The 69,741-nt window shown below is 41.7% G+C and overlaps 5 protein-coding genes across 10 annotated transcripts in view; 3 read left to right on the forward strand and 2 right to left on the reverse strand.

Moving 5' to 3' along the window:
* The first annotated feature begins 993 nt into the window (after positions 1–993).
* Positions 994–11,974, forward strand: LOC120492312 (membrane-spanning 4-domains subfamily A member 4D). Of its 2 annotated transcripts, XM_089117374.1 has the most exons (7): positions 1,008–1,253; positions 1,618–1,727; positions 4,681–4,794; positions 5,527–5,583; positions 6,162–6,320; positions 7,843–7,956; positions 10,094–11,974. In XM_089117374.1, exons 2-7 carry the CDS (start codon positions 1,620–1,622, stop codon positions 10,130–10,132), a joined length of 591 nt encoding a protein of 196 aa, XP_088973500.1. In that variant the 5' UTR covers positions 1,008–1,253; positions 1,618–1,619; the 3' UTR covers positions 10,133–11,974. The 2 variants fall into 2 exon arrangements, with proteins under 2 accessions (XP_039546473.2, XP_088973500.1); XM_039690539.2 differs by lacking the exon at positions 7,843–7,956 and having other exon boundaries at positions 994–1,253.
* A 1,989-nt stretch (positions 11,975–13,963) lies between these two features.
* ddx21 (DExD-box helicase 21) lies at positions 13,964–35,688 on the forward strand. Of its 2 annotated transcripts, none has more exons than XM_089117375.1 (16): positions 13,964–14,121; positions 15,042–15,173; positions 16,911–17,069; positions 17,163–17,235; positions 17,748–17,926; positions 19,020–19,137; positions 19,681–19,866; positions 24,574–24,719; positions 25,524–25,673; positions 25,764–25,925; positions 27,195–27,314; positions 28,235–28,308; positions 28,735–28,894; positions 32,063–32,197; positions 32,517–32,561; positions 34,673–35,688. In XM_089117375.1, the coding sequence occupies exons 1-16, from the start codon at positions 14,017–14,019 to the stop codon at positions 34,928–34,930; spliced, it is 2,202 nt and encodes a 733-aa protein (XP_088973501.1). In that variant the 5' UTR covers positions 13,964–14,016; the 3' UTR covers positions 34,931–35,688. The 2 variants fall into 2 exon arrangements, with proteins under 2 accessions (XP_088973501.1, XP_039546476.2); XM_039690542.2 differs by having other exon boundaries at positions 16,914–17,069; positions 34,673–35,272.
* A 1,616-nt stretch (positions 35,689–37,304) lies between these two features.
* irf1a (interferon regulatory factor 1a) lies at positions 37,305–41,951 on the reverse strand. Of its 4 annotated transcripts, none has more exons than XM_039690373.2 (8): positions 41,740–41,951; positions 41,482–41,644; positions 40,589–40,688; positions 39,411–39,590; positions 38,548–38,631; positions 38,227–38,471; positions 37,642–37,735; positions 37,305–37,549 (listed from the first exon to the last, which is right to left on the reverse strand). In XM_039690373.2, exons 2-8 carry the CDS (start codon positions 41,566–41,568, stop codon positions 37,470–37,472), a joined length of 870 nt encoding a protein of 289 aa, XP_039546307.1. In that variant the 5' UTR covers positions 41,569–41,644; positions 41,740–41,951; the 3' UTR covers positions 37,305–37,469. The 4 variants fall into 4 exon arrangements, with proteins under 4 accessions (XP_039546307.1, XP_039546306.1, XP_039546308.1 ...); XM_039690372.2 differs by having other exon boundaries at positions 41,482–41,657; XM_039690374.2 differs by lacking the exon at positions 41,740–41,951 and having other exon boundaries at positions 38,227–38,279; positions 38,358–38,471; positions 41,482–41,715.
* An 8,673-nt stretch (positions 41,952–50,624) lies between these two features.
* Positions 50,625–65,173, forward strand: chs1 (chitin synthase 1). The gene is made up of 19 exons (XM_039690360.2): positions 50,625–50,766; positions 53,685–53,820; positions 54,687–54,872; positions 55,627–56,732; positions 56,828–56,926; positions 57,086–57,262; positions 57,382–57,529; positions 57,620–57,685; positions 57,978–58,212; positions 59,177–59,377; positions 59,657–59,941; positions 60,513–60,692; positions 60,831–61,371; positions 61,460–61,602; positions 61,699–62,054; positions 63,361–63,471; positions 63,558–63,775; positions 63,868–63,934; positions 64,855–65,173. The coding sequence occupies exons 1-19, from the start codon at positions 50,720–50,722 to the stop codon at positions 64,927–64,929; spliced, it is 4,377 nt and encodes a 1,458-aa protein (XP_039546294.2). The 5' UTR covers positions 50,625–50,719; the 3' UTR covers positions 64,930–65,173.
* Positions 65,174–67,167: 1,994 nt separating this feature from the next.
* mpc1 (mitochondrial pyruvate carrier 1) overlaps positions 67,168–69,741 on the reverse strand; it is a 3,568-nt gene continuing 994 nt past the window's right edge. The window contains exons 2-4 of the mRNA XM_089117376.1: positions 68,920–69,016; positions 67,365–67,497; positions 67,168–67,266 (exon numbers count right to left, since the gene is read on the reverse strand). Coding sequence (XP_088973502.1) covers positions 67,242–67,266; positions 67,365–67,497; positions 68,920–69,016 — 255 coding nt within the window. The 3' untranslated portion in view covers positions 67,168–67,241. The remainder of the gene's footprint in view (positions 67,267–67,364; positions 67,498–68,919; positions 69,017–69,741) is intronic.

Below are 69,741 nucleotides of genomic sequence, written 5' to 3' on the forward strand. Positions count from 1 at the left end.
CACGACCAAGGCGATAATATACGAGACCTTTAGGACAAAACCCAAACCAGGAAACACACAACCACATATCACAAATAACTCAAATAATGCAAGACAAGGAACAGAAAACTTTCATTGGGAAAACTGGAAAGAATTCAGATTTCTCTTTCTCTGTTCACTCACGTCACGTGACGACAACAACTAGATTTCACAAAACAGATCCCAAGCGTTCCTCTCTTTAAATATGTTTAATATTAATTTAAGTAAAATATTAATTCATTAAGAGACTGAGGTAAATAACATGTCTTGTATTATGTGTTAAAAATAAGTTCACCCAAAAATGAAAATTTCATTATTTATTTATCATCATGTCAGTGCAAACCTGTGTGAATTTCTTTCTTCTATATAATATAAATGGAGATATAATATAATCTGTTGTTGTTGTTTTTTTCTCTCCATACATTAGAAGTCAACATGACCCAAAATGGTTTGTTTACGACCTTCTTTAAAATATCAACTTTTGTGTTTCACAGAGGTCCGTCATACAGGTTTGGAACGACATGACGGAGAGTAAATGATTTAATAGCAGTAAACTTTACAGTGGATTTTCCTTCAGCAGTATCACTTTGAATTTATTTTACTCATAGATATTTTATTGATTTAATATTGTAAGAGATCTTTATTCCAGTAAAAATATTGGGGAATGTATAAAGTTTAAATACACACACACACACACACACACATATATATATATATATATATATATATATATATATATATATATATATATATATATAGTTTCTACATGTTTGGATGACGAAAAAAACTGTTTAAAGTAGGCTACGTAAAAAGCTGAATTTATCTGCATGTAAAGTGGAGGCCACAGCTGGGCGAGAGTAGCGTATGACATCTGGACCTGGTTAGCTGGTCATAGGAAGCAGCTGTTATCTTTTGGGAGCTGGTTTCGACACCACATTCCCTTCTTTCTCACACTTCACAATCTCTCCTTCTCTGTCCTCATGCTTCTTCTTTCCCAAACCCCTATAGTTTTATGTGCAGTTGAGGAATGTGTTACAGCACTGACGCGTGTTCTTCTCAACTCTTCATGAAGCTGCCCATTGTTTCTGTTTTCTGAGCACAGATCTGACCTCTTTTCCCAAACATCCTGTCGTGACGCCCCTCCTTCCCTCCCTCTGTTTTCTTCTCTTGTTCCTTTTCTGCTCTTGCACAACTTCCTTGTTTTCATCTTGGTGGTTCACTACAGACACATGCAGGTAACTGACTAGCTCTCTCCTTCACTGTTTCATTAGTTGCTTGTTTTTGATACTCACCGCATGCTCATGAACTTTGCAGTTTACTGAGATGTATTTCTTTGTGAAGGAATGTCAAATATAGGAGACTTGATACAAATTGACTGGAAGACAGAAAATGAAAATGCTTTAAAGGGATAGTTCACTTTGAAATTAATTTTTGATGTTTTAGCTTACCTCAAGGGCATCCGATATAGCGTGTCTTTGTTTCCACAGTATTTTCAGTTTTGATATTTTTAGGTCAAACCGTTCTTGTCTGTCAGTCATATAATGCAGGTCTATGGTCACCACCCCAAAAAGTAAAGCTGTGATTGTAACTGTGCTGCAGGTATGGTGGAGGGTCCAGCAACCACAGGAGCATCGGAGCCGATCAGTGTGGTGACGGGCGGCAGTAAACCTGTGCACCGCTTCCTCAAAGGACAACCCATGTGTATCGGAGTGAGACACACAACACCATCCTTTCAGATGAAGAAAACTATTCAAGCACAGACCAATCAGGACTCATCCAAATAAATAAACCTAATTCAAAGGGGAATCAATATTATTTTTCAAACCCCACTGACAAATTTGTTTGCTAGTTTTAATCAAATACTCACAACATTTCACGGTGTCACTTTATTTTGATACACATTCTGTTGACTAAAGTAAAGTCGCAACTACTTGCCTACTAGTTCTCATTAGAGTGTTAGTAGAGTATTAGTAGACTGGTAGGGTTAATAGTAGTAGAATAAGTTGAAATGTAGTTGCAAAGTTACTTAGTAGAATATCTGTTGCATGGGGAGCGTCACAATAAAAAGTTTCCTTTCGTCCTGGGAACTCCGACGTGTTGTCTGGGAAGTTCCCTGATGAATTGGGATGACTCTAGGGAGCCAACTGCCCTCAAGAGAATTAAAAACGTTTGGCATGACGTTAGACATTGGCATGCAAGATTTGCATTCCGCGAGCCGCCTACCTGCATGGGTATAAAGGCGGAAGTAAACATTGCATGACGCTTTTCACTTCGGAGTCTCACAGAGTGTTCTGCTGAACCACTGCTGTTTGGAGAAGAAAGACGAGTCTTGGGAGAAAGAAGATCCTCTCGGTGTTGCTGGTGTGACGGCGCTTCAGCGGCCATCGTGACTGAGTGGAGCATGCGGGTTGCAGTTTCGCCGTGATCTGTCGCGGTGATCCCTCGGCGTGTGAGAGCACTTTTTTTCTTTCTTTCTAAAAGAGCTTTGCGGGTGTGTTCACGTCCTTTTCAGGATGTCGTCTCACCCGTGCGTGTCTGGATATGGTCGGCTTCTCCCTCAGGAAGATGGCCACAAATACTGTGGATGAGTCATGTTCTCATTGCGGTCAAGAATGAGAGCCCTGAAACATTTGGGAGTGCCTTCAGATAATACTGAGTTCGTCTGCTGGTTCAGTTTAGCAGGCGACTACTTCAGTGATTCCTGTTGGTGAGTGGATGAGGATTACCATGAAAAATGTTCCAATTGGTGAAAGATCCTATCGGGCTTCTCTACTAGCTTGTTCCCATTGGCGCTTCCGGTGGAGCGGTCGGAGCCCCTTCGGGCGGTTCCGGTTGTCTCCTTCGGGGTGCCGCCTGAGGATCAGATGTCGATCGCGGCATCGGAGGGAGAGCGGTCATCATCTGGTGATTACTCGCCGGGACTACTGCCTTCAGGTGTGATGCCTCCGGCTGAGCCGGACCCTGAGATGGCTGCTATGCTTGAATGGGCGGCCGTGAATGTCGGGCTTGTGTGGAACCCTCCACTGGGTCCCGAAACTTTGCGGCTGCATGATTGGTGTCTTGAGGCCGGCCGTTGCCTCAGGGCCTACTCCAGTACTTTTCTTCCCGGAAGTGCATGAGGAGCTGAGGAAGTCTTGGCTGGCCCCTCTGGCAGCCAGTCATAGGCAACCTCGCTCCTCCTTTCTCACCACCCTTGATGGCAGAGTGGCGCACGTTACGAGGGAATCCCTCCAGTGGAGCGGTCAGCCGGTTGGGGCTTCAGGTCAACTGGGACAAGAGCAAACTCCGCCCCGTGCAGAGGATATCTTATCTCGATATGGAGTTGGACTCAGTTGCACAGATGGCGCGCGTCATGGAGGAACGCATTCAGTCAGTGCTCACCTGCCTCAGGTCCTTTCTAGGCAGGACAGCGGTTCCACTGAAACAATTTCAGAGGCTCCTGGGGCATATGGTGGCCACAGCCGTAGTAACGCCGCTCGGCCTGTTACATATGAGACCACTTCAGCAGTGGCTTCACGATCGAGTCCCGAGGTGGGCGTGGCAGAGTGGCACGTTCCAGGTCAAAATCACCCCGCACTGTCGCCAAAAATTCTCCCCATGGTCGGATCCTGCGTATATCTTCAGGCCAGAGTGTCCCTAGTCCAGGTTTCCTGGCATGCTGTGGTTTTCACAGATGCCACGCCATGGGGTGGGGGGCCATGTACAAAGGGCATTGCAGTCTCGGCCCCAGCTGCATTGGCACATCAACTGCCTAGAGTTGCAAGCAGTACACTTAGCCTTGTATTGCCTCAAGGGGCTTCTCAAACACAAGCACGTACTGGTCCGTATGGACAGCGGTGATCGATGCGTGCATCAACCGACAAGGTGGTCTACGTTCCCGTCGCATACATTTCTTAGCCTTGCTCAAGGGGCTTCTCAAGCACAAGCACCCATAATGCCACGAGCAGTTCAGCCGTGTCTTCCCCTTGACAGACTCGTTCTGTTGTCCCTGTTGAGTATGCTCTCACTTTCCTTGGATTGGGACTACGTCAGGGACTGCCATATGTTTCACTATCCCTTTGGGCTAGTACATATGTGTATTACAGGCCTTCATCAGACAGCTGGCTTCCACAGCGGTCCCTTACCTTTTTCACGGGTCTGAAAGTCGATTAAAACTCTCATGAGAGTTAGTTTACATATAGTTGCAAAGTTACTCATAATCAACCGAATATACAAAAGGAACCATCAAAATAAAGTGTTACCAATTTCACTAATTCACACTTTTGTTTTAATGTAAGGACATAGTAGTTAAAGACAGCTAATATAAAGTGTGACCAAACATGTGAATTGAACTCACAGAGATTTTATAATAGTTGCAGGATGTGTGAGTCTTCACAATGGAAACCTTGTGAAATATTGGCACTTATTTGAAAAGAATCTTTGACAATATATCTCTATGTAAAATGAATATTAACAGCTGTTTGATTGCATTTTACAAATGTGCAAAAGTAACAAACATTACTACAATATTTATGAAACGCAAAAAACATGTTATAGCAAAAATGGAATAAGTGACCTTGTGCCAGTCCCCCATCACTGATGAAAATGAGCAATATTACTGAGCAGCGATCTTCTGGGAGATGTTTCACATGTGATTGTCCTTTCCCACATGTCCGGTGTAAGACTGTGCTGGTGATGATGGCCGTATGCATGATCATGTTTGGATTCGCCATGAATGTGCAGTCAGATGCGATGACCTCCGCAGACATGTACATCCCCTTCTGGCTCGCCATCCTGGTATGTGCTCTTGTGACTATATGAGCGTGTTGTTGTTCTTTCATTACTTCTAAGAAAACTTCAAAGGCCACAACCAACTACAAGTAATGAACTACACCTCTACAAAACTAGCCTTATGTTTAAAAACAAAATCATTGCATTGAATCCCCATTTGAAAATCACTGATTTTTCCACTGATTTTTTTGAGATTATTCCACTCATAAAAGTCTAAAATGTTCTAATCGTAATATTACTTTTACAACTGTCCAAATGCAAATCTGCTACATCAGCTACAACTTGTATTGAACCACTTTTTATTTAAATTTGTCCTTTAAATTTAGTTGGCAAGTATCATGCCCTTTTCATTCATTTTAGTTCATTTTACAATTTAACTGAAATGGTATATCATGTCAGTTTAGTAAAAATACCACTTCACTCACAACAATTTGCAAAATGCAAAAAAGTTTCAGTCATTTAACAAACGTTAACCAATTAAAAAAAAAAGAGTAAACATTAATGCAAATGCATATGCATCATACATCTAAACAATTGATCAAATTCAAATGCAAAATCCTGAAAAAACAGTGCGAATATAAACGTGTTATCTACATTTTATATGTTACTGCTGTGCTTTATTCATGCTTTATGCACTTCAAGTAATTAATTCACTTTAAAAGATAAACTGTGTGAATAGATGTGTATTATCATGAGTATGGTAAAAGTTGAACACTAAATGTCTTACCTTTTTTGCAGTTCTTTATCTGTGGCGTTTTGTATATACTGTGTGAACATAACCCCTCCAAAAAGATTGTAAGTATCTGTATGTTTCACTGTTTTTACTCATCATTAATTTTGAGAATGCATGTGTCTAAACTACACAATTTTCTCTATTTAAAGTGTAATATTAAAGGAGTAGTTCGCCTCAAAATTAAAATTTCCTAATAATTTACTCACCCCAATGCCATCCAAGATGTCTTTCTTTCCTCAGTGAAAGAAAATACGTTTTTTAGGAAACCTTTCTGGATTTTTCTTTGAATAATGAACTTCAATGGATATATATATATATATATTAATATATATATATATATACTGTATATATATATGTGTGTGTTTTTTAAATGACCTGAGCTGATCTTCCTCAGCTCCGATCGTGCACAGCCTGTTGAAGGACTTCATAGACCTTTGAAACTGCATTGATTTGGACTTCAAAACGTTGATGTCCATTGAAGTTCATGATTAAAAAAAAAATCCAGAAATGTTTTCCTCAAACATTTATTAGAAAAATTATTAGAAAATTTTCATTTTGAGGTAAACTAATCCTTTAATATTTTGAAACGTGTTTGATATTTTGTTTTCGCACTGATGTTTTCTGAACTGACTGCTCCCAGATCACAGCCAGCCTTGCTTTGAGCATCATCTCCACCCTTGGAGTGTTCTTCGGTTGTGTGGGGTTCGTCAGAGCCATCGTTGGGATCCATGACACATTTTGGAGCCATTTTGCTGAAAATCAAACAGTGGAGGAGAGACAACATATGGAACAACATTATGTGAGGGGTTTTATTGATTTAATTTTATTGATTTAATACTACCCGGTCATTAATGAATAACTATAGAGGATCAAATGAGTAACACCATATTAACATTCTAGTAACGACAATTAACTAACAAGAAACTCTGAATTGGTAAGTAATAGCGCTCAGTTAAAAAAACTACTATTTTTTATACCTCCCAGAGGATTACTAATAAGTACTATTTACAGGTTCATAATTAATGAGAGTAAGAACAATGTACAATTAGTTCTAAAGTAAAGATCATGGTAACCTAAGAGCAATTAGTCACGTATTACCAAATTCTTCGGAAGGAAGGAAATTAAGAAGGAATTACTAATTATTTGCAACACTATTCTAAAGTGAAGATCATGGTAACCTACTGGTAAAGATTCAGATTAGGTTATAGGATCGGCATATGTCTGAGGACACCCCAGCAGCCATATCACCCTGTAGTCCAAGACTGGTCACCCACTGAAGCTAAGCAGGGCTGAGCCTGGTTAGTACCTGGATGGGAGACCTCCTGAGAAAACCAGGTTGCTGCTGAAAGAGGTGTTAGTGAGGCCAGCAGGGGGCGCTCACCCTGTGGTCTGTGTGGGTCCTAATGCCCCAGTGTAGTGACGGAGACACTATACTGTCAAAGAACACCGTCCTTCGGAAGAGGCGTTAAACCGAGGTCCTGACTCTCTGTGGTCATTAAAAATCCCAGGATGTCTTTGTAAAAGATTAGGGGTGTGACCCCGGCATCCTGGCCAAATTTGCCCCTTGGCCTCTGTCCTCCATGGCCTCCTAATCATCTCCATATACTGACTGGCTTCATCACTCTGTCTCCTCTCCACCAATAAGCTGGAGTGTGGTGGGCGTTCTTGCACAATATGGCTGCCGTCGCATCATCCAGGTGGAGCTGCACATTGGTGGTGGTTGAGGAGATTCCCCTTTCCTCTGTGCTTTGAGTACTCAGAAATGCTCTATATAAATGTAACGAATTTTAATTAATTTAACCCCACCCCCCACTTCACCCCGAGCTGAGTGGAACTGGCTGTGAGCGGAGGTTTGCTGTCTCTCTTTCTCTGCTCTGATATCCTGAAAGAATTTTTCCAGAGTTGAGCTGTATTCTACTTTAGACTCTTGCATAGGGGATGTTAGGGTCTAAAGTAGGATCCCCTGTGGATGGGTTGCTTGGTAGGTGTCCACTTAAGGTTGATGCTGGGTAAACAGAATTATAGATTCCCACTGCTATGTTTACCTCCCTCCTTAAGTACTGTTGGGTCTTGACGTAGGGATATATTCTCCCCTTTGGATGGGTGCTTTATAGGCGTCTATAGCATGACCCGTGTTCAAGAACCTGCCAAGCAGAGGTAGACTACCTGAGGGGTAATCCTCCATCCTTGTTGTCTATTGCAGACTATTCTTCTATCGCATTTCTGTGAGAACTTCTTTTTTGAAACCTTTATTTTTAAGAGTTAAATGAATGCGCATGTGCAAATTACTAAATGAACTGAAACTCTTTTCTTTTTCACAGATGGCCGTCGAAAAAGTAGAGCAAGTGTTTTTCTGCCACAGCTTGATAGGAGGGGGTCTGCTTATAACCATGACATTCTTCGCTCGGGCTGCACTCCGATCCAGCAGAACTCAGGTCCTCTTACTCAAACAGCCTTCCTTCTGTCTAACACCAACACTCTTACAAGAAATGTTTAGAGGGTTCTGTCAGGCACTTCATATATATATGAATGTCTCTGAGTTCCTGGAGCTCTTTGATGGGGTAAGCTGGGCTGATGAAGAACTGTCCAAAGAACTGTCTTTTGGTGTGGGTTGGACGATCATCTTTACCAGCAAGCTCCAGCAACAGTGATCCCAGGTACGCTCGCCCGGTACCTAGATCATGTGCTGTGGTTGAGTGGTCCAGCCTGCACCATAGGTGAGGCTGATGATGACATTGCCACTCAACCACCAACACCAGTTATCTTCTTCGCCACGCTTCCTGTCCTCGTCCAGAGTCATGAAAATAATTACTTAATTGACTTTGACACCAAGCCTGACCTGCCCGTCATGTCTACCGAGCCGGAACCTTGCATGGCCTAGCCTGAGAATCTTCATGTCATGCCTGACAAGCCTGCACATCACATCAGCCCTGCCGAGTCAGAGACAGGTTCACGTCATGCCCGCTGAGCCAGAGACATGTTCACGACATGCCCACCAAGCCAGAGACAAATTCACATCATGCCCGCCGAGCCTGAGATTCACGTCGATCTTGCCAAGCTTGAATCTTCTGTCCCAAAGTCTGACTCCAAATTTCCACCTGGCATCCCTCTCCCACCTCCTTCCGTCTGCCACCTCTCTACTCTTCCTTCTGTGAGGTGGAGTCGCTGTGGGTCTGCCAGCCTGCAGCTCCAGCCTGGTCGGTGGATCCCCAGTCTCCATCTCCAACCTCTGCAACCAGGACTCTACTTTGGCCCTTCTTCCCATCTGCTCCACCTTGGCTCTTACCTCCCTCAGCTCCACCGTGGCCCTTCAGTTCCCTAGTTCCACCAGGCTCCCTCGTCCCCCCGGATCCACTTTGGTCATTCGGTGACCTTCTCTCAATTCAGGACTTCTCTCCTCTGGCTACGCCTCATCCCTTCATCCCCCTGGCTCTGTTGGACTCCTCACTCCCTTCATTTCCCCTTTGGTCCTAACTCCCTGTCTTCACCGTGCCCTTCTATGTCCCCGGACCTGCGACGTTGCCATGTCCCGCCAGACCCTAGGCTTGTCGGCTCTCTGGCTCCATCCTGGTCTCCTCTCCCACCTAATCCTAACCCTAGCCCCCGTCAGTCGGCGCCCTGGAGTCATCAGCCCTGCCTCCTCCATGGCTCCTCCCTCCATCATCTCTGCCTTGGCTGCCTGAACCGTCTGCTCCGTCCCCATCAGTCGCCTCCCCTGGACTCATCAGCTCCACCTCCTCCATGGCTCCTCCATCCGTTGTCTCCACCTTGGCCGCCTGCACCGCCTGTTCCGCCCCTTGTCCTTCCTGCCTTCTGTCTGCCTTCACCTGCTCTTCGTCCTCCTCCTGAACCCCCTCCATCCGCAGATAGTCTTCTGTCACCTACTGGGAGGGGGGAGTAATGTCACACTTGTGTTCCATTTAGTTTTCATTAGACTTGTCTGCCTGTCCTCATGTCACATATCATCATCATTATTGGTTCATTGGTCTTGCCTGTCACCTCGTTGGTCTTGTCAGCTTTGTCTCGTTTCCCTGATCTGTTTCCCCATGTATTTAAGGCCAGTGTTTTGCCTTGTTCATGGTCCACTCTATTTTGTATCGTGTGTGTGTGTGTGTGTGTTATACCTTCTGCCTGTCATCCCTGTACCTGTGTGAGTGATATTGGTAAATGTTTATATTGGAGCTTTTTCCCTGTTCGCCTTTCTTCTACCTACACCACACCGAGACAGTTTGTTATTATATAAAATCTTATTGTAAAATGTTACCTTAAATGAATTTAGTTAATTTACAAAGACTGCATTAAGAGGTGAACTATAGAGTGTAAATCAACAATAATTTCCTTTACATTAATGCAATGTGTACTTTATTATACACAACTCTGGAATATTCGAATCACAGTATTCATTAAACAATATTTCAGCTGGGATACCTTTGTTTCTTACATTGTTGTGCTTGTGTTCTGTTTCTACAAGTAAACTTTATTTATTCTGCCATAGTGACAGGCTGGCTGTACGTTTTCTTGAAACTATTCATAATTTCATAATGTTTATTGATCATCTCCTGGTCTCTGCAGGCTGTTGTTGTGATGAGGAACCTGCCGTCAGCGGAGTGACCCTACCCTAACCCAGCCGTCAGCGGAGTGACCCTAACCCAGCCATCAGTGGAGTGACCCTAACCCTTCCGTTGGCGGAGTGACCCTAATCCTGCCCCCAACGGAGTGACCCTAACCCTGCCCCCAGAGGAGTGACCCTAACCCTGCCACCAGAGGAGTGACTCTAACCTTGCCATCAGCGTAGTGACCCTAACCCTTCCGTCAGCGGAGTGACCCTAAGCCTTCCGTCAGCGGAGTGACCCTAACCCTTCCGTCAGCGGAGTGACCCTAACCCTTCTGTCAATGGAGTGACCCTAACCCTTCCATCAGCGGAGTGACCCTAACCCTTCCATCAGCGGAGTGACCCTAACCCTTCTGTCAGCGGAGTGACCCTAACCCTTCCATCAGCGGAGTGACCCTAACCCTTCTGTCAGCGGAGTGACCCTAACCCTTCCGTCAGCGGAGTGACCCTAAGCCTTCCGTCAGCGGAGTGACCCTAACCCAGCCATCAGCGGAGTGACCCTAACCCTTCTGTCAATGGAGTGACCCTAACGCTTCCATCAGCGGAGTGACCCTAACCCTTCTGTCAGCGGAGTGACCCTAACCCTTCCGTCAGCGGAGTGACCCTAAGCCTTCCGTCAGCGGAGTGACCCTAACTAAGCCACCAGTGGAGTGACCCTAACCCTTCTGTCAATGGAGTGACCCTAACCCTTCCATCAGCGGAGTGACCCTAACCCTTCTGTCAGCGGAGTGACCCTAACCCTTCCGTCAACGGAGTGACCCTAAGCCTTCCGTCAGCGGAGTGACCCTAACCCTGCTGTCAGCGGAGTGACCCTAATCCTGCCGTCAGCGGAGCAAACCCAGATCTTCTGAACATTCACCAAATGTACGCCAAGGAGGAGCCAGGATACTTCACTGATAATCAACTGTGATCTTTGAAATTACTAGAGTATGAGCATTAGAATGTAGTATCTCTTTTTAGTGTTACTAATACCAGTGTTTTGTACTGAGACCTACAATATAAAACAGCCATAAGTGTTCTTGTTTTCCAGTACTAATTTCTAAACATTCTTAAATCAAAATACATTTATTCAAGAAACAAAATGTTTTCCCTTTGAATTAAATTCAGTTTCTGAACACATTGTCAGATAGTTGGTCTTGTTTTAAGCTTAAACTCAAATTTGATACATTTTTCATAAAACAAGACTTAATATCTGAAGTCATTTTGCTTATCTTGATATAAAATAATATACATTTATTTTTTGCAGTGTAAAAAAAGCAAAGCACTTTGCTATTTTTCAATTCACATTAACTGAAAAACACATTGAATCTTGGCTATTTACTGTGAAGACATTTATCACTCGCTGAACTCTTTTCACTTATTATGCAGCTTAGGGCAACTAATCATATACAGAATCATCTACATCTTTATATTGGCAGATATAAATGACTCAAATCATTTACATTTCCTAAACGTCTGACACACATTGCAAATACATATTCCAAATGAAAACACCAATCTTATACAGTGATTATGTATATTTAAATGTAACATTAGTCTCTGTGATCTGATCACAAGTGCTAAATACAGATAATTATGTTTGTCTATATTAGTCCATATTAATTAAATGTAAGTATATCGCTTTTCACAATACATTTAGTTTCAAAGCAGCTTTACAGAAAATGCTTGTTTCAGTGTTACAATCAGGAAGAGTTCTGATATCAGTCACAGATGAGTGTGTGATATAGCAGTGATACACAGATATTATATAATACATGTTATGTTTGTTAATGTCATGTATTCAGTTAAACAGACACAGCAAATACGTTGCAATAAATTTTTTTTACTTGTAATGATTACAACAAGAGGCTGTTTTCTTGTTTGTGAAACGTCCATATATGAATCTGATATTCATTATATTCCGGTCCTGCTTTCCCTTAAACATCTCAAACTCAACATCATCATCATATATATCACTGGTGATCGCTTCACAGCACTATATTCTGTCCCAGTGTTAGACTTTAGTACGCTTGCTTTTATAACTACTCCTTGTACACATGTATTTTTAAGGTGATTTTTATTGTCCCGTTTGTCATTTTGTATTCATTTTGTGTACTTGATTATATAGGCATGGCAATATATTCTCAACATCTGGATGTAGAGACACAAACCCTAAAATATTACAATGTGGAAAAAGTCGTTCCCACTAAGGCGGTTTCCCCAACAATGATCCTAGATGTAGGAAAGACTATAAAGCCCGCCAGAAATCAAGATGTACGTTTTTTTAGCTTTTAGTATGAATACGTCAGCCTTAAGGCTATGAATAAGCTTCCAAAACAATGACAAAATTTGCATTAATGAAATAAGCATTTAAAAGTTACAGTCTCACTTCTGTTAAAATGGATCAGGGATTTTATGACATCACACCTTCTAATCACATCTTCTGTCCAATCACAGACTCTCTAGAATCTGAAGCTCCACCTCCTTGTTTACTCACCCTGGTGGTGTTCTAATGCCGTACGCCCTTCTCTCTTTTTCACCCGAAGAATTTGCCACCCTAAACCGTATAATGGCAGTGAATAGCTACTGGCGTCAAGCTTTAAAAAAGATTCAAAAGTATCACAGAACGATCCAATGCGATTACATGTGATGCGATGCATATGTTCCACATGTTCTGGGGTTTATGATTGGTTTGCTGAAAAAAAAAAAAAAAAAATTTAGGGCATGTCCACACTAATATGTTTTCGTTTGAAAGCATTTATTTTTCTCTCCGTTTTAGACTTCCGTCAACACTGAGACGTCGTTTTAAGTCAACCAAAACGTATCTTTTGGAAAACTCTCTCCAAAGCGGTAAACACTACAATCAGATTCACCAATCGGAATGAATTCAGTTAGATTGAAACAAAAGCTGTGCATGTACACAATGCATGGCGACTGCAAAAAGCAAAAGCTGAATCCCGGACATCGACGGCCGGACATGTCCGGAAAAGAGGATGGATACTCAGCTTTCTCCACAGAACAAGAGCCTGCTAGCTTAGCTTCCAAACAAAAAGATGGCTGACACTATGTATAATCCCAATCCTCCATAATGCATCCGTCAGTGTATTTAGTACCTTCGTCCTTATTTTCAAAATGTTTGATCTGTGATCAAAAAAATCTGTGATTGGTCTGTTAGCACATTAGGCCCAACCCCCAATGTGCTGCTTTGAAAGGGTGGGAACTAGTGCTTGTAGTCTTTACAGAAATCCCCCCTCATACACTTCCTCCTACAATGGCGTAAAATTACGTGTTTTTTTTTTTTTGTCACTTTTTTCATTTGACGTTTTGCGTCATTGTGGAAGGAAGTGAAAAATGTAAATAGCAGATTTCTCTCGTCTCAGGGGAAAATGAGAGAGTGTTGCACGACCATTCAATAGTATGACTGGGTTTCTAACAATGGAAAGCTAAATGGAAATAGGTGGAGTGTCCCTTTAAAAAATTCATTTCAAATGCAACGTTTGAGTTTTGACGCGTGCGGCGTTCCGTACAGCGTGGCACGGTTGGGTTAAAGCCCCGCATTAAAGCTCTAGACAAGAAAAAAAACACAAAGCATGACCTGCAGAGGGCGGGGTCTGCCACTAAGCCTGCTTCTGATAGGTCAAATACAACGCGGAAGTGTCTTCTGATTGGTCATCACCTTTTTTCTGACGATCACTTCAATCATTTGCGGTTTTAATTTTAATAATTTTCATCAGCAGCTATTCTATTTTACGTCCATAAACTCCTTTACTATGTTCATCTCATTACTAGTCATCAAAATGCTGTTCCCTGTAAACCCAGCTCCGCCTACGCGAGTTCGTATGTCGATGCGCGCGTCGCTTCCGGTTCCTTCTCTTCCGCGCGTGTGATCCGAGACCGGTCGCACATGTCCATCTGCGCCTCAATCCCAGAGATGCCGTCGCAGACCCTGCCCGAAGCCGAGCCCTGCACACAGATGGAGGATGTGGAGAACGGCCTGCTGCTGCTCAAGGTTAGCAACACACGGTTAATCATCTGTCGAATACACACGGGTACTCGAGCGCTTTCACGGAGAGACTCGCGCGGAGGCTGATGACGCAAGCAAACGCGCGTTCACATCACACCATCCCCACACTGACAAACTCTCGATAGATCATATCAGTGCTGTTACTGTTACTGCAGTGTTAAAGTGTGTTATTCCGAACCCAGACAGTGTACATGTGGGCTCACGTGTGTTAAAATACTGTGATGTGCGTCAGTGATGATCACGTGTGTGTGAGAGCTTCGTGAACATGAACACGTGTGTGTTGTTTTGCTAGTGAGCCGACATGCTAACGACACATCTGACGATACAATAATGCATTAATAATTCCACGTGAATGGAGAGGTTTAATCCAAGTCTTAATTTAGGCTTTTATGCGCATATAAACATTGATCAGTGAATGTACATGAGAAGCACATCAAACACAGTACAGTGAGGATCACACCTGAGAGCCAATGAGCTTCGGTCCCGCACATCACGTGACGCGCTCAGAATTTCACTCTCAATAGAAACTTCAATATGTAAAATGTTTTTCTGAAAGCAAGCATAAATAATGTATTTTAAATATGTACAGCAAATATTTTCTCACTAATAAAGTTAAGGAAGTGTCTTTCAAAATAATAAACACATTTTACCCTGTTAAATATTTTATGATTAAACATAATTAATATTGACTCAAGATTCTCATTTAACCAAGTTCACACAGAAACTGTGTATTCTTTATTTTGATCACGATTCTATACTGAGTAACTATGGACAAATATTGACACATTTATTAAAGATGATATATCCATAACTTAATATATTATATTTCATAAAGACTCGTGGACGCATTTGTGCGAGAGGAACTTCAGATGCGATGCTTATTACTTTCTTCTATTTTTCTCCAGAAAAAGAAAAAGAAGATGAAAGAGGTGTGTGTGGCAGAAGAGTGTGACCCACCGGCTCCTAAAAAGAGGAAGTCTGAGAAGCGTGTCGCGGAGACTCCAGACGAGAACGGGAACACGGACACACACATCAAGGTAGCGTTGCCTTTTTCCAGATTCGGACTTTAGCGCAGTTTTTTTTTTTTACTTTCTCGTAATTGTGACTTCCTCGCAATTCAAATTTTTTTTCTCTCAATTTTGAACTTTTATTGCAATCTGACTTTTTTCTTGTGACATTTTTCTTGCAATTATTACTTAAGGCCATTGCACACCGAGTCCGAAATTCGCATCCGAAATTTTCGCACGTTAAAAAAAAAATTCGACCTCACGTTATGTCAGTCACGCTTGCACACCGCCTCCGAAACTTTCGTCCGTCATAAAATTAATCGGATCGGGTTCGATTTTCTGCGTTTTTCGCATCCAGAGCCAGCATTTTGAGAGGTCTTTAGACACTTCAGGGCCGGGGGAGCTCGTCCTCAAATCATTGCACATATGCGCCGTGCTTTCAGTTTCGGTTTTCAATTCGATCAAGTGTTTATGTTCTCTTCTCTATATTGGATTATTAAATTAATAAACCTCCCCTTTCAATCAGATTGAAATTTAGGATCGAATAAGGTGTGATTGATTGCAGCCTATTTGATAACTAATGTATTATTTGGGCACAATATACACAATAACTAGCTGTTCTGTCTGCCCAGCGCTTCCAACGGGCCGCGCGCGGGTGTGTGTTTGTCCGTGTGTGTGTCCATACCTGGTCCATTTCAGACAAACTGCCAGTCTCCGTTCAGAATCGATTGGTTCACGGAAATTGGTGGTCTTGTTTTTAATATGTGGCTCCAGAATCGCTAGCAAAGCATCGAACTGTCCCACTGACATTCTGAGGTAAATTTTGAATCGCTCAGGATAAATTCGCAACTTCTTGATAAGGAACTCTCCTTCCTCTCGGCGCAATTTCAGGATTGGATGGACGTAATATTTTCTCTTTCTTCCCTTTTCAATAAGAGAGAGGGCAAAAATCATCCTCACTGCTTGACGAATCCATTTGGTATTTTTGCGTTTTTTCCCGCAAAGGTTTAAGAAATACGCAACGGACTCGGTGTGCAAGGTTTCTATGCGTGACGAATTTTTAAGCTGACGAACACGAAAATACGCATACGAATATTTCGTACTCAGTGTGCAATGGCCTTTATTCTCGTAATTGTGTCCTTCTTGCAGTTTCACAATTCTGACTTTTTCTTGTAATTCTTTTTTTTTTTTTGTAATTGTGACTTTTCCTCACAATTCAATTTTTTTTCTTGCAAATTTGAAATGTTCTATTAATTATGACTTTTTGTTACAATTGCAATTATGACTTATTTTTCGTAATTGTGACTTCCTCACAATTCATATTTTTCTCTCTTAATTTTGAGGTTTTATTGCGATTACGACTTTTTTCTCGCAATTATGACTTATTCTCGTAATTTTGACTTCTTGCAGTTTCTCAGTTCTGACTTTTTCTCGTAATTCTGTCTCACAATTGTGACTTTCTCGCAATTCAAATTTTTTTCTCGCAATTTTGAGATTTTCTCGTAATTATGACTTTTCCTCGCAATTATGGCGTATTCTCGTAATTGTGACCTCGCAGTTTCTCAATTCTGACTTATTTCATGCAACTTTGACTTCTTGCAGTTGTTTATTCACAATTCTGGCCTTTTTTCTAAGAATTCTGTCTTTTTCTCGTTATTTGACCTCGCAATTCTGAATTCTTTCATGTTTTGTTGAGAGTGGCTATGGCCTTATTTACTAGTTTATTCTGTGATAAATATTCCTGGTGTGTGTCCTTTACCTGTACAGAAGAAGAAGAAGAAGAAGAAGAAGGTGAAAGCAGAGGCAGAGAACGGCAGCGCGGATCTGACGGAGAGCGCGACACACACACACCTGACGGAGACCGCAGCAGATCCAGCACACACACACACACCGTCCATCGAGGACTCGGACAGCGACCGCGACACGGTGCGTTCACAGCTACTCTGCTGCTCTCAGTGTGTGTGTGTGTGTGTGTGTGTGTGTGTGTGTTCGCTGACGTGTGTGTGCTTGTTTCCACAGGAAACCCCAGAGCAGAAAGAAGGAGCTTTCTCCAACTTCAGGATCTCTCCCAACACCATCAAACTGCTGCAGGGTAATGCTAATCACACACACACACGCTAATCACGCAAACGCTAATCACACACACACACACACACACACATGTGCTAATCACGCACGCACTGATGTGCTGCAGCAACACCCACTGTTATCATGGTATTGTGGCAGAAATCTGGCAGATTCATATTGAACGTTAGTTATTATATTAGAGGGAGGCATTCCTGTGGTGTCGCCATCATGGAGGGTCAAGGGTTAATTATTACAGAATATTTATTCCCCCTATAATAATGAGGATGTGTCCACAGATGTTTCTGCGAAAGGAAATGTTCCCTTGCATCTCTAGAGACACATGTAATATTATTAGCATTAATGGTGATATTATTGTTATTATGATTAATGCTGAATGATGATGATATAATTATTATTATTAATGCTGAATTAATGATATTATGATTATTATGATTAATGCTGAATGATGATATTATTATGATATATCATATATCATCGCGCTCATGCTAAAGTGGTGATTTATATTGTGTGTTTCAGCGCGTGGCGTCTCGTACCTGTTTGACATCCAGGTGAAGACCTTTAACTCGGTGTATGATGGGAAGGATCTGATTGGCCAGGCCAGGACCGGCACCGGCAAGACCTTCTCGTTCGCGGTTCCTCTGGTGGAGAAGCTGCAGTCCGATATGGAGGACCGGCGGAGGGGCCGCGCGCCCAAGGTACCGCTCGCAGCACTGCATTATGGGTCACACACACTGTGCCGTCGTCTCCTGGAGAGGTGTGGTTTAGGGGTGCGCATCTCAGCCTGATCACACACACACACTGTGCTGTTATACCACTATACCTGCAGAACTACAAGATTCCTTAAATCGTCCTTCATTTTTCTGTCATATACACAAACCCATCTATGAACTAAACCTGCTGATCATGATGCAGGACCTGAGATGATCACATGACCACTTTCACTCATTTACTATTCATTAGTCACATAGAAATAGTGCAGATTCACAGATTTCTTAGTATCATCAAAAGACAAACTTGTGGATTTATTGACGTGATTAGATTTGTTTTCGTTACGTTAGCTTGGTCATGTGGGAAACCCGGTGAGTTACGGCTGAGTCTGTTTCTGCTGCTCACGCTCATCTGTGGTCACAGCACACCTCTGATGGACAAAATAAAACATTTCACTCAAAAAGTGCCCAGAATGCACAGAATATGCATGTCTGATGTGTTTAACAGGAGCTGTCAGACTCTTTATAGAAAATATGTATTGAAAATTGACCAATTTAAACTTGTTTTTTTGTTTAAAATCAGTTTCGGCAGGTCAAACTCAATGAAGATCTGAAATCGGAATCGGTGCATCTCAGTTAAATATGGTCGCATACGGACCTCACGTGGTGCATCCTGGGAGTTTCACATGTTGTTTCCACTTATCTCCCTGTCTATTAAAAAAATGTAGATGTTTGTTCGGTATAGATGCTTGTTTGCGCCTCAGAGTAAAACATTGAGACTTTATATCTCCCAAATGCGTGTTATGAAGTCAGAACTGCTTGATTTAAACATTCTGAGAAAAACTGGAGTTTATTTCTCTCGACTGTGAGCTTATCTCTCATAATTTTTACTTTAAAACTCGAAATTGTGAGGAAGTTGCAATTATCTTTGTTATTTTGTCCTTTGTGGTGTAAACAAGCTTCCGTATTTTGGTTCGGTTTGTTCTTCTGTGAGACGATTGCTCGTGTGTTTAAGCCAAAGCCTTTGGGTCAGAAGCTGTGTGTCTTGAGGAGAGTTGACCCGATGACTGTGTTCTGGCAGGTTCTGGTTCTGGCTCCAACTCGAGAGCTCGCCATTCAAGTGTCCAAAGACTTCAAGGACGTCACCAGGAAACTGTCGGTCACGTGTTTCTACGGAGGAAGCTCCTACAACCCGCAAGGTGGGCGTTTAATCGTCGTGATGTTGTTCAGGGCTGCGCGATATTGAAGTAAAGTGCGCTAACTCATGAAGTGATGTGATATGATAATGATGAAAGTGTGTAAAATAGACTTAAAATATATTCAAACTGATATAACCTACAGATGTGTTTCACATTCTTTTTCTGCCGAGTGTTTTACTGGCGCATGAGTGTTGCAACATCAGTGTAAACCTCGACTTCAGGGGTTAGCTGATCCTACATTAGGATTATTAAACAGGAACTGAATAATCAAATATAAATATAAAACACTGCTTAGTTTTCACTGTATGAAATAAAAACTGATTCTTATTAAAGAGTTATTCAGCCAAGAACAGAGTGATTTCTCTGTGGTTCCTGACCCAGTGATTGTAAGCTGTTGCGATAGGTGTATCACGATATATACATTTTGAGATTGTTGTTTGGGACACACTAATGAGGAACTGAATGATCAGTGATAGAAAAGTTTATAGTTGAGGTAAATATGATGAATTTGGCACCTGTAATAACTGAGTTGTGGTCCATCAGTGGAAGCGATCCGCAACGGCATCGACATACTGGTGGGAACGCCGGGCCGCATCAAAGACCACCTGCAGAACAACAAGCTGGACCTGTCCCAGCTCAGACACGTGGTGCTGGACGAGGTGGACCAGATGCTGGACATGGGCTTCGCCGAGCAGGTGGAGGAGATCCTGTCCGCCTCCTATAACAAAGGTGAGCTAGTCCTGCTGTTCACTGGCTACGGTTACATGCAGCCAAACGATCCGCTAGTGGTGGGATTGGCGGCTCAATCGCACGCCTTCATCTACCCGATTGAGCTCGACCCCAATGAGACGTCCATCGGATTGATAGGCGTGTTTATTCCTCTTCTAATCCGATCGAGAACATGAGAACCCTTGATCAGATTGAAAACTGAGAGGAACTGCGCATGTGAAATTATGTAGAAATGACTTGATGACCTAGAAATAGAGTAATTTTGTATAAAGGGCGTAATGTAGGGGTGTGACGGTTGTTATAACCGTGAGACCGACGGTTATAGTTCAACACTGTCATTAGAACTCTATAACCACCAAAACCATGTTATTAACATATCTTGCAGATAAGGTTATACTTATATCAGTGTTGGGGAGTAATGGAATACATGTTACGTATTCAGAATACAAATTATCAGTAACAATGGTCTCCACAGAACATAAAATATTCATTTGATTTAATGTTTTGTGTTCGCATTTATGAGGAAAAAACAATGTTACGGATGTGACCGGTCTGAAAGCGCCACTAAAAGACGTGACATATAATCACATCTCACAGAGTAAAGCGTTCACAGAGAGGACACACTCCTAGCGTAATGTAGAAATGACGATAATAAACGACCAGACACTGATGACGAGCAGAGGATGATTTAAAAATGTACAAATGACGTAGAATTGCCATAATGATGTAGAAATGGCATAAATGCATAGAAATTTCATAATTTTGTAGAAATGGCGTAATGATGTAGAATTGTCGTAAATATGTAGAAATGGCGTAATGATCTAGAAATGGCGGAATGAAGAAATGGTGTAATGATCTAGAAATTACGTAAATATGTTGAAATGGCGTAAATATGTAGAAATGACGTAAATATGTAGAAATTACGTAAATATGTTGAAATGGTGTAATTTTGTAGAAATGGCGTAATGATCTAGAAATGGCGTAATTTTGTAGAAATGACGTAAATATGTTGAAATGGTGTCATTTTGTAGAAATGGTGTAATGATCTAGAAACGGTGTAATGAAGAATTGGTGTAATGATCTAGAAATTACGTAAATATGTTGAAATGGTGTAATTTTGTAGAAATGGCGTAATGATCTAGAAACGGTGTAATGAAGAATTGGTGTAATGATCTAGAAATTACGTAAATATCTAGAAATGGCGTAAATATGTAGAAACGACGTAAATATGTTGAAATGGTGTAATTTTGTAGAAATGGTCGTAATGATGTAGAATTGGCGTAAATATGTAGAAATGGCTTAATGATCTAGAAATGGCGGAATGAAGAAATGGTGTAATGATCTAGAAATTACGTAAATATCTAGAAATGGCGTAATTTTGTAGAAATGGCGTAATTTTGTAGAAATGGCGTAAATATGTAGAAATGACGTAAATATGTAGAAATTACGTAAATATGTTGAAATGGTGTAATTTTGTAGAAATGGCGTAATGATCTAGAAATGGCGTAATTTTGTAGAAATGACGTAAATATGTAGAAATGACGTAAATATGTAGAAATGGCGTAATTTGTAGAAATGGCATAATGATCTAGAAATGGCGTAATTTTTTAAAACTGGCATAATTTTGTAGAAATGGCGTAATGATCTAGAAATTACGTAAATATGTAGAAATGGCGTAATGATCTAGAAATGGCGTAATTTTGTAGAAATGGCGTAAATATGTAGAAATGACGTAAATATGTTAATGGTGTAATTTTGTAGAAATGGCGTAATTTGTAGAAATGGCATAATGATCTAGAAATGGCGTAAATATGTAGAAATGACGTAAATATGTTAATGGTGTAATTTTGTAGAAATGGCGTAATTTGTAGAAATGGCATAATGATCTAGAAATGGCGTAATTTTGTAGAAATGGCGTAAATATGTAGAAATGACGTAAATATGTTAATGGTGTAATTTCGTAGAAATGGCGTAATTTGTAGAAATGGCATAATGATCTAGAAATGGCATAATTTTTTAAAACTGGCATAATTTTGTAGAAATGGCGTAATGAAGAATTGGTGTAATGATCTAGAAATGACAAATATGTTGAAATGGTGTAATTTTGTTGAAATGGCGTAATGGTCTAGACATTACGTAAATATGTAGAAATGGCGTAATTTTGTGGAAATGGCGTAATGATCTAGAAACAATGATCTATGTAGAAATGGTGTAATTTTGTAGAAAAAACGGCGTAAGAAAAAACGGCGTAGTAAAAAATGGCGTAATTTTGTAGAAATAGCGTAAAGGGCTGGGTATTGAGACAAATTTCACAATTTGATTTCGATTCACAAGCTTGCAATTCGATTTCGATTATGATTCGATTCAATATCGATTATTTAGGGTATCAGTTACAATAAATGGCAATTTTTCTCAAGGGAATCTCTTAACTAATGCTGTAAACTATGGTCTATATATAGTCTAGTTGTAGCCTATAGACTTCATTAGCCTAATATGAAGGTAATAATGAACTGTTTTGTAGCTATACAAACACTTAAATTACACTTTTATTTATTTTTATAATAAGAAGATTATATAAAATATAAACATTTAAATGGTGGCTGTCATAAAAAACTTTCCAGATTTATTCAAATATGCATTAAATATTGAAGAACACTAACGAGTGTGGACTAACGAGTTTATGTGGGTTTTCTGAGGTAAATATGACGCTACATTGATTACAAGCTGTTTAACTGACGTCTTTCCACGGTTGAAACGCTGATTGAGTGAATCAATGTGACATGATCCGGATTTGGATAAGTTGTACTCTATCTTTAACACACTTTCAGATGCTCATTCATGTTTATTTGGCGCTGTGACTGGTATTATTAAGCCGGAAGAGAGATCAGCGCTGCTGCTTCTCCAGAGCGATCTCACGCCACAGCGACAAAACGCTATTTATGTTTTTGAATTTCTAAAGAAAATGGACGTAATTTGAAAATTGAGACTTTGTTTCATATCAATAGTAACAAAGGACAAAGATTATTGCGATTTTTTAGATGCGCGCAGCCGCGATATAATGTCCCACTCATTCAAATGAAACAGGATGACTAATCGATTCTTGAGATTTAACACCGCGTATGCGGTGAGTGTTGCGGTGCGTATCCGGTACAGGAGCCGCACGCGCTAAAGTGCTTTCACATATGCTGCGTTTGCAGTGCGTGAGCTGTACCACAAACACATTTTTATTTCAAAATCAGAAGTTATGCAGCAATAGCGTGACCAGTGACCAACAGTCCTGTTATCCCAGTCCTGTTTTCACGTCCTTCCTGGCCGTTTTTTATAAAGTGATGTCCTGGTTTAAAAAAAAGCTGGAAAAGATCAGCTTTATAGCAAATAGGAGATGAGCAGACAAGGAGGATGAGGAGGAAAAACAGGATAAAGAGGAAGGAAACTAGTTCGTTTTTGTACGTTTGTGAGAGGTATTTTTGTTCAATTTGAAGGTATTTCTTTTAGTTAATTAATATTGATATATTTATTTTTCTAATACAGAAGAGACATTATTTTTTAATCATTATTTCATTCATTATTTTTTAAACCAACCTGTCATAATAAAACATGTTGAGTATCCTCTGAGAAGCCTATCTGATTTTGTGTCTTAATACAACAATTTTCTATCCACAGAGGGGGCATAGCCTATTTTAATTGTATTGAAATTAATAAGGCATCTTTGAGTAAACTTCGAGTATCATTTGTTTTCAGGGCCATGTGTCCTGGTTTTTGGTAATCAAAACCATATGCAGTAACTTTTTTTAAAATAAACTCTCTTTTACAAACTTGAATGGACGCATGCTCGTTTAAACACGATTTAAACAATTCCATGCATCACTTGTATATTAAGATGTCTTAAAGTAAAAATATGAAACAATTAAATACCTTTATGGAGAGATTACTACATTTTATTGAATTAAATGCATTTATCGTGAAACTACTACATTTCGAGGTCAATCTGAGTTCATTTTGACCACGAACCGTGCGCTGTCACTTTATTTCTGCGTTTGCAGCACAGCAGAAATAGACTCGGTACGGAAACGATCTCTGCACTGCTGTATACGCACCGCAACTGGAACGGATCGACGGACTGCATCCGCGTGCAGTGTGAAAGCTCTAACCTTTTAACATGGGTACGGAAAAAAATACGGACCGCATACGCACTGCAAACGGAGTATGTGTGAAACGGGCGTAAGAATCGATATCGGTTTGTAAAAATGAGAATCGATTAATATCGAGAAATCGGTATTTATCACCCAGCCCTAATAGCGTAATGATCTAGAAATGGTGTAATTTTGTAAAACTGGCACAATTTTGTAGAAATGGCGTAAATATGTAGAAATGGTGTAGTTTTTTAGAAATGTCATAATCTAGAAATGGTGTAGTTTTGTAGAAATGACGATGATCACTGTCTCCAAATTATGAGCAGAAATGGATAAATATTAAGTCTGCTGTTTTAAACCAATAAAGAACCAGTGTAGGAGAACAGTTACACATGTTTAGTGTTCATGTAAACGCTACGTTCGGTTTTAGCAATCGAAATAAATTCAGTCCGAAACAAAAGTTGTGTATGTAAACGTTAGCCGTTGAGTCCTATGAGAACTTCCGAGTGATTACGACTCTTCAGGAAGTGTCTTTGCGTTTGTGAACCGTATATTTGTGGTCTGTTCCTCTCAGATGCGGCGGAGAAACCGCAGACGCTGCTGTTCTCGGCCACGTGTCCGTCCTGGGTCTATGACGTGGCCAAGAAGTACATGCGCTCTCAGTTCATCCATGTGGATCTCATCGGGAAGAAGACCCAGAAAGCCGCCACCACAGTCGAGGTACCCGCCAACACATGACCTCAGCGGAAGCTGATTGGTCAGACCGGGGGAGATTATCAGTGTCTCGGGATGATTTTAAAGGACAATCTGGGATTTTATTTTTATTTTTAAATGATGTGACCAGATGTCAGTATTTATTAGAGAAACAACATCCGATACTAAAATAATTCTGAAATCAACACCTATATAGAAAACATGGAGCTGCTATAAAAATCCTTAATTTTATTAATGCCTGAAAACACTGATGCTGTTTCTGCAACATGTGTAATGAGATTTGATGAGTATGAACCGTTGGTGTTTCCTCCTCTAGGTGGCGTTTAACACACACACACACAAACTGATGAGACGCTGTGAAATGAACTGCAACTCATTCTTTTCACCTCGTCTGATGACTTGAATAAGTGAAGGTCTTTTTTATTTGACTTATTTGACCTTTGTCTTATGCACCCCTTTGTAAAAGGTGTTCGGAGGTCATTGGTTTTAAAGTAATGTTTGGAAAATAACAAAAGTTTAAATGAGGATTTTTTTAGACAAAGTAACTTCTATCAGCCAATCAACACCAGAGGCTGGCTTTATGCAAATTAGCTACAAACATACACATGTTCAGCAGGAAGTTAGCCTTAATTACTGATGACTCGATTCAGGAGTTGAGAATCGGTTCGGTCACTCCATCTCTCTGACCTCTGAACTCTGCAGACCGCACTTTACATTCACAAACCGCTTTATCACACTCTACTCAGGAGGAAATATCTGCAAAGCATCATGGGGGTTGTGTTTAATAAAAAGCTCTTGTCTGTCGCGCAGCACCTGGCGATCGCGTGTCATTGGTCCCAGCGGGCGTCGGTCATCGGTGATGTCATCCAGGTGTACAGCGGCAGCCACGGACGAACCATCGTCTTCTGCGAGACCAAGAGAGAGGCCACCGAGCTGTCCATGAGCACGTCCATCAAACAGGTGCGCCCGCAGCACGCCAACACACCTCACACACACACACACACACACAGCTGTGCGTCTGGTGTGTGACTGTGGCTTGTGTGTGTTCAGAGTGCGCAGACGCTGCACGGAGACATCGCCCAGAAGCAGAGGGAGATCACGCTCAAGGGCTTCAGGAACGGCACGTTCGAGGTGCTGGTGGCCACTAATGTGGCGGCGCGCGGGCTGGACATCCCTGAGGTGGACCTGGTCATCCAGTGCTCTCCGCCTAACGTATGACATCATCACGCTCGACACCACTGCAGCTCGTAGTGCACACACACACACAGTGTAGATCTTCCCCATCGTACTAAACAATAATAGATATAGCTGTTGTTTTTATCAGTCCGCACAGAGGAGTGATGTCACTGCAATCTTAACCCTTGTGCATCAATTAAAAAAAGTTACACATAGGTAAAAAGAGGACAAATATGTCCATGTCAAAAAACTGTCATAAAAATGTGACGCTTTGGAGCACAGACTTAAGTTTGGTATCATAAAGAAGACCCTTTGCAGATTATTGCTGAAATAAAAAAATAATAATAATAATAAGTAAATCCAAAAAAAGTTAAATAGGTATAATTTAATGAAAATTATTTATAAAAAATATTTCATATAAAATATATATTTTATAAATCAGGTTGAACTCAAAACTGCAATAAAATCAAAGCCATAAATCTAAATAGGTTGTGTTCCAAATTTGAGGATGATATGTCAAAAAATGAGCGTTCGGTAACAGTTTGTTTGGGCGTAGTAACATATTTTCCCCATTGGGTGGCAGCAAAACCCCACTGGAGCTCACAGTGAGTGGATTTGAATTTGCAGTTTTTCTCTCTCAGTATTACAAACACACACGCGCACACACACACATATTTTTTTATAACACACATACTACATATCACCACACTCTGACATCCATACCAACACACACACACTAATGTCGTTGCATAATTTATCCAGTTTGCTCTATAGTATGCCGAAGCAAAAACAGGAATAAAGCGATATTTGTTTTATAGGCCAAACTTTAAAAAAATGGCACCATCTGATAAAAAATAGTTAAAAAAAAAAAATTTGAAGCCTTGCCATCAGAATGAAAGCCTCTTAACAAAGATTGCATAATTTTATAGTTAGCTGAACCGGGGATTAAAAATGGCAGTTTTAATGGGTTTCAATGGGGACATTTTTGTCCAAAAGGTGCTGAGAGGGAGTATTTTTTGTACCTATTTTTTTTTTTTAAGAAAATGACGGTGAAATAGTAAAATTCCAATAAAAATACACACCTGTGCCAAGTTTTTTGCAGTTAGCTTTAACACAGGCAAAGTGATCAAAAAAACAAAACTGAAAAGGACAGAAATGTCCATAAGGATGCACAAGGGTTAAAGGATGTTTGGTTTTCTTCAGCTGATGAATAATAGAACCAGAATTGAACATTTAATGAGGCCGATGACAAAACTTTGGTTGTTTTTATTGTATTTATTTGACGAGTGTGATCTGCGCACGCAGGACGTGGAGTCGTACATCCACCGGTCGGGCCGCACGGGCAGAGCCGGCAGAACCGGCGTGTGTATCTGCTTCTACCAGCGCAAGGAGGAGAACCAGCTCCTGTACGTGGAGCAGAAAGCGGTGAGACCCCATCCTGTACTAACAGGAAGTGGAATGTGTGGTCAGACCGGCATGAAAAGGACAACAGCGAAAATGTCCAACTTAACAAAATATTCCTAATGCGGTATTTACCCAGAAACCCTCCTCAAGTTTGAAGTCGAATTATTTAGTTTGTGTTAATATGACCGTAGTTATTTTTTTAAGGACAATGTTAAAACATAAATGTACACAAGTGCACTGGTTCAAATTATTCATTTATATATTGGTACAAGATGTTATTTAATATATTGGTAACATGTTATTTAAAAAAAAATCCTCAAAGATTATTTCACTTAATTTTTACATTTTTTTCTATTTTTAATGCAATTTTTTTGGAGATTGGTTTTCTATTTTATTTACCTTTAAATTGCTAGATTTGCTCAATAAATAGTAATTTAAGCACATCATTCAAAATAACTCACAATTTAATTTATAACTCTTAATTCAGCTCTACACGTCTGACATTGAGTCTCTGACGTCTTGTGGAAATATAATAATAATAGCACATGATATTTGACGACTCTAGATGGGCGTTTATCTCTATATGCAGATGAGCTGTCCCGCTGGGTCCTAAAGCCGGTTCCTGCAGTGTATTCACACACACACACACACACACACACACACGTGTAGACTTCAGTGTTAGTTTGAGTTGAGCATTTTTAGGTTTTTCTGTGTTTCTTCCGTTCATTCCTAAGGAAATTTGCAACCACAAAACTCCTCGAATCCATTACATTTGTTTAGTTTTTTTGCATTTGTGGTTCAAGAGTGATTTAAAGGAACGCTCGATTAAAAAGTTTCAGGTACACTGGATCAGATTTGTCATGTAAATATTAGACTCTTATTATGGCGTCATTGTTCTAAAGGATGTTTGTTTACTGGGAAACTCTTGTTCTCCTCTTCAGGGAATCAGCTTTAAACGGGTCGGCGTCCCGACGGCCAATGACATCGTCCAGTCCTCCAGTAAAGACGCCGTCAGGTCAGAGGTCACACATGATGCTCTTAGTGTTTGATGATCTGACACTTGCTTTGCAAACCCAAGTGTATTCAGACTCCAACATCTGTCACATGATCAGTTTATTCGCTCGAGTTTAGAAACATGAGCAGAACTCAGTTCTCAGATCAGTGGATATTGGACTGGTTTTGTCCGACATGAGTTATGTTTTATATCTGTCAGCTGGTAAATTAAACTCCACATTTAGATAATACCAGTTTAGCTCAACCAGTGACCAAGCAATGCTTCATGTTGTTCAGTGTGTGTGTAAAAAGAGCATTAGCACTTCCAGAAAACACACTTCAGCAGAACATCATCAGATGTAAGTGGAGGAATCAGTTTTGTCCCGGATGTGTGTGAATGTCACTGGTAGTCACTGTGTGTGTGTGTGTGTGTGTGTGTATCGCTCAGGTTCCTGGACTCGGTCCCGGCGTCTGCGGTGGAGTATTTCCGCGCGGCAGCTCATGAGCTAATCGAGACGCGCGGGGCGGTGGAGGCGCTAGCAGCTGCGCTAGCTCACATCTCAGGAGCCACGAGTCTCGAGCAGAGGTCGCTCATCAGCTCCGACGCTGTACGTCTCACACACACACACACACACACACACACACACACACACACTATATCAGTGCTCTCATTCGGAGAGTGTGTGAGCGATCGAGTTTATACCTAACGTCATACAATTATACAACAAAACACAGTTTCAGCTTCTGTTAGGTTAGATTGTTCTAAACTATGTTTTTATTTTTTTTTAAACTGTTTTTTATTTTTTTATTTACAATCATTTAATCTGTATATTGTGATGTCTTTCTAATTATTGTATGTTTTCCAAGCTTTGGCAATATTGTATGATTTACAGTCATGCCAATAAGAGAGAGAGAGAGAGAGAGAGAGAGAGAGAGAGAGATCTCCCAGTGTGTGTTCTGACTGGTGTGTGTACTGGTGTGTGTTCTGACTGGTGTGTGTTCTGACTGGTGTGTGTTCTGACTGGTGTGTGTACTGGTGTGTGTTCTGACTGGTGTGTGTACTGGTGTGTGTACTGGTGTGTGTACTGGTGTGTGTTCTGACTGGTGTGTGTACTGGTGTGTGTTCTGACTGGTGTGTGTACTGGTGTGTGTTCTGACTGGTGTGTGTACTGGTGTGTGTACTGGTGTGTGTTCTGACTGGTGTGTGTACTGGTGTGTGTACTGGTGTGTGTTCTGACTGGTTCTGACTGGTGTGTGTTCTGACTGGTGTGTGTTCTGACTGGTGTGTGTACTGGTGTGTGTTCTGACTGGTGTGTGTTCTGACTGGTGTGTGTTCTGACTGGTGTGTGTACTGGTGTGTGTTCTGACTGGTGTGTGTACTGACTGGTGTGTGTACTGGTGTGTGTACTGGTGTGTGTTCTGACTGGTGTGTGTTCTGACTGGTGTGTGTTCTGACTGGTGTGTGTTCTGACTGGTGTGTGTACTGGTGTGTGTTCTGACTGGTGTGTGTACTGGTGTGTGTACTGGTGTGTGTTCTGACTGGTGTGTGTACTGGTGTGTGTACTGGTGTGTGTTCTGACTGGTTCTGACTGGTGTGTGTTCTGACTGGTGTGTGTTCTGACTGGTGTGTGTACTGGTGTGTGTTCTGACTGGTGTGTGTTCTGACTGGTGTGTGTTCTGACTGGTGTGTGTACTGGTGTGTGTACTGACTGGTGTGTGTACTGACTGGTGTGTGTACTGGTGTGTGTACTGGTGTGTGTTCTGACTGGTGTGTGTTCTGACTGGTGTGTGTTCTGACTGGTGTGTGTACTGGTGTGTGTTCTGACTGGTGTGTGTTCTGACTGGTGTGTGTACTGGTGTGTGTACTGGTGTGTGTTCTGACTGGTGTGTGTTCTGACTGGTGTGTGTTCTGACTGGTGTGTGTTCTGACTGGTGTGTGTACTGGTGTGTGTTCTGACTGGTGTGTGTACTGGTGTGTGTTCTGACTGGTGTGTGTACTGGTGTGTGTACTGGTGTGTGTACTGGTGTGTGTACTGGTGTGTGTTCTGACTGGTGTGTGTACTGGTGTGTGTTCTGACTGGTGTGTGTTCTGACTGGTGTGTGTTCTGACTGGTGTGTGTACTGGTGTGTGTTCTGACTGGTGTGTGTTCTGACTGGTGTGTGTACTGGTGTGTGTTCTGACTGGTGTGTGTACTGGTGTGTGTTCTGACTGGTGTGTGTACTGGTGTGTGTACTGGTGTGTGTTCTGACTGGTGTGTGTACTGGTGTGTGTTCTGACTGGTGTGTGTTCTGACTGGTGTGTGTACTGGTGTGTGTTCTGACTGGTGTGTGTTCTGACTGGTGTGTGTACTGGTGTGTGTTCTGACTGGTGTGTGTACTGGTGTGTGTTCTGACTAGTGTGTGTACTGGTGTGTGTTCTGACTGGTGTGTGTTCTGACTGGTGTGTGTTCTGACTGGTGTGTGTACTGGTGTGTGTTCTGACTGGTGTGTGTTCTGACTGGTGTGTGTACTGGTGTGTGTTCTGACTAGTGTGTGTACTGGTGTGTGTTCTGACTAGTGTGTGTACTGGTGTGTGTTCTGACTGGTGTGTGTTCTGACTGGTGTGTGTTCTGACTGGTGTGTGTTCTGACTGGTGTGTGTACTGGTGTGTGTTCTGACTGGTGTGTGTACTGGTGTGTGTTCTGACTGGTGTGTGTACTGGTGTGTGTTCTGACTGGTGTGTGTACTGGTGTGTGTTCTGACTGGTGTGTGTACTGGTGTGTGTTCTGACTGGTGTGTGTACTGGTGTGTGTACTGGTGTGTGTTCTGACTGGTGTGTGTACTGGTGTGTGTTCTGACTGGTTCTGACTGGTGTGTGTTCTGACTGGTGTGTGTACTGGTGTGTGTTCTGACTGGTGTGTGTACTGGTGTGTGTTCTGACTGGTGTGTGTACTGGTGTGTGTTCTGACTGGTGTGTGTACTGGTGTGTGTACTGGTGTGTGTTCTGACTGGTGTGTGTACTGGTGTGTGTTCTGACTGGTGTGTGTACTGGTGTGTGTTCTGACTGGTGTGTGTTCTGACTGGTGTGTGTTCTGACTGGTGTGTGTACTGGTGTGTGTTCTGACTAGTGTGTGTACTGGTGTGTGTTCTGACTAGTGTGTGTACTGGTGTGTGTTCTGACTGGTGTGTGTACTGGTGTGTGTTCTGACTAGTGTGTGTACTGGTGTGTGTTCTGACTGGTGTGTGTACTGGTGTGTGTTCTGACTGGTGTGTGTACTGGTGTGTGTTCTGACTGGTGTGTGTACTGGTGTGTGTTCTGACTAGTGTGTGTACTGGTGTGTGTTCTGACTAGTGTGTGTACTGGTGTGTGTTCTGACTGGTGTGTGTACTGGTGTGTGTTCTGACTAGTGTGTGTACTGGTGTGTGTTCTGACTAGTGTGTGTACTGGTGTGTGTTCTGACTAGTGTGTGTACTGGTGTGTGTTCTGACTAGTGTGTGTACTGGTGTGTGTTCTGACTAGTGTGTGTACTGGTGTGTGTTCTGACTAGTGTGTGTACTGGTGTGTGTTCTGACTAGTGTGTGTACTGGTGTGTGTTCTGACTGGTGTGTGTACTGGTGTGTGTTCTGACTGGTGTGTGTACTGGTGTGTGTTCTGACTGGTGTGTGTACTGGTGTGTGTTCTGACTAGTGTGTGTACTGGTGTGTGTTCTGACTAGTGTGTGTACTGGTGTGTGTTCTGACTAGTGTGTGTACTGGTGTGTGTTCTGACTGGTGTGTGTACTGGTGTGTGTTGGCAGGGCTTCGCCACCATGACTCTGAGCTGCTCTCAGGAGATGCACAACATCGGCTTCGCCTGGCGCGGTCTGAAGGAGCAGCTGGGAGACGAGATCGACGAACACATCCGGCGGATGACCTTCCTCAAGGGCAAGAAGGTGCTCACACACTCTACACACACACACACTAAACACACTCCACACACACTCCACACACACACACTTCACACAGTGATAGTCTCAGATGCAGAATGGAAAAGTATGGTCGTGTATAAAGTATAAAACTGACTTAACACCCAGATGGGGTCACTGAAGGGTCACTGAAGGGTCACTGTAAAACACTCCACATCACAGGAGAGTGTAGACGAACTGAATCCACACGAGCCTCGGCGCTCTGGAGCTGGAGTGGAAAGGTCTTGGTTTTCTGCATGGGAAAGATGCGGTGTGTAACGTGTGTTTGTGTTTGTGTTTCTCTTAGGGTGTGTGTTTCGACGTCCCGGCCGCTAAACTGAAAGAGATCCAGGTATGTGTGTGTGTGTGTGTGTGTGTGTGTGTGTGTGTGTGTGTTTGGAGTCGTTTGTAAAGCGACTCGATGGACGTGTCTGTACAAACGTCCAGCTGATCCCGTTCCCCAAGCCACTCGCTCTCGGGTTTCACTCAAGCACACGTGTGTGTGTGTGTGTGTGTGTGTGTTCGCTGACTCGGCTTGTTTCTGTCGGTGTTCATGACAGCAAACTTTGATTTTAGTTTTTGTCAGTCCTTTGATTAAAATGCCCTTGATCTCAGGAGTGCGAGATATAAACATGCAACTCTGAGATGAAGTCAATAAAACTCCACAGTTATCTTTTAAAGTGTGTTATTCTGTGGCGAAACCAGCTTCCCTCGTTTCATGACTTTCCAAAAGAGGAAACAAGTACAGAGAGATCGATTACACGATCAGAAGAGACAAAGATGACACATTTAATACCAAGCTATTAAAACAAAGTATATTGTTATAAATGTGTATATATTTTAGTCATCTGAATTGTTTGTTGATGTTATTCAAACGTGCGCATCATCCACACACACACACACACCAGTTCTGGCCAATTCCCCCCACCAGACATTTCCGTCTAGTTTATCCGTTGATGAAAATGTCAACTGGTTTTTATTTAGTCCTCGTCTTGTCTTCGTCTGTGAAAAGGTTGACTAAGAGATAAAGCTATTAAAGGTGCAGTGTGTGATATTCAGGAGGATCTGTAGATATCATGAACACAACTGTGTGTTCAGTGGTGTGTAAACGCCTTGCATGATGAACCGTTATGTTTATTAGCTTATAATGAGGCGTTTCTCGCTACACACACCGCAGGTCCACTGACATCCACATGTTTCTACTAGTGTTGCTACTTCAAAAGTATCGTGATTCTCGGAGATTGAAAACCTCACGATACCTAAATTTATCAGTATCGATACTAATAATGTCGTGAGGCTAACTCGATAATGTCGTGAGGCTAACTCACGGCACACGTGATACTGTGGCCGCGGTCAGTGGCAATCCGGAGCATCGGGACTGTTCCCGGTGGGCCGCTAGTGTTTCGAGGCCGCGAGGGCCGGTCTGATAGTTATACATTTTAAGTTCTTAGCAACACAATCCGGCGGACTGGTGTGCGGCCGCTGCCCGCGCGCGTCCGAGTGAAGATGGTGCGCGACTGCGCGAGCTGCAGAAGAAACTGTATCCACGCAACTGATTGCAGCGAAAAAGAGCGATCCGCTTGATTTAAAAAATGACAGATTTTAGCGTTAGATCTCGTGTTTAATAGCCAACTAAATGAATGCTCTGCTAGCATGTTTTATTTATTTTTGTATTAGGTGTACAACTTTCAACCCCAACTTTCATAGATAGCATAAATAATTTGCAAGCTGCTAAAATAAAGCATACAAAACATCAGCTAAAATGATCTATCGGCTACATGATTATAATCAGAGCGTGAGCATGTGTGTCAGTGACTTATTTATACGAGGTGATTTCAGCATTAAAGAGCAGACCTACAGGAGCTGCATGTGAAACACATGCCGAAAAAGTATCGAAATCGCAATTCTTGACTTGGTATCGGTATCAAAACAATAATTTTGGTATTGTGATAACACTAGTTTCTACGGTGGCCCTGAGTGGACACTCGTTTCGTCACTGTTGTTCTTCATGATAAAAAGTCAGAGAATAAAACACTCACCCAATGATGAACAATAACTATAATATCCGCAATTACGTCGTTTTGCTGAATAATTAAGTAAACCTTATTCCTTAATTTATCTTTGTAAAGAAACCTCATTGTTTAACTGGCTACTGACGACGACAACACTTCCTGTCGGCCACCGTAACTTCTGTTAGGTGCAGTTCACAACCTCACCACTAGATGCTGTTTAACATACACACTGCACCTTTAACATTGGCTCTGACTGGATCTCGTCCCTGACGAACATTTACGTCTAGTTTTTTATTCGTTGATGAAAATCTCAGCAGGTTTTTGTCATTCAAAACTGGTTTTAATTTAGTTCTCGTCTCATTTTCGTCTATGAAAAAGAATTTGTTGACAAAAATGATGCAGAAAATGCTTGTTCAAGGAAATGAACGCTGTTTTGTGTGTGTGTGTGCAGGATAAATGGCAGGACGGCCGGCGCTGGCAGCTCTCCGTCGCCACAGAGCTCCCCGAGCTGGAGCAGAACCCTCATCTCACGGGCGAGCGCACGCCGGGGGGCTTCGGGGGCCGAGGGGGACGAGGAGGCTTCGGGGGCCGAGGAAGAGGAGGACGAGGACGGTCGTTTGGCTCCAGGGGCGGCGGTGGCGGCTTCGGCGGGAAGCGGGGACGAGGAGGTGGTCAGAAACGCAGCTTCAGTCGGGCGTTCGATTACTGATGGACTAATGGTCCGACAGACTGTCCTGTTTTTACTGCCGTTTCATTCATACTCACTCTCGCTGGAGCGTGACGGCCCATGAAATACGCTGATGGCTTTTACTTGCAGTTGTGTCGTGTATATGATGACTTCCACTGATATTAAAGTGGTTGAACTGCAGCACGACTGTTGGTTTGTGTGTTTGGCTCGGGAGGGCCGGTTCACTGACTCGCGCTCTAACATGGGCTTCAATGAAGTGCGACATTGCAAATCATTTTTTTACTGCCGAGACTGAATCATAATTATTTTACAGTCAATCCTATGGAAGCTTGTTTCCACCGTGGAAATAAAATTTCAAATATATTTTTTTCTCGCAATTCTGACTTTTCTAATTCTGACTATTTTTGAGTTTGTCACAATCCTAATGGTGCGTTCACACCGGACGCGAATGATTTCAATGTTAAGTCAATGCAAAGACGCGTTACATGTGTAAAACATTCCTGCGGCACGAATGAGGCGTAGAGCGCGGCACGGTAGACCTGAATATGCCTCATTAGCTCGTCAAGTTCGCGAGAATTGAGCATCTGGCGCATTAAGCATGTTAAGCGCGAATGATTTCATTAGTGCTATTTGTGCATTCACACGTTTGATGTGAATTCGAAGTTGAAAAATCTGAACTTTGGCGTCAATTCGCACCACGTTAACCAATCAGGAGCCTAGCTGCTTGCTCACTTGAAGAATCTGGATGCTTCAATAAATTATTTTGTAATATGACTAAATGCATGGTGTGTTTCTAATGCATAACAAAGCAAATATTTTATCACTTAACTTGATTTCAATATACAAGACATGTTTATTTTGTATTGAATGTTATTCATTCCATATGTAGATTATATTAAATATTATTATGATGTGAAGACAACCGAAATCACAGGACAGTTGAATAACTTTTGGAGGCTGGCTCTATCATCAAAACAAACATAAATGACAGATTAGATGGATGAAGGCAGGGGTGATCTTCGCTCCGATGCGGGACAACAGGTCGTCAAACTGGGCGCGGGACAGGCGGAAGTACCGCTGACAGCGGCCGTCATCCAGCACAGCTCCTGGAGCGAGCAAATGGTGAAACTCGCCAAACGGTTCGCCTCCGAAGGGTCCGGTGGACTCGAATACGGCGGCGATGATCCCCACATCACTCTCCAGAGCAAAGAGCGGTGACTCTCTCAATGAATGCTCCATCAACAGAAAAAAGATGGCCACCAACGGGTTTCAATTCTGATTCTGAAGTGCGTCAAATTTGCGTCTACCGCATCCAGTTTGACACGCTTGACCACTTTTTGTTAATTCGCGCGTCAACGCGCGTAAAAACAAATTTGAAGCGAAATGTATGCGTGTCAGTTTCATTCTTGACGCTTGAATTACCACAAAGTGGTCAAGACGCGGTAGACGCGAATTTGACGCGCTATTCGCATCCGGGTGAACGCACAGTAAGGATTAAAAAGTGTGAATATTGAGATTAAAAGTCAGTTTTTGTTAAAGTCCCCCTCTGGTCAATCATTGTATCCCTTAACTCATCTGTGATCACCAAAATGATATTTAAATGTTTTTTCCTTGAGAAAATGTCTTCATGCCTTAAAATATCTTGAATGTAACTCGACACCCTCGCCTCATTTAGTATGTGTGGTTCTATGAATATGTAAATAAGCCCCGCCCCCACTCACTCTCCCACTGGTTGACGATCACACGTTGATCTGATTGGTTACAAGGTGGTTTGTGACGTCAGAAACACCAGCGATTTCAAAGCGTGTTTTTGAGACTGAAAAACGCCACAGAAAAACGCTTGCTGTAGCTCTGCTAAAAGATTTATTTACGGAGAAGAGAAAAAACACCCCCAAGTGTTTGGGTGCACGTGCACTCCCATACTGAAAAGTTTATGAGCGCGCTTCCTGAGCGCCTATTTGAACATAGAGGATTTGACATAACGACCACAAGCGCGCAAAAGACGCGATACGTGAACTAATCAGGAGATCTGCGCACGGCACCTTCTCAGCAAGCAGGGCGCCATTGCCAATAATTGAATTGAAATGATAAAAAATAGAAAAACTTCGCGGCACAGAGGATTTTTTTTAACTGCTCGTGCCACCCCCCACGTGACATGAAGAAATGCCGCCCTGGGCGACTGCCCGGTTCGCCCGTGCCTAGAACCGCTACTGCCATGTGTTTTTGTTTAATAATTGGAAACGAGCTTTCATAGAGTTTCGCTTAACCAGCTAATCAAGGTCTTCAGGATTGGCCACCAGACGCTGCAGGGCAGGATCGAGCGTTCCTGCAGTTCTTTATGTTTCATCACATTTTTGTCCTTTGTGTTCATTTGGGAATGAGGGCGACACGCAAATGAATCCACAGAATGAACTTTATTAAAAGATTTGTAAAATAAAAAGGCTGATATCTTCTCAGGGAACTCGTGTCACTGATCAGTGACCCGCTGTAAACTCAGGAAACCTCTGACTCGTGTTGGTTCTCGGCTGAAGGCGAGCGCTGGCGTGTGATGCGGTGTCGATCAGTCGTATTGGCCGGAGGAGCTGTTGTGAACGTGACAGTCTGACTGGAAGGAGTATCCAGAAAACTCCATCGTCTCACCTGAAAGCAGAGCCGTTCACAGGTTTCACGTCTACATTCGCTTACAGAGAGTTCTCCGGTACGCAAGTTTAGGATGTGAAGATGTTCCTTACACAGGCTTCCCATCCACATGGAGTTGGGTCTCCAGCCTCGCTCGCTCTCGTACGGCGGACTCCAGTGGTCCAGGGTCTTCAGGTGATCCACGATCTGCAGGAGAAGAGCACATAGCCTTATGGGAGCTCATGAGGTTACCACCAACCAGACCCAAAAATAAATCCCATATTGACAGAAAACGAGCTGACGACAAGATTATATGTAAAATTTGGAGATCTAGCATTATGAGAGATTTATTGGCTGGTTGTTTTTGACCTGGAACACCACATTGAGTAATAGATTTCCAGCACAACACAAAAGAACAGTGTAAACCAGTGTGTGAAGACTTGCGGCTCTGGAAGTGTTCTGGGCGACGGATACAGACGCAGTGTCTGCTCGACCGGGGAGGGATTCCAGACAGCAGGTTAAGCAACTTAACCCGGGTAAGTTTACTCCGAGGAAACCGTTAAACTCAACTTTTTCTTCCAGAATCTGAAGTTAGTTTCAGGGTAAGTAGCCGTTGCAACTAAACACTATAAAACCTATTGAAAATGGTCCATGAAGACATGAGAAGATATTTGGTGTTTATTGTTCGTCGCTCTCACCTTCAGCACTGCTTCTGTCTGCTCGTGCTCCTCTGTCCTCTCCATCGGCAGTCCTGCACAGGAATCAGTGGTGTTAACCCTTACAGTGCTGGTCTGGTCTGGTCTGGGCGAGAGTAAGAGCGGTACTGTACCCTGAGCGCAGTGGATGGCCGGCCTCTCCTCCTCAACACACTTGGGGAGATCCTCTTTTCTCAGCGCTTCTGCGGGGAAACCGCCTCGGTCGTCTGAGAGCTTCCAGAAGGCCTCTGAGGACACACGGGAGAGATGCGCATGCTCAGACTGCTGCGGACGCAGGGTGGTGTTTGAGTTATTGGTAAGTACCTGTAAATCTCTCCAACGGTAAGTTCCTTTGTGTCGGTGGTGGAGGCGACGCTGCTTTACTATCGGTTTCCAAACACCGTAATGCTGAAGACAAACACGTCACATCACATCAGTCTTATTCATGCATTAGTAAAACTCACCCAAATCACATTTCAATAATTCATGCAAAACAGTATTGTTAGTGAATGCATTGTTGGCTATATTTGACAAATTGCTTTTTGAAAGTCGTTTTGTAGAAAAGCTTGTTTCCGTCACAGTAATACAAATTTAAAAGGTAATTCTGACTTTATCGCATTTGGAATTTTCATATTTCGCAATTCTGACTTTTTCCTCGCAATTGCAAGTTTATATCTAGCAATTCTCACTTTTTCCTCAAGTTCATTTCTCCCAATTCTGACTTTTTATATCTTGCAATTGTCACTTTTTTTATCGCAATTGAATTCTGACTTTATCGCATTTGGAAGTTTAGATCTCACATTTCTGACTTTTTCCTCGTAATTGCAAGCTTATACCTTGCAGTTGTGACTTTTTATCTCAGAATTGCGTGTTATAAAGTCAGAATTGTGACTTTTTATCTCAGAATTGCGTGTTATAAAGTCAGAATTGTGACTTTCTGACTGTTTCCTCGCATTTGCAGGTTTATTTTGCAGTTCTGACTTTCTTACAATTGCAAGCTTATATCCCGCAATTCTGACTTTTTTCCTCCTTTTTATTCTGTGGCGGAAACAAGCTTCTATAATATTTGGATAAAAGCGTCCGCTAAATCAATACATGTATACAGATGCATTTTTTCTGTTACTATATGTTTGTTTAAACCAGAAATATATTAATTAGTTATCCCGAAAGTTTATATGAGCAAATACCTTTGCGTCTCTTTATTGTTTTGCTGTGTGGAAGGAGAATATAAACTCTGAAAGCATTGTGGCCCTTCTTGATGCTTTTGTCCTGAAGCTCTTTGACGTCCGTCAGGGAATTGAGTGCGCATCGGAAGTTTGCTTTCCATGTCTTGGGATCGGGTTTGTCTATGCCAGGTTTGTATCTCCCTAAAATCCATGAAGGGAGATCTGTTTGCATGATTGGCAATATTTTGAGGAAAGAACCAATATTTACAGAGTGTTTGGTGAAAGTGCATGCAGTATACATTGTTGCAGACATGAACGAGCTGATCTTGAAGGTTCACCTGTTCAATGTTAACAGCCTAAGAAGCTGATCAGAGGTATAGTGACCACAAACTATTCAGATGTACTGCAATTAAAAATGTAAACAAATTGTTGCATTATATATCAAAATATATTCTATATATAAATGCAGCACCATTTTAGTCAAACATTTCACAGCATAAAATAGAAAAAAGAGGACAAAAGGTTTCTGTTGAACATGATAGTTATTGTGATTCTCTTCACATCGAGATCAGTTGGGTAAAAGTGGCTTGGAAAAGTGAAGTTGATTCTGAGAAAAGCTCTGGTGCTGCTTCGTTGGATATTTCGTATCTAATGAAAAGACACTTTTTAGTGCCACTTTAGTGTCCAAATGCTTTTTGGGGCCGCGTGTCTGGAATCCGATATTGTGGATGAGTTTCTAGTAGACTCGAAACATCGAGTGAGAAATGACCGTACAGCAAATCTGCAGTCACCAGGTTCAGACCTGGGCAATTTTAACGGAGCTGGTGTCGTTTGGTTACCGATGTTCAATGCATGTGCTACTATGCATGTAAATAGCAGATTGTTAACAGTAAGCATTATCATTCTTCAAAATGAAGTTCTGAAGAACTATTATTCTGATTATTTGGGGGAAATTTGCAAGTACACTCTTAAAAATAAAGTTTCCAAAAAAGGGGTTTTGTAGCAACGCAATAGAATAATATTTTGGTTCCCCAAAGCACCTTTCAGTGGTCAGATCTTTAAAGAACCATGTTTTTCTCAGTGTGTAAAACACTTTAAAATATAAAGAACCTTTGGTTACACTGTTTTTTGTTTTGTTTTTTACGAAATTTTGCCATTTTGAGACGTCCGAGATTATTTTGAGACGTCCGTCACTTTACCTGTGTGCATCGCCCAGTTTCGGAACAGAGTCGCGTCCTTCTCGATGTTCCAGCCGTGTCGGGCCGCATGTTTCCAGGGAATCTGGAAAACTCTGGCTGACTGCAGTGTAAAGAGAGGACAGAAATAACTACAGTCTTAGAAAAACAAAAAGATTATAGAGCCCTATAGAACTCTATCGAGCCGTTTCTTCAGATCTGTGTAGTAGGGTATGTGATTTGATTAAAATCTTTCCGTTAAATTTACGGTTAAAAAAAACGTCAGCAACATTTTAGGTTTTTCAGAGTTAAATTTAAATTTGCAGCAACACCTATTTAATTATCTAATATAATGTTATTATACCAACCTATTGAAGCAATATATATAATATCTGTTTTATACCAAAACAATGACAGCCACAGCCACAGCCACCAATCACAGTGGAGATGAGAGTCTCATTATGTCATTATTAGTCAAAGCTAATATAAAGAAGCTGCACAGTGTCATACACACAAACACTAAACACCATCATGGTAGCATGATTACCATTAAAAAAATGCAATAAAAATGAATTTGACATCAAATGTAACGTAAAACCCTAATGTACATAACTGATCTTTGAGGAATCTTATTTGTTTCAACAAAAAAACACATCAAATGTGTGGGAATGTCAATTTACGTTTTTGTTTTTTTTTCACTGTAAATTAAACGATGACTTTTTCACTTCCACGTCCCGGTATTTTACTGTAAAATTAGCTTAAAGGTATGTTTAGATCTATCACAGTTATTCATAGTATGGAAACTTTTTGTTAACCAATCAACTGTAGCATTTTTACAGTTTTACCGTATTTTACCGTTAAAATCACAATAATTTTTTACAAATCAAACCCTGTAAGTGTGGAGCATCAGATCGGACCTTGTCTAGCCACACGACTCCAGGGTATCTGCCCGAATCGATCTGTTCCTCCAGCCACGGCCGTAAGCGCAGGCGTCCCTGATGCATCTTCAGTTCTGGTGCGAGTGTGCTTCACTCCTGAGTCTCCCAGGTGTTCACTCGATGCAGTCATGAGCGGCACACACTGAAACACATCACTGACAGTCACATTAGCAACAGGAAACATCACACCTCACTCGCTCTGCTGGAGTCAAAATTGAAATCTCAGCGTCCCCGTACCTGCACAAACCGGTTTGGAGGGTTTCCTTCCAACCGCAGGAAGATTTCTGTGGTATTGAGGGGCCGACCTCAGTCACGCCTCGTCGATCCGACGCTTCTGATGTCAAACCTGCTATACATCAGTTCAGAGGAGTCACAAAGTCATTATTACTGCTGGGACAAACAACTCAACCAAAGCACTGCAGAAGAACTAATCTGGCATCTGTGTGCAGCTCAATACGCTGAGATGTCTTATAGTGGCATATTTGCATAAGAGTAACTCGTTAGATGCTTATCAGTCAATCTCAGTAATGTTGGTGAGTCATTCTTTGCTTTGACTGATTTCCTGTGAACTTCATGCATCTCAGGTATTTTCCAATGAAACAATCTTTGGTCTCACTCTTGTCGTGTGCAAAGATGTTGTTCAACTTCCAGAAAACAAACAAACACAGCTTTTCTTCAACCAATCAGAAGGCTGTAGTTTGGTATCAGATAAAAGATAAAAACATTATGAATCTGGACCAGCTCTGATTAGCTGTTTGATAATACAGGTCAATGAGGAGAGTAGCTCACGTATTCTCTCACTTTTTTAGGTACACCTGTTCAACTGCTGGTTAATGCAACTGTCTAATCAGCCAATCACAGGACAGCAAATCAGTACATGTACAGTAGGTGTACTCAGTACATGTAGGTGTGTAGACATGATCAACTGAGCTTCAGAATGAGGAAGAAATGTGATTTAAGTGACTGAACGTGGCATATGGATGAGTGTTCCAGAAACAGCTGATCTGCTGGGGTATCAGGCACAGCCATCTCTAGTGTTTATGATGGTCTGAGAGAAAGAGGAAATATCCCGTGGGAGAAAATGCCTTGTTGATGCCCGAGGTCAGTGGAGAATGAACAGACAGGTTCAGCTGATAGAAAGGCAGCAGTAACTCAAACTAGAAAGTTCTTTTCCTGAAGAAAATGTAAGTTGTGCTTGGAGTGGCACAACATCGGAACTTGGTTGCTAGGGTGTTTCTAGGCTGTTGCTAGGGTATACTAGATGGTTGTTAGGGTTTTGCTAGGTGATTGCTAGGGTATTCTGAGTGGTTGTTAGGGTGTTGCTATGCAGTTGATACGGTACTTGGCATGGTTGCTAGGCAGTTATTATGGTATTCTAGGTGGTTGTCAGGGTATTACTAGGCGGTTGCTAAGTTGTTCTAGAGGGTTTCTGTGGTTTTGCTTAGTGGTTGCTAGGATATCCTGGGTGGTTGCTAGGGTGTTGCTAAGCAGTTGCTAAGATGTTCTGGGTGGTTGCTAGGGTGTTGCTGAGATGTTCTGGGTGGTTGCTAGGTTATTGTTTGGTGGTTTCTAAGGTGTTCTGGGTGGTTGTTATGTACTTGTTTAGTGTTTGCTAGGATATCCTGGGTGGTTGCTATGTGGCTTGCTATGGTAACATGGGTGGTTGCTAGGGTGTTGCTGTGGTAACATGGGTGGTTGCTAGGGTGTTGCTAAGCAGTTGCTAAGATGTTCTGGGTGGTTGCTAGGGTGTTGCTTGGTGGTTTCTAAGGTGGTTACTCAGATGGTTACTATTAAGTTTTTATAGAGTTTTTAGCATGTGCTTAGCCTGATTTAACACTTAGCTAATCACTCAAAAGAGTCAAAAGAGCCAGCCCCCATCTCCATACGATGTTCTGATGCAGAGATATAGCTTTTCCCCTACGGTTGTTAGGGTACTCGGTTTAATTGCTAGGGAGTGGCTTGGTAACTGACAGTGATGATGTTACTCCAAAGTCTGCTTGTCAGTATGAATGATATAAATCAACCACAACTCCTCTATGACGTTCCGATTTGAAGATATTCCTCTTTGGATTTTGGTTGCTAGGGTGCTTGACAGTGGTTGCTAGGGTGCTCGATAGGGGTTGGAATTTGGATTAAAAAGGGGGTCTAACCTGGAACTAGCAAGGCATACCTAATAACGTACGTACCCAATGTTTGAGTCTTTTCTGCAGCTCGGGTAGAATATCTCAACCTTCAACCTTAATCTGGTCTGGAATGACATCATTCATCTGTGTCAGCTTATGTTTACTCAGACCTGCATCATTAAACACAAGGCATCATCCCTAATGTAATCCAAGAGGGAAACAGCAGCAGAACATGCCAGGACAATAACTAATGAGGAACTAAAGAAATCACAGATTATGTACACACAAGATGACAAACAAATGAAAGCAGACTCAGGGGAAACTAATGTGTAACCAAGGAAACAAACACATGAAGTAAAAACAACAATGGGAACAAAATAAACTAAAAGTGCCAGAAGACCATAGCCTAAATGTTACAGTAATGCAGTGATTCCTTCATTGAACTGAGTTTGTTTTTATCCATTCATCCACCTGTTTATAAATGATTGCTCAGTTGATTTGTAATTTCACAGCACACATGAGCCCCCATTAACTTCACTTCACACACTGACCCAATACAGGACCAACATTACCAAAAACTGCACAGCCCCAGCCAGAGCTTTTTAACATGATTTGTGTTCCATTGATCTCGGTAGTTCGCTGTTCTGGTGTTTCAGAGTCTCCTCAGTGTTAAACCGAGCCGCAGAATCTTTACAGAAATGTCATGTGATTTTTCTTCTTGTGGCTCGCCATCCCCCGTCCCAACCCGTGTTCCAAGAACGTTCTGTGAATGTTCCCATTAAGTTATCAAAACGTTATTATGGAATGTTCTCTAAATGTTAAAAAAAAAAATAAAAGTTATATATATATATATATATCTATATGAATATCAGATGTGGACTCCACGTGTGCCAGATGTGGGCCGGATCTGGGCCGACACCATGTTGCTCTTTTTTGTGGTTAAATAAGCGTTAAGAAAACATTAAACTTTAGAAATCTTCAAACATAATGGGAATGTCCTGAAACAAGGAGGAACATTTAAAAAACATTAGATGATGTCCAACTAAAAGTTTTTCGGAAAAAAACATGGCATGAATGATTTATAAATAATGTTTATTAATGCTAAATGTTGTGTTGGCTTGAACTGTTACGCTGTTAATATGCTCTCCCAGAACTAGACAGTATTGATAGTCTGCAATTATTTTACGGACTGGTCTAAAGTCGCATTGAACTGAAATGATGTATTATTATTGTTATTATCAGTATTAGTATTGTTAATATTTCTGCTGCTATACCACTGTCACTTCTGTCAGGACGACTATTGTGCCAGAACTAATGCTACACTAGATTATTATTATTACTACTTACTACAAATATTAATATTTTTATGATTGTTTCAAATTGTCTAGATATCTGTTAATCACTAAAAAATAGATAATAAAAAATGTTATCACACTGGAATAACCTATTCATTAAATTGATTACTGTACCTGTAAACACTATCTATATTTCTTTATATTTAGTTTGTTTGTTTTTTCGTTTTTTTATCCCCTTTATGTGTACTTGTGTTTGTCATTTTGTCTATTACTTTGTATGCCACATGTCTTGTTCATAAAAAAAAAAAAAAAGCTCTGCCACTAGGGGTCACTATTATCCTGGAGCGTTTAGCTACTTCACAGGTTACTTCTGCGTTTTCTTTTATTGGTATTTATGTAAGATACAACACTAACGTTTGGAGAGCATTTTAAAGGGCAGATAACTCTGAATGAACGCTCTGCTACTGTTACTGTAAGAACGTGTGCTCTGTGTTCCCAGTCCGCGCTCTGCTGGTGTAGTTCCCCTGTCAGCCACCAGAGGCCCTCAGTTAAACTCTCTCTGTTAAACTCTCTCTCTCAGTTTAACTCTCTCTGTTTCTCTCTCAGTTAATGCTCTCTATTTAACTCTCTCTCACTGTTAACTGTCTCTGTTGGCCGTTTGTTCATGACGTTCTTGTGTTTCTTCAGTTTTCTTCAGTTCAGCTTTATGTCATTTGTAATATAAGCCCCGTTGGTCTAGAGTCTAGACTACTGCTACCTATTAAACATTTCTTTGCCCTCATCATCTTGTAGTTAATGTTTGTTTGTTTGTTTGCTTGCTTCTGCTGACCTCTGCCTGTGTGTTGGACTTTGTTCTGTCCGCTTTAGGATCCTCCAGTGTGTGGCTTCACTGCTGTCTCATTCAGTGCATTATCTGATAAACACTGATGTCACCTCTGGGAACAAGGTAATTACTCTCAGTTCTCAAATAAACAGTTGCACTGACTGATGGATTTTGCATAGATGTTTTACACACACACACACACACACACACACACAAACTCACTCACTCAATCATTTTGGGATCAGTGTGTATTGTGTCACTGAGAGGTTTTATAAAAGTTAAACTCACGTCCTCAAAAATCAAGCCCTAGTATTTTTAACATGAAAAACCAAGCAGATCTCCTGTCCATCATCGTCTGTCCCTGATATACAAGACCATATTTTAGTGTTTGTCTTCTGTAGTGTTCATGTTTTTAAACATTATCTTATATCTAAATCAAAAAATCTTTGTGTAAAAAGTCAGTTTTTCATAAAAAAGTACAAAACTTGCCTGAACATAAATAAATGTATTTTGCTACATTCCACCACTGGTTATTTGGAAAATTAAACTAACAAAATTGATTGTCACAATATTTACAAATTGTCTCTAACTATGTGCTTCTCAATGACAGATTTGAGTTAAATATGTTCACCAGAGAATTTATTTAAGAGAATAAACTATATAAAATTGCATTTTGGTAATATTTACATCTTTACATTTACATTTATTAATTTAGCAGGCGCTTTAATCCAAAGAGACTTACAAATTAGAACAATAGAAGCAGTTAAACTAACAATAGGACAACAATACGAAAGTGCTATATTCTCAGTTGAATCTAATGCAATACATGTACTTTTAAAAAATATAAATATATATTAATATATAGAGAAGAGAAGAGAAGAGGTGTTAGTATTAATGGATCAAGTGCTGCTGAAAAAGATGCGTCTTCAGCCGTGTCTTAAAAATGGCCAGGACTCGGTCAGCAGCTCGGGTTGAGTTTGGCAGCTCATTCCTCCACAGGGATCAGTCCAGGTGAAGGTCGAGAAAGAGATTCTCTGACTCTTTGAGATGATTCACCCTAAGACGGCATTCACTTGCAGAGCGCAAGTTTCTGAATAGCATGTAAGTCTCAAATAGTGAGTTTAGGTGTAGAGGAGCAGAGCCAGTGGCTGATCTGTAGGCAAACAACAGTGACTTGAATTTGATGCGAGCGGCTGTTGGCAACCAGTGCAGGATAATGAGGAGAGGAGTGATGTGATGATAACAGTGATGGGATAAACCATGTTTCTGAGTGACCAATCCTAGTGATGACATGTAGATGGAGAAGAGAAGCGGTCCCAGCACTGAGCCCTGAGGCACTCCAGTAGCTAGATGATAACAGTGATGGATAAACCATGTTTCTGAATGACAGACGCTAGTGATGACATGTAGATGGAGAAGAGAAGCGGTCCCAGCACTGAGCCCTGAGGCACTCCAGTAGCTAGATGATAACAGTGATGGATAAACCATGTTTCTGAATGACAGACGCTAGTGATGACATGTAGATGGAGAAGAGAAGCGGTCCCAGCACTGAGCCCTGAGGCACTCCAGTAGCTAAATGATAACAGTGATGGATAAACCATGTTTCTGAATGACAGACGCTAGTGATGACATGTAGATGGAGAAGAGAAGCGGTCCCAGCACTGAGCCCTGAGGCACTCCAGTAGCTAAATGTTGGGTCTTAAACACCTCACCCCTCCATGCCACCCTAAAAGACCTCCTGAGAGGTCAGACCTGAACCATTGGAGTGCAGTTCCCGAGATGCCCTTCATCTTTAGGATTGACGGGAGGATCTGGTGGTCAACTGTGTCAAAGGCAGCAGCAGGATGAGATCTGAGGATTTGGAAGCTTTTATTGCACGTCTCAGAGCTTCAATTACTGAGAGCAGGGCAGTCTCTGTTGAGTGTCCGCTTTTGAATCAGACTGGTGGCTGTCAGGAGGTTGTTCTGTGTAAGAAAGGCAGAGATCTGGTTGAAAACAACTCGTTCAAGTGTTTTCACGACGAATGGAAGAAGGGATATTGGTCTGTAATTTTCCTGATGGGCTGAATATAGAGTGATTTTCTTAAGCAGTGGGGTTACTCCTTAATGGCTGTGGGAACCGTGGGAATGGCTTTCAGAAGCTCGGCTTTGAGTTTAGAAGCAGAAAGACTTTCTCAACAGTGCAAAATCCAGGAGTCTCCATGGCAATAAAGTGCATATGTCATTGATGCATAACTTGATGTTTTATTGGCCTTCTAATCCAGTATAAGTATGAGTGTCTATGCACGAGTTCATAAGTTCATAAATGCAGATAAAACTACACAGCAAGCATAACTGCTTATAGGAAGTTATGTTTTTCATTTTTCTTTTTACTGTTGAAGAGATGCAATCAAAAATGACTAACATGTGTTTTGTGTCCATTAGCGATCCAAAGATTTCATGTCAACTCTTAGCTGTGGATATCACACTTCAGCCTGTGATTTTCTACTCAATATTGTGCGATTCTCCTTGGTACCAAATGCAAGTTGGATAGTTTCACAGCGAATCCATCTCCTTCCTGGTTCTGGAGAATTTCACTGCTGGTATCATCTTGGGGTGCCTGTGGTTAGTGCAACCCAATCCCATTCTCTCCTGGATAATGGGAAAAGTCCTGAAGTGGGGCGATAGCGGCTATCTTCCTCAACCTGTGATTCCCCTTCCAGTTAACTCCACCTCCATCGAGAGCCGTGCAGAACAGCAGTATATCAACATTCCAGCCTGCTACGCCCCCTTCAGTGACGTGTTCTGTCCCAAACGGGCCTCGCCGCTGCCATGGGACTGCGCCATCTACCTTCTTCCGGATGAGCGAGTGCCCCACGGAAAAAATATACCCCTTATCTCTTCCAGAGCATCAGGCCAACGAGCTCTCCAACGAGTTTTTTTTCTTTTTGGCAAAGAAGGACGGAGGCTTGCGGCCCTGCACTGATTACCGAGCACTCAACAACACCACCGTCAAGCTCCCACACCCACTTCCTCTCGTCCCAGCAGCCCTTGAACAACTTTGTGGAGCAGCCGTGTTCACCGAGTTCACCAACCTCATCCGGATACTTTAGGGGAACGAATTGAACACAGCCTTTGTGGCCTCTACTGGTCACTAAGAATACCTCGTCATGCCATACGGTTTGGTAAACACCCCCTCAACACCACGACAAGGTGCCCCGGGAATTCCTCCATCGAACCGTAAAAGTCTGCATTGATGATATTCTGATCTGTTCCCGGAGCCAACACGTTGCAGGAGGTTCTCTAACGCCGCCGAGAACATCAACTCTTCCTGAAGGCCGAGAAATGCTCTTTCCATCAGCCTACCGTCCAGTTTCTCGGCTATAGCATCAGTGAACACGGACTTACAGACGGACGTGGGGAAGGTGAATGTGGCTCCGAACTGGCCAACCCCTTCCTCCATTAGAAAACTCAGTTTCCTCGGATTGGCAAACGTTTATGACCGGTTCGTTCACAAATCACAACTTATCACCTCTCCAGTAACCAACCTCCTTAAAAACAAGCCCTGTCCTGGATATCAGCCGCTTTCCAAAGCCTCAAAGTATCCTTCACCAGTGCACCGCTCCTGATGATTTACAGTACTCGCCAATCACAAGAATCTCCAATATCCCCGAGATGCCAAACGACTCGACCCCAGACAGGCAAGATTGCACACAGTAGCGAGTTACGGAGAGACTCAGGAAGAGACGCGCGGCGCCTGGACGTTTCTGAATTTACGTTTCTGAACTACATTTATGTAGTTGTTGTAGAGTTACATTGATTCATCTCATCATCATCATGTTTAACTTTTACACAAGTTGACACAATTCTCTGAGGTCTCAATAAGTCATGAAACCATTCAGTCAGCATGACGAGTACCACTGTGTGTACATGGAGATATATCAGTAATTATAGGACTGTTTCTGACTGCTAAAATTAGCGCCTCGTTCAACTTGTCGGCGCTCAAGAGTGACCGATCACGTGACTCCACTGACTTCACTCCTATTGGTTGTTGCTCCCGAAAGTTGCTGTTTATTTGCATAAAGTTGAACAGATCTCAACTTTGTCGCGTCGCTGGACGGTCGCCAACGGTCACTGTCGCTCGTGTCGCCGGAAACGCTCATTTAAATGAATGGTATCGTGTCGCTTTGACGCTTGTAGTGTGAACGCAGCTTAAGAAGGAGAATCAGCTGATCTGTGAGTGAACAGCAACATCCAGGAAGTTCTGGCTTTATTCATCCTACAGTTTCAGGGTGGAGGAAAGTCACGCACACACACACAGTCATCTGACGCTCATCCGATTTACCCCACCGTTCCTGATCCCAATTCTCCATCAGGACTAATAATGTTAGTATCACACAGCTGAGGTATCATGATGTTTATATAACTGATGTAAATATGCAGCTGTGTGTTTATCAGAGGACATCATTATCTGTTCGCTGTGTGATAGTGTTGTGCGTCAGATTGTATTAGTTATAAAACTCGGCTCATCTTCTCCACCCTTGGATTCGGCCAAGTAAATGTGTGTGTGTGAGATAACTTCAAGACATTCTTCAATGAGGATTCAGTCTATTATTTAGAAGTCATATGATATTTTGTGTGTAAATCCTGTTCCTGATAAATGCAGTTTTGTAATGAGAGTTTCAAAAGATATGAAGCGACTGAGAAATGGCAGATTAATTAGTTCCTTCCCTTCAAAATGTATCCATTATTCAAAGGATTGAGAGTCTCCTGTAATATTATGATGATGTTCAGCGTTGGACTGAACTTTGGTCCGGGTCATAAATATGTTTTCCGATCAGGGCTGTAATAAGGATGAAGCTCGCAGATCTTTGGACTCTTTTATAACCGTGAGCTGGTTGAGATTGCAGGCATTACTCAGTGAGATTTAAGTCTTCTGTCCATCAGCGAGTCTCATTCCTGTGCGCTGGTGAATGGAGTGAGAGACACAGATCAGAGATGGAGGAACTGAAGCAGAGGAGACAAAAGAGAGAAGGACGACACAGGTAAAACACTCGCCGTCACCAACACAATCAGTCCTGCGTTTAAAAGCACAGCTCAATGCTTTCATTTCATTATTGAGGTCAAATAAGTTGAATTGTTCTTAAATACAAAGCATTGTAATGAAGATGCAGGAAATAGGAGTGCAATGCAGTACCACATTCACACAACAGCTGAAGTGAAATCTTTTAGTTATTTTATTGGCTGATTTCGTTTAATATTTAAAATACTTAAATTATACATACATAAACACAAAATACTTTAGCAACAGTCTTGAGAAAGATGCTTCATAATGCTGGATTAAAGTTTAAATGTTTATTTAAAAATGTATTGGCTTTGAAAAAAAAGTGCGCATATAGCCTAATACTACTAAGTAATAATATTGGTGTAATATGGCATTAGTTACATTCCTTTACCTTTTTTTCGTTTGGTATATTTAGGATATTATTGATGTATATAAACCCATTACCTCTACTTTAATAAAAACTGCTACCTGTGTATATATATATATATATATATATATACAGCTCGTCTGTGTGTCCGTCAGCACGACGCCGCATTGAGTCCTCGCGTTCGCAGCTTATTGTGATTAACGTCAATAACTGTAAGTAGTACTGCGAAATTAAAGAAGTGTAACACTTTACAAAATCAATTTTTGAAATTTGTGAATCAATACAAATCGGTAGAAGATAGAATCGCGATTCATATGCGAATCGATTTTTTTATATACTGAATATATATTTTTATTAGAACTCTCTTTCACGTCTTCTTGCACTTGAACCGACATATTCAAAGAAAATTACGTTAGAAAAGTATCCATGTAAAAAAAATGTAAAAATAGTTATGTTATGTTAGGTTATGTCTTAAGTGAATGTAAACGGTTGATAAATTAAAACGCGTGTGTATCGCTATATCGGATCCGTGTATTCGCTCTTAAAGCTACACTGTGTGATTTTTACCCCCATCTAGTGGTGAAAAGGCATATGACCATCCAGTGAATATTAGTTTCTGTTCCTCTCAATTCTGATTTCGTTTAACTCCTACGGTGGCCAATGTAGTCCAAGATTAACGTGGCTTCCAGTTCGACCTCGTCCATGAGTGTTAACTCAAACGTAAACGCGAAAGGCGAAGCTTGAATTAACGTTTATGTCCCTCTTTGGCTAATGTGCATTTAAGATGGAGGGGCAACATGGCGACCGACATTAGAACCCCTTACCCGTATGTATTTTCAATGGCACTCACGAGAATACTTTATTACTTGAACGAAGTAAATATACATTAATGAGCACATATATATTTTTGAAAGAACTAAGTGTTTTTAGCTAAGAATAAACTAAAAGAGTTACACAGTGTAGCTTTAAAGTGACGGCACTGCTCTTGACTGAATAACTTTTGTAACTTTAACAATGGATTCCTTTATTTTTTATGGCTGGTAAAAAAATATTTCTGTAAATTTTCGTAAGTTACCGGCCATTGGCAAATGTGGCAAAAAGTGAGTTATGAGAGGTTTCATAAACTGAATATACTGTATGTTGTTAGGCACAAAATGAACTTTGTGAACAGCACAGTGTGAAGTGACTGTATTTCACAATCTTCAGGAGCCTTATTGCTGCATACTGTATTAATACAAGTAAAAAATATGTAAAAAATAGAATAGCAATACGTATCTCAGGGCACTTTTAGGGGTAAAAGGTGATGAGGGTAAAAGGTACGATTTTTTTTCTGCACATTCTTCAGATTTTTAGAAAAAAACACTTTACTCCCATAAAGCAAACTTCAGGGTGACCGACCTGAGGAAAAGCATGCTTTGCATTTAAAGGGATAGTTCACCCAAAAATGAAACTTAAGTCATTAATTACTCACCACCATGCTGTACCAACCCCGTAAGACCTTCGTTCGTCTTCGGAACACAAATGAAGATATTTTTGATTAAATCTGAGAGCTGGATCACTGCTGCATAGGCTCCTAAGGGATTGGAACTTGACGGCCCAGAAAGTTCAAGAGATTTCCACGACGCATGCGCGAGAACTGAACTAGAAGGAGTAGAAGAAAGATGGCAGTTCTCGCGCATGCGTCGTGGAAATCTCTTGAACTCTCGTCTCAGGCCCAGAAGGGAGAAATGGAACAGCCGAATAAAGTAATTATTTTTGTTTGTTTTTACGCACAAAAAGTATTCTCGTGGCTTGATAAACTTATAGTTGAGCCACTCACGTGGAATCAGAGTTGGGTGTAACCAATTACTAAGTAATTAGTTACTGTAATTTAATTACTTTCCCCTTGAAAATGTAAAGTAAGGGATTACTCTTAATTTATCTGTAATTTAATTACAGTTACTTCTGATGTAATTGAGGGACTGTGTATAGATCAATCCAATCTCACAGCGATTCGTATGCATTTTATGAGGTGTCTAAATATTACGACTGCACTCGTACAAATTCGTATGAATTATTGTAAAATATGTATGAAAAAAAGTGTGAAATGTCATGAGATCAGACATAAAACAATAGTGGGTTTAACATCAAAATGTATTGTCTGATGCTAAAAAGTATGTTTTTATAATGTAACCTTCTCCACCTTGGTCTGTTTAAGGATAATTCATGCAATTTTATAGTATTTATTTGAAAAAATTAAAACAGATTCATGTCTATCCTTGTATTATTCAGCTGGTTGAGATTGATATGGGATTTTGAAAGTAATTAGTAATTAAAAGTAAATAAATACTTTTTAGAGAGAGTAATTAGTACAGTAATCTAATTACACTGTTGAAGAGGTAATTAGTAACTAGTAATTAATTACTTTTTTAGAGTAACTTACCCAACACTGCGTGGAATATTTAAACATTTTCTTCATTGACTTTAAGCACTGTTGCACCTCTCACGTGTTCCTCTGTCTGACGGTGGTCTTCTGTCTTCCGTCTACACAGAGACACCTGGGACCCGTTCCAGCTGAACCCGATCGGAGCCGAGAAAGAGCAGAAGAGAACATGCTTCCGGATTCTGCAGAACCTGGTGGCCGTGATCGTGGCCCTGCTGGTGCTGGTCAGCGGCGTCGTGAGCAAGGTGAGTCATGACTGTTCATGACCATAAACATTTATAGAGGATAACACCCATCCCTGTCTACTGATCGCCGTATCCATGCTGACGTGTGCACTCACTGGGATTCCCGCTCGCACGAACATCTGGACCCGTCATGCCTACGGTTATGGTTTGCATGCACAGAATCGCTGAGTTATTGAGATATTTTATTGTTGAGTTATTGTGATCATATTCATTTAGTTCTGTAATGTTGTCTTAAAACTTCAATGACCAGGACAGACTTGCTGAAGACAGATTGGGCAAACACACCATGTAAACCAGTGTTAAAAACACACAATATAACCGAATTGTGAAAAGAAATCTTAACAGTGCATGAAGGGAAAGTGGATCTCAAACAGCATGTAGAGTTTTAAAATGACAATTCAAAGCATTTTTCTAATAGTTATTTTTCATAGAAAAAACAGGTCACACTTTACATTAGGTGTCATTAACTGCTTAACTAATCGATACCATTTACTCCATTAAAAGTCCTTGAATTTATTAACCTGAAGCCGAACTCTCATCCCTATAACCCTAACCCTGGATCCTAAACCATATCTCAAACTCAGTGGCAGTAAATGTGGGAACACAGTAAATACATAGTCTTCTTGATATTTAACTCTATATTTAACCCCTACCGTAAAACAGTAAAAACATGAATATCCCGAAAATTCTTCATGTTCATGTTAGCACATAGTAGTTAAAGTGTGACCAAAAACAAAGAATAATTTGTTTCTCATTGCAGTTGCTGACATTTTAACGATCACACAACATGCTAGGACAGGTTCATGTTGACGTGCGTCAGGTTCTGTCCAGTGCACTGATGCCAAGGCTGTCCGTCTGTGTTGCAGGGCTCTCTGCTGGTTCTGATCACTCTGTCCAGTCCGAAGTCTTTGAGAAACGAGGTGGACCAGCAGTTTTACTCGCTGCTGTTGATGTGTGTCCTGGTGATGCCAAACTTCCTGATGTTCCTGAAGTCTCTGTGGAAGAGTGTCTTCAAGAGCTATGTGGCCCCGAAGGGAAAGATTCTGGCAATTGTGAGTTGACGTGATGCAAATTAACATGAACTTCAAATACTTTTGAGGCAAATTTTGCCGAAAGCCCACCTGTATAATTATGTTCATCAGACACTGTTCAGGCTTTTTGAGGTAAAAATGTCTAGCCTTTTGTGCTGTCTATGTGATAATAAACAAGACCAACAAATTTGACATAAGTAAATAGAAAAACGAATCCAAATCAAACGTGAAACGGCTTGGGTGTGAGTAAAATCAAAGGCACATCTGCTTTCCTGCAGACTTCAGCTTGTTGTAACCCTGAAGCCTTGACTCGCTTGTGTTTAATCAGGGTTGTAGCTCTCCAGGAGAAGGACTGGTTACGCCTTGCTTTAAAGCAGCTCCACTAAAAATATTAAAGCTAAAATGAGAGCTAATCTAGCAGTCGACCATCTTAATCCATCCAGTTGCCAAGGTGGTCTCCATTCCCTAACCCAATTATGCGCCAAGACTTCCATAGATCCAGCTAATCAACCACAGCTTGGACCAACTACAAACCATAAAAGACCAGCTTTGAGCAGCTATGCAAAACCGGCGACCAAAAAAAAGCTGATTTAATTAGGATTTTCCTCCAGGTTAGATATGCCAGACGATCGTTTAGCGAATGACGTGCTCGTGCTATGAGATAGCAATGGCGACTTGGCGGCGAAGAGTAGTCGCTGCAGCTCAAACATGCATGAACTGGTGATATGTACACGATGAGTGCACTGGAAGTTGAAATGTGTTCATGCTTCTGCAGATGTGTGGGATTGAGAGTCTGGTGGCGGTCGGGACGGCAGTGCTGGTGCTCGTTGTGATGCCTCAGCTTGATATCCTCACAAACCTCTCCATCCCTGGAGGGATCTGCATCCTTTCGGCCATGCTCCAGATCGCCTTCCGCCTGCAGACACGAAACTGGATGATCATCTACCCCATATGCTCCCTCATCCTAGTGCTCAGCGGTTACACGCTACTGGGGATCGACTACTACGTGAGAGAATCCACACACACCATTGCACAAATAGAGAATCCTTTCTTATATGTCGGCATTGCGATATTTGCCTCGGTGTTGGTTTCTCTGAACTGGTGGGAGAACCCGTTTCAGGCTAGCACTAACATTCAGGAGATGCTCAAGGAACTGGACTCTTTCAGAGACTCCGTGTATATGTTCACCAGCCTCCTTCGAATAGTCGTGACTCTGGGGGTGTACTTCCTGTACTTCTGCTTGATAGCTAAAACTCCCATTGACTGGGATGCCTACACCAAAGCCAGTAAAGGCACGATAGAGATAGGCCTCGGGCTGTTCTTCCTGCAGGCGTTCTGCTCTGCCGCGTGCCACTGGTTTGGAGTCGTGGCCTGCAAGATCCACGCCGTGAGACATGGTTTTGCCCTGCCTGTGTCATTTATCGGTCCAGTAACACTGATGCTGGGCATTACGGTTTTCTTGACGCAAGCTGAGTATCTAGTCCCTCCGCCTGCAATTGCATCTCCCATGGAGATGATTATTAACAGTGACAATAAAACACAAGCCATTTCCTCTCCGTTCTGGCCATTTTGCTATGAACTTCAAAATATCAAGGGCCTCAACACCACCCCGGTTGTAATTCTGGAGATTTCCTACAGCATCTGCAGAACGTCCCTCAACAATCCGTACGCCATGTGGCCTTTCTCCATGCTGGCGCTGGAGGGGGTGTGCATGTGGCTCGGGCTCATCGCATGCACGTATTACGTGTGGAAAATAAAAGTGCAGAGAATCGAACGCACCTCTCAGCTTTTCGTACGCCGCCTGTATGAATCCGCCTTCATCGACCTCTCTATGCTGCTGAACACAAAAATGAAAGTCATTCGTACGGCAAACAAGGAGAGGTACATCCATTCAGACAAAATCATGATAAATACGATAAACGTAATACAGTACAAGTGCATTAATCGAGTCAATCTGTTTCCTTTCTGTCGAGCAGTAGTGACATTGAAGTGGAGAACTGTGTCATCTACCTTTGTGCAACAATGTGGCATGAAACATATGACGAGATGCTGAAAATCTTGACTTCAATGTTCAGGTATTTATACTGTGGTGGATGAGCTATGTAAATGTATTGCAGCTGGAATTCCCTTAAGCAAAGAGAAACCCAGTTGGTCCTTGGTATATATCATCAGTAAAGAACTTTCGAGCGGCCGGCAGGTGTTCTTTGTTCACATCCCCTGTGTGTTGGTTTCAGATTGGACCGATACAGAGGAGATCCAAAGGAGGAACACAAGGACGTCTTTGACTTTGAGTGCCATATTTATGTCGACGATGCCTTCATGATAGAAAAAGACAAAGAGACTGGCACTGAGACAAAGCTTGTCAACTCGTATGTTTCTGATCTGATAAATGTTGTCATGGAGGTGTACAGGTAAGGCAAAGTTTTCCTATCCGTTATCAGCTTATGGTCTGTGACTCATTTGGGCAGATTCATGTTATTGATATTTCACAACCAACTGTAAACCATATTTCCCTGTTTTCGCCCTCAAGAGTATTTACAAATAAGGAGCCCGATGAGGTTTCTATCATTGAAACGCCATACGGTGGTCGTCTTGTGTTTGTCATGCCGGAGGGAAACATGCTTTATGTCCACCTGAAGGACAAAGCTCTGATTCGAAATAAAAAGAGATGGTCACAGGTGAACGTCAAAGCCTTAGTCCTTAGTATGAAGAATCATTCAATAATTAATTACTTACCTGAACCTGACTGAACACGTGTGCATTTTCAGATCATGTACCTGTATTACCTGCTTGGTTGGAAAGGATACAATGTCAAAAACCCTCAGAAAATAACAGTAGGTTTTCATTGATCATATGTTGGTTTAGGGATTCGAACAACCCCCTTACCCTAAACTGTCCGTGCCGCATGCATAAACCATACAGCTGACTAAATTTACGTTAAAAGGTCTCACACACTTGCATTGAAGGATCCAAGCCATATCTAGAGACCAGAGACGCAAAGACTAACTCGTTTGACTTGAGCAGCCATGTCGAGACCACCCAGAAAAGCTTTGCAACCCCTAGTCGTCCTACTATCCACATACGGCTGAAGATAACTTTCTGTTTTTTGAAACTGTGTTCTTACAGAGACAAAACAACCCATGTCGTGCCAGTCTCATATCATTAGATAGTGAGACTTATTTACTACCTTCGCATGATAATGACAGCAAGAGGAAGCATATATCTGACGACAACACGTATATCATGGCTTTGGATGGAGACACAGACTTCCAGCCGGGCGCTCTGATACTGCTCGTCGACCGTCTGAGAATGTATGACACCGTGGGAGCGGCGTGTGGACGGATCCACCCCACTGGAATGGGTAAAAGTCATCAGTGTTCAGTAAGGGCACAACGGTACACAGAAGTCACGGTTCGGTACTACCTCGGGTTTGGGGTCACGGTTCGATACGAGTTCGGGAACAGGAAAAGCAATAAATCCCCAATGCTAGGTTTCATTTATTTTGAACAGACAGTAGTGCAAATGAATCCATCTAGCAGCATTCAGTCCTCTAGTTGGTCCAGTACAGCCTCCTTTACTGTATAAACAGACTGCACTCTTGCATAGCTTATTTTTTTGTAGGGCTAATGATTTTATTCCTCATTGCCTACGCTGTCATTTTCTTTGCCCGTGAGAGTTCATTAACATGCGGTGACTATGGCGAATGCACATTCAATTTGGCGCTTTTTCAAGAATTCACGGAAAGATGAGCCAGAAGAAAAAAAGGTGGCTTCTAAATCTGAACTACTGACTGTATTCGTCGTCTGACTGTTTGCACCGAACCGTGACGTCCGTACCGTTGCACCCCAAGTGTACAGAGAAAAAATGAACAGTTATTGTCCCATTTTGATTATTTGGAAAGTAGTATATTAAAAACACATCTTTGAATTACATAACAGTATTACATAGAACTGACAAAAGACACGTATATGGCATAAAGGATGAAAGCAGCACTGGATTATATAGCAGATAATGACGTGCCCTTTTATTGACCTACAATTCAAACACTGATCAATATACAAAGTCCATTGACATAAACCCTTCCCGGTAATTATTGCAGTTTTATATAAACGTCGCACCACACCATGCATGCTAGAAAGATCCATCAAAAAGATAGCTAATCTTAACAAAACATGACAACCACCATTTACAATGCGATAACATTGCTCAGCTATCAGAAAGACGTCCCTGGAAAAATAAACTGCTCCAATGCAGTAATGCACACTTCAGTCCATTGTTCAAGACAGCGATTCATGTTCTTTGGCTCTGTGAATGTGATGTTTCAGGCCCAATGGTGTGGTATCAGAAGTTCGAGTATGCAGTGGGTCACTGGCTTCAGAAGACAGCAGAGCACGTGTTTGGGTCAGTCCTGTGCAGTCCAGGCTGTTTCAGTCTGTTCAGAGGATCTGCGCTGATGGACGACAACGTCCTGAAACGATACACCACCAAAGCCACCCGAGCCTCTGAGTATGTGCAGTACGATCAAGGTAAATCCCTATCCCTACTAATCCCCGCCCAAAAGGCATGTAACTCTGGCATGTGTTTTTCCCAAAAGCGTTGTAAGCCTAAGTTGATTATAAAGACCATTGGTGGCAATTGTCCTTCGATCAACTTAGGCTTGCGATGCTTTTAGGAAACACAGCCCAGTGTAGCAGACGATTAGCAAGGCTTATTGCATATGGGTCTTCTGTTCAGATCATTCTATGTGAATGTGTACAGTCAGCTTCCTTTAATCGTCATCATCTTACCGAACCGCTCGCGTTTAGGTGAGGACCGTTGGCTGTGCACTCTTCTCCTGCAGCAGGGCTGGCGTGTGGAGTATAACGCCGCCTCGGACGCTTACACCAACTCTCCTCAAGAGTTCAAAGAGTTTTACAACCAGAGACGTCGATGGGGTCCTTCGACACTGGCCAACACTCTGGATCTGCTCCACAGCGGGGCAGAAACGGTCAAGAGGAACACCTCCATTTCCATGCTCTACATCTTTTATCAGATTTTCACCGTGGCTTCCTCCATTCTGGGACCTGCATCCGTTACCCTCATGATTGCAGGTACATAGACCAAGACTTGGTGAAAAACAAGGAAAGGGATTTCAGTCACACCTGAAGAAGTTAGTCAAGGTCTTCAGAGTTAATAGAAAATTGCATCAGTGTTTGATCATGGTTTGAGCTAAACTCTTTCGGATGGTGGGCCTCCAGGCCTGGATTTGAGGAACCATGTAGTAGACCACTTGGTTAACCTGTATATTTGGTGTATTACCTAGTCTGCTAGAGAATTGGTTGAGCTGGTTAACCAGCTGACCTTCATAGGCTGGTGTGACCTGTTTTTTTAGCCCCAGCAAAGTAACTTTAAAAATATATAAAGAATAATCAAGATTCTGTGATTGGGTGTCCAAACTCGGCCCTGGAGAAGAGTTTTTCTTCAACTTGCCTCAAAACACCAGCCTGGACGTTTCCAGTCTGCCTTGTGACCAGGTTTAAGTGTGTTTAATTGGGGTTGGAGCTGAATTCTCCAGGAGCAGGAGTGGATGATTATTTTATGATTTAATGATACACATATTGAATGTATAAAGGTATGAAAAGTGAACACAAAGTCTGCTTATTTTCTCTTTTTCCATTTTAGGAGCATTCCAGTTTGTGTTTGGAATTTCAGGCACTCTTTCCATAATAATTGCGGTTATACCTCCAACAATTTACATGATCATATGTTTTTTGGCCAAACCCAACTTCCAAATCACAATTGCTGCCATTCTAAGTGTGATATATGCCTTCCTGATGACTGCATCCTTCTTTTCCATTATTGGTAATTATTGTTATTGTTTTTTCCTTGCTTTTTCCATTTTCCTCATTTGTTTTTTCCTTGTTTTTTCCTTTTTCCTCATTGGAATTGTGTTGAAAATGTGCTTTGTGACACTCCATCTCATTGGATTTCTTACTTTAGGTGACATGGTTATACAACAAACATTTATAACTCCTACTGGACTCTTCCTGGTGTCCGGTGCGATCATGTACTTGGTGACAGCCATCCTGCACCCTCAAGAGAGCACTCTGATCATCTACGGTCTGATGTACTTCATCTGCATTCCCAGTGGCTATCTCCTCCTCACCATATACTCCCTAGTCAACATGCACATTGTATCTTGGGGAACTCGAGAAACCAGCAAGGGCAAGGAGGATAAAAAGCAAGTGGGTGTCGTGTGCAATCGCGACTGCAAAATGTGCTGTTGGGATGTGAAAATCCAAGTCACTCAAGAGACAGAAAATCTACTGCTTCAACAAATGCAGCAAGCCGTCAATCCAGCACAAGCTGCCAAACCCGAGCCCGTCGTGCTGCCGGCTCAGAGCGCCAACGAAGAACCGAGCCATATAGAGGCCAACAAACACATTCTGGATTTCGACGAGGAGATGAGCCTTAAGAAGGACAAATCCAAAGAGAATCTCAACAAGGACAACAAGGAAAAAGACTCGGATTCTGAGAGAAGGTAAAGAATATGAAACTGTGTTTGGATTACAATGCAGAAGAAAAGTTCTTGTTGGTTAACAAATGGTCCCTCTAAATGAATCTTACAGTGGGAGTTCCAAAAGCATTGAGAAGAAACCGGACCAATTTAACGATGACACAGACTACACAGACGATGACGACGATGACGACGATGATGATGATGATTTTGATTACAATAATTTGGAGCCAAAGGAATTTGTGCCTGAGAGTGGTAAGAGATCTTCCTTTTCTTGAACACAGGGTTTCATGAGTGTAAAGTTGGTCTGTGCATTGAATAATTATTAATAATTCTTATTCTGATGGACAGATTGGGTGGAGCCTGTGAAGAGAGAGTTCCTGAAGAAACTGACCTATGCAAATCTGAAGAGAAACCTTCAGGAGCAGATCAGATACACGCTGAGGAACAAGAACCAGGAGGATCTGTGCGAGGAACTGGTGTCGATTCTCACCGACACCCTGAATGATGAGCTGAGGGATAAAGTGGGTCCGGAGGATGTGTTGACCGAGTCTCAGCTGGAGGAACTGCAGTACGCTCTGAATGAAGCCGCCAGACGCATCGTAAAGTCCAACCGCATCGAGAACGGAGCGCAGAGACTGGAGCGTCGCGTCAAGAGGGGGATCGAGAGAACGCTTGTGGCGCCACAGGTTGAGAAACTATCTGAGGTGAGGCTCACAGCAAAGTTATCTTTTGCCCTTCGTTTAAAATAAGTTTGAAAAACCTTTGCAGCTATTATACTGTTAGCAAACATCATGACTCCGCCCACAATTCTGTTAGAGAACATCATGACTCCGCCCACAATTCTGTTAGTGAACATGACTCCACCCACAAGTATGTAGTGAACATCATGACTCCGCCCACAATTCTGTTAGAGAACATCATGACTCCACCTACAAGTATGTAGTGAACATCATGACTCCGCCCACAATTCTGTTAGAGAACATCATGACTCCGCCCACAATTCTGTTAGTGAACATCATGACTCCACCCACAAGTATGTAGTGAACATCATGACTCCGCCCACAATTCTGTTAGAGAACATCATGACTCCGCCCACAATTTTGTAGTGAACATAATGACTCCGCCCACAATTCTGTTAGAGAACATCATGACTCCGCCCACAATTCTGTTAGTGAACATCATGACTCCACCCACAAGTATGTAGTGAACATCATGACTCCGCCCACAATTCTGTTAGTGAACATCATGACTCCACCCACAAGTATGTAGTGAACATCATGACTCCGCCCACAATTCTGTTAGAGAACATCATGACTCCACCCACAAGTATGTAGTGAACATCATGACTCAGCCCACAATTCTGTTAGTGAACATCATGACTCCGCCCACAATTTTGTAGTGAACATAATGACTCCGCCCACATTTATATGAATATGTAAATATGATCTGCTCTTTCCTCTCAATAACAGAATAAACACACAATACCAACGAGAAAACAGCGGTTCAGAAAGCATCTGATCACAGTGACGTGGAGACGTTTGCTCCAGCTCTGAGATTCAGATCTACAGTCGCGTTACGTTTATTCGTACAGAACTTTATACAATAGATAAAGCTTTACAGTATTAAACATGACAAACAGTGTCAGTGTCTCTTTCAGTCAGAATCACAGCTTCAGGTTCTGCTATAAAGCGGCTCTCCAGTGTGTTCGTGTTTTTACTCGCGTCGGAACAGAAGAAATGGGTCGATCATGAATGATTCGTTCATTTTATACAAATCTTTATTAAGACTTGGGAACAATGAGTTGTCTCAGGAGGAGTTATTTGTTTTTTCCCCCCGTTTTTTTCTTAACAAGAATCCTGTTGTGTGAAGCTTCAGTGGTTTATCAATGCATTTGGCTAAGGCTAAATTAACTGATCGACTTTTAAATGGAGCCATATCATCACTGGTAATGAAGTTGCTTGCGCTACCATGTCATACGAAGGAAAGAAAACTGTGTCCCTGTGTTACCAGGATGAAACTGATTTCTGGAATAAACTGCTGGAGCGCTATCTCAAGCCCATTCAAGACGACAAAGCTCATCTCGACGAAGTGACACGGGAGCTAAAGTCTCTACGAAACAAGGTAAGGTTGGCAAATTAACAAATCATCTTTTCTGGCCTGTAATTTTATCTGCTAAATGTGAATATTCTCTTTTTTTGTGTGCGCAGGCCGTGTTTTTGTACTTCATAATTAACGTCCTATGGGTTGTAGCGACGTTCTTCCTTCAGGCCATTGGCAGTGATGTTCTGAGCATTGAGATTCCTAAGTACTATCCGAACAATACGTTGGCCCCAGACCCCATGAAGGTGGAGCCGTTGAGTTTGATGTTTCTGCTGTCTTTCGCCGTTCTGCTGATCGTTCAGTTCCTGGCGATGCTCTACCACAGGTACAACACTGGCCCCCAATCCAACATTATATATATATATATATGTGGACCTTGATTACCTGAGACTGAAGCCCTGTTGTCTTCCATTACAGGGTTTACACGCTCATCCATGTGGTCTCGTACAGAAGCACAGAGAAAAACTACAAGCAGAAGGATGAGGTAAGTAAACACACTTTAGTGCCGTTCAGCCATGATTCAGCTAACACTGTTTTATCTGGATGTGAACCGATATAAGCAGTGTTGGGGAAAGTTACTTTAAAAAGCAATCCACTACAATATTGCGTTAAGGCCATTGCACATTGCACACCAAAGTTTTCGTATGTGTTTTGTTGTATTCGTAATTTGGTAGTTCGGAACTGTAAACACCATTCAAACTGCTTGCTACGGATGCGAAAAATGCAGAAAATCGAACCCGATACGATTGTTTTTATGATGGACGAGAGTTTCGGAGGCAGTGTGCAGTGTTACTCTCTTAAAAAATAACAAATTGCATTACTTAGTTACTTTTTACGAAAAGGCAAAGCGTTACGTTACTTTTTCTGACCTGGGCTGGGCTTGTTTCTTTTTTAACAAAAAAGTTATATTTTTGGGCAAATATAAAGGCCCTTTCAGACCAAAATTTAAATAAGGCTGAAGGAAATTCAGATTCCTGCATATCCAGTAGCAAACAAACAAATCTTCAGCTGTGGATCACAGAAAGTTTAACACTTACTTCACCGATTCTGATTCTGCATTTCACTGATTTGATTCATTTTGAGGGATACTGAATCTTTTTTGTGCAAGTGAAATGAGTATATGCACGCTCGCCTTTAGTCTATAACTACAATAACCATCAGGTTTACACACACTCACACACACCTCTGCACTTACCCATGATCCTCAACATGAGGACCAGAGAGCTGTCAGTCAATAAATGTGAAAAAGTAACTTGCGTTACTTATTGAACTCAGATATTTTGTTGTAAATTTAAAATTGTAACTTTACTTGGAAAAAAGTAATTTGATTCCGTAACTCAAGTCCCAGATGTGAGGCGAAGTGACCCCAACACTCTCCTTTAATGATGGTTGTGTTGTTCACAGGAGGATGAGGATGACGGGTTTGTCCTGGGGAACGAGATGCAGAGTACTCTTTTCATCACCGGCGACGACTTGTGAAACAATCCCTCGTTCACTCCTAGTTACAGGCGGAGGGAAAGAGCGGTTTCTCCTGCGTGAAAGATTCACACCACCTGCCCGAAACTGGAGCTAGGATTTGTTTACTATAGATTTTTGCACTGGATAAAAGTCACTATTTTCTATGTATGAAAATGTTATGAATGTTTTACCTTTTGATAATTTGCATAGTTTATATTAGTGTGAATATTTGTCAAATATTAATAAAATAATGTTCTGTATCAAATTGATCTGGACCCATCGATTTACTGAAATACATTTCATTAAAATATCTCTTTTTATGGTAATGAAAAGCAAGATGAGTTTGTCATCAGTGTTACCCAGGCTTCAGTAATATCACATTTGCCATGGATGGATGGATGGATGGATGAATGGATGGATGAATGGATGTGGACGGATGAATGGATGGATGGATGGATGGATGGATATTGGAGGCTTCTTCAGGAAAGGCCAGGTCTCTGACGAGCTCCGACTGTTGCCCGGTGTTGTTGACTCATCCGTTCTGTTCATTATTAACTCCCGCCGTGTGGGAAACGAGCGCTCCCCTTCAGTTTGTCACTGGCTAAGTGAGACCCCTCCTCAAGGCCACGTGCACACTAGCATCTTTAGAGGCGGCTCGTGAGTGATCTGCACATAAATGCAGTTTCTAGATATTTCACATGGACAGGAACATCATATTTCACCTGTCGCGCTGGTGCTGATGCTCAGGTTCACCTGAAATAGCAAGGCTGGATGTTGCGCTAAACTCCTCTTTGCTAGCATCGCTATTAATATTATAATATTACTCCTAATAAATCCTCTCCGCTATCCTTCTCCCTTTTAGCTTTCCGTTTTGTGGCTCCACTGCTCCACCGTTTTTATCCAAGTTGTTTGTTTTTCGATGTCCTCAACTCTGTTTTCCACTCGATCTTCCGCGGTAAGCCATCATCAGACACAGCCCACACACTGATTATGATACTTGTGAGTTTGTGTGTGAAAATAATAAATAATTGTGGTAACACTTTACAATAATACGGAGGCGTATTGCATTCACTTGAAGAAAAAAAATCTACTCTGTTTTTCTGAATTAACGAGTTAATTTTTCATGAGAAAAAAAAATTGCTCTGTTTTTCTGAATTAATTTTTCATGAGAATTTTTTTTGCTCTGTTTTTCTGAATTAATTAGTTAATTTTTCATGAGAAAAAAAATTTGCTCTGTTTTTCTGAATTAATGAGTTAATTTTTCATGAGAAAATTTATTTTTGCTGTTTTTCTGAATTAACTCAGAATTAACTAAAAACAGAGCAAAAAAAAAAAAAATCCATTAAAAATGAACTCATTAATTCAGAAAAACAGAGCAAAATTTTTTTTCTCATGAAAAATTAACTCATTAATTCAGAAAAACAGAGCAAAAAAAATTCTCATGAAAAATTAACTCGTTAATTCAGAAAAACAGAGCAAAATATTTTTTTCTCATGAAAAATTAACTCGTTAATTCAGAAAAACAGAGCAAAATTTTTTTTCTTATGAAAAATTAACTCGTTAATTCAGAAAAACAGAGTAGATTTTTTTTCTTCAAGTGAATGCAAGACGCCTCCGTACAATAAGGTTCATTAGTTAACATTAGTTAATGTATTTACTAACATGCACTAACCATGAGCAATACATTTGTTACTGCATTTGTTCATCTGTGTTAATGTTAGTTCATGAAAATACAGCTGTTCATTGTTTGTTCATGTTAGTTCACGGCGCATTAACTAATGTTAACAAGATTTTAATCAAGTATTAGTAAATGTTGAAAATAACATTAACAAAGATTAACAAATGCTGTATATGTGCTATTCATTATTAGTTCATATTAACTAATGTTAACTAACGAACCTTATTGTAAAGTGTTACCATAATTGTTAACACTCACACACACAAGCACACACTCATTAATGAATTTTATTTTAATTTCATTTTAAATAAAAAGAAAGGATGAGGCCACACAGTTAGTGGGGTCTTTGGGGCCGCTAGAGGTCGGAGGATGAGGGATAGATGAACAGAATGATGGAAGGAAAGTCAGTCAAAAAGCATTATTAGGTTTTTTTTATTTTCAATCATAATTAGTTTACACACCGATTTCATTATGAATGGAAATAAATTAATCAAATAATTCTACTGAAACTTCCAGGACTGTGTTGTAAGGCTTAAAATCTCATACATGTGTAACAGAGACAGAAAACAGCGTAAAACGGATCATCTGTGATTATTTATTTGCATTAAACAGAATAGAGAGTTTGATCTGAAGAGGCCGAGGGGCTGAAACCTCATCACTTGGCCGTCTTCTTCTCCATGCTGAGGAAGAGGAACACAACACATTACTGTATGAACCACACTAGCCTGAACACATGCAGAACAGACTTTACAGCAGGCATTATGGGTAATAACCGTACTTGTATCGGATGAGTCTGCTGCCCTGGATGAGCTGGGCCGTCTCATTGGTCAGATGGCAGGCGAACAGAAGCCAGTTCCTCGGCTGGACCTTATAGGCGAAGCGCATGAACAGCAGCGAGTAGCAGGTCAGAGCTGGAGAAACAGAGCCAGAGTTCACCTTTGACCTCACAGAGCAAGAGTTCACCTTTGACCTCACAGAGACTGTCTGTTGCACACTACGGTGTCTCTTAGGCCTTGTTTACACTGCAGGTTTTGATGCCCAATTGTGATTTGTTGCCTATATCCGTTTTTATTTTGACCATCTGTTTACTTGTCCTTTAAACTGTGACCCATGTCCGAGTCATGTGTTTGCACAAGTCATGTGACTCCTTGCACAGATGGACGAGCAGCAAGCGAGCTCTCAGGGCTGGTGGGACCCTTTGATATGTTGCCACCGTGTGTCCACAATCCTCTCCTGCGACGTGTTTCGCCGTCCCGTTGCGGAGGCGCGTCAGGTTGGCTCGCGTCGTTAAACAGCGGAGACTAGCCTAATGCCCCAGCACACCCGATCTGCCTGCGTACATGACCGTCGCATCGGCACATATCGGATTTATTACCACATGAACGGCCTTAAACCGATCTCGAAACATCCAAATGCATGCGTTTTTTCCTGTTTACACCGTCACAGAACACATGCGATCTGTGTCACATGAGCAAAACATCAGAATTGGGTCACATTTCCCTGACAGTGTAAAGAAGGCCATGGTCAGGTCAGCTTTAGTTATACAGCGGAGAGAGTTTCAGAGCAGCTTTACTAGGGTTGGGTATCGTTTGAATTTGAACGATTCCGATTCCGATTCCTTGTTTCGATTCCGGTTCCTAACGATTCTCAATTCTGATTCTTTTAAGAGGCAGGGTCAAAAAAGTTTAGCTAACCTTGCTAACCAACGGCCTTTCTGAAGGAAATACTCCTTCTGTAAAAATACTCCTTTTGTCACAAATTTTGCATTTTGCCGAGATTTCGTTAATTTTAGAAAAGTGAAGCCACACTTTGGATCTCCGACGTAAGCTACTCATGTTCGACTCGCGCGGTTATGCCAACACTTCCGGTAGACGCTTCTTCGTTGGTGTTGTTCAGCGGTTTCTTCTTCCGCTCGGCAGACTGTGAATATCGAAACTAGGAATCGAAATTTTAACTTTTGAACGATTCCGGGAAAAACGAAAAGTTAGTCCCGGTTCCAATCGATACTCGATTCTCGATACCCAACCCTAAGCTTTACAGAGATAAAGTTCAGTGATGGTTCCTGTCTGTTGTAAAATATGTATTAATTCAGTTCATTAGTGCAGTACAGTATCTCTCTGGAGAAAATGTCATCCTCCAGTTCTCATGTAATGGTGCCAATGCAGATGATCAATAATATTGCTGAATATTAAGTTAAATGTCCCCAACTAAGCAGCCGAAAGTCAAACCAGAACTCCATCAGTGACAGAATGGTGGAAACCGTTGGCAGAACCCAAACGAGCAAACAGTGAGTGATCAGGACAGGTCAGAGGTCAGACGGGTCCAGCTCTTACCGAAGGTCATCCTGCCGCTGATGATCTCGGGGCTCTTCTTCATGTCACTGATGGCAGCGATGGGCAAACCCCAGTTGGCCACCGGACCCCAGAAGTGCTGAGCGGACAGCAGACACAATCATGATCATAATAATCTTCATAATAATCGTAGGATATCATAACGCTGAGGACTTACCGTGCTGAGGGGACGACCCCACAGGAAGAGCAGGTCCGGCGGGAACAAGAAGAAAAACACACATCCACAGAAGATCAGCAGTGCACAATATCATGCGTCTGGAGCTCAGAATAATCAAAGACGAGAACTGGCCCTACGGTAGGCCTAGGGTATATATCGTTATTTTGTCCAGATTTTTTTTAATCTGTGTATATGACATGTAAATAAGTGGGCACGGTTAACTCGCGTGCAGCGGGCGTGAGACTGACACGCTGATTTTACTGAAGCAAAAGACGCACTGAGAGTTAGCGCGGCATGTGTGTGTTCACAAGGCTGTGGTCAAATAATGACGCAGTTGTCGAGTAAACGTGTCCCAAGATGATTCACTAAAGGGGACTCAGTAAATTCCCTGGGGAATGGATCAGCCTGTTTATAGTCAACATCCCGCTTCATAATATGGCCTTCTGGGTGTTTACATGATAAATTAATGACCTGAAAGCAGATGACAACGATGTCAAAACAATCCCGTTCACATGGATCTGCAAAAATGACTAAGAAGGCTGTAATATACATGTCAGGACAGCAGGTGGCGACATCACTTTGTCAAGAAACACCTGCAAACATGTAATATGAGTGACATATGCATATAAGCATCACGACGTCACCGT

This window comes from Pimephales promelas, chromosome 11, assembly GCF_988280905.1.
Source record: "Pimephales promelas chromosome 11, fPimPro1.hap1.1, whole genome shotgun sequence".
NCBI lineage: Eukaryota > Metazoa > Chordata > Actinopteri > Cypriniformes > Leuciscidae > Pimephales > Pimephales promelas.

What these genes read in the sequence shown, in the direction of transcription:
- chs1 (XM_039690360.2), top strand. Translation starts at nt 50,720, where the DNA reads ATGGAGGAACTGAAGCAGAGGAGACAAAAGAGAGAAGGACGACACAG. An exon ending in AGGGAAAGATTCTGGCAATT is followed by an intron (nt 54,873 to 55,626) that starts GTGAGTTGACGT and finishes ATGCTTCTGCAG; the next exon opens with ATGTGTGGGATTGAGAGTCT. An exon ending in CGTACGGCAAACAAGGAGAG is followed by an intron (nt 56,733 to 56,827) that starts GTACATCCATTC and finishes TCTGTCGAGCAG; the next exon opens with TAGTGACATTGAAGTGGAGA.
- irf1a (XM_039690373.2), bottom strand. Translation starts at nt 41,568, where the DNA reads ATGCATCAGGGACGCCTGCGCTTACGGCCGTGGCTGGAGGAACAGATC. An exon ending in ACCGTTGGAGAGATTTACAG is followed by an intron (nt 38,472 to 38,547) that starts GTACTTACCAAT and finishes GTGTGTCCTCAG; the next exon opens with AGGCCTTCTGGAAGCTCTCA. An exon ending in CATGTGGATGGGAAGCCTGT is followed by an intron (nt 37,550 to 37,641) that starts GTAAGGAACATC and finishes CTCTGCTTTCAG; the next exon opens with GTGAGACGATGGAGTTTTCT.
- LOC120492312 (XM_089117374.1), top strand. Translation starts at nt 1,620, where the DNA reads ATGGTGGAGGGTCCAGCAACCACAGGAGCATCGGAGCCGATCAGTGTG. An exon ending in GACAACCCATGTGTATCGGA is followed by an intron (nt 1,728 to 4,680) that starts GTGAGACACACA and finishes GTCCGGTGTAAG; the next exon opens with ACTGTGCTGGTGATGATGGC. An exon ending in ATAACCCCTCCAAAAAGATT is followed by an intron (nt 5,584 to 6,161) that starts GTAAGTATCTGT and finishes GACTGCTCCCAG; the next exon opens with ATCACAGCCAGCCTTGCTTT.
- ddx21 (XM_089117375.1), top strand. Translation starts at nt 14,017, where the DNA reads ATGTCCATCTGCGCCTCAATCCCAGAGATGCCGTCGCAGACCCTGCCC. An exon ending in ACACGGACACACACATCAAG is followed by an intron (nt 15,174 to 16,910) that starts GTAGCGTTGCCT and finishes TTACCTGTACAG; the next exon opens with AAGAAGAAGAAGAAGAAGAA. An exon ending in TCCAGTAAAGACGCCGTCAG is followed by an intron (nt 28,309 to 28,734) that starts GTCAGAGGTCAC and finishes TGTATCGCTCAG; the next exon opens with GTTCCTGGACTCGGTCCCGG.